The sequence below is a fragment of the Ruditapes philippinarum genome, unplaced genomic scaffold (assembly GCF_026571515.1).
Source record: "Ruditapes philippinarum isolate M1 unplaced genomic scaffold, ASM2657151v2 ctg4941_1_1_1_1, whole genome shotgun sequence".
In the NCBI taxonomy this organism is placed as follows: domain Eukaryota; kingdom Metazoa; phylum Mollusca; class Bivalvia; order Venerida; family Veneridae; genus Ruditapes; species Ruditapes philippinarum.
The window spans coordinates 1-63,514 of NW_026864099.1; the positions used below are offsets into that span (position 1 = coordinate 1).

Here is a 63,514-nt window from a genome sequence, read left to right on the forward strand (position 1 = left end):
CAAAAATCTTAAAAAATAAAAACCAATCGTTTGTAAAATCAGAACTGAAGTAAGCAACAAATAAATTAGATCCGTTCCCTTTAATCAAGTCCAATTAAACATGATGACTTATTGAATATGCGTATAAATAGTTTTTAGTATTTTCATTATTTTCAAGAAGGACGTATATTTCATACACTTTTAAGAAATGTTCTAAGTACTCCGATTTGTAATGGGTGTATCTCCTGAACTGAAAACTTAGTTTGCAGGTTACCTTCATTGAACGCCGCCTTTCCTTGTTGATCTTGTTTATTTTATTTGAAATTGCAACGTATTTGGGACAAAGTCAAATAACCATTGTTTCTTATTGTGTCGGTGTTTTTGGTGTTTAGATAATTAAAACTTTGCCGATCAGGCTGCACAGGCAGGTGTCTTGGATGCTGGTTGCAACAACATGTTTATTCAACTTTCTAGAACTTTCAGGGGATGGCCCCCGATAATGTTGTTATAACTTTTGGCTCAACCCTTTTGTATTAATATGTTTATGTATAATTGTGAAAATTTATGTATGTATATATATACAATAAAATATGTTTAAACTATACTGGAACTTTATAAAAAGGCGCAACCCCCAGAAAGAAGGTAGCCAAATAGAATATAATTTTTTACTGTTATGTTACAGAATTGTTCTAGAATGAAAAGATTGTCACAGGTTTTGTTAGATAAAACATTATTTAATCCAAGCAGCAATAAGATATCGGGCTGTGAGTTGTGCATACACGTTAAACGCTAAATCTCGAAGAAGATTTTTTGCCAATTTTAATTGTCTTACATTTTTCTGAATCTGTCATCATTTCCCTTGAGTAAAGTGCATATTGCCTTGTAGATATGAATCAAACAGACTGTGATGAACCTTATCAATACTTTTTTAGACAAATTATTATACATTTTCGGAGTATTTAGCACTTAAGTTTAGTGTAAAACAATAAACAAGTATAGTAAGTTAGACTAATGACTACATAAATTACTTGTTATTACTTCTAAAATAAGAAGGCAAAACAGATTTGAAATTTGATTTTAAAAAGTATTGTGTAAGGGGACGTAAGGGAGGTTGCACCTTTCTATAACCGTCCACGAAGAACTCAATCAAGACGGGTCTGCAATTTTTCATGAATTTGTTGCTCATTGCTTCCGAGGACTCTCCCATTTTCAAGGTATTTATACTTTACCAACCAACAGATATCAAGGGTCACAAGGCAGTTGTTAAAATTATTCACTTCCCTTAAGTCGGTGCTAGGGTGTTGCATCTTGCCATTTAGTTTGCAATTTTCATGTGATCTGGTTGTTTGTATCGATTCCAAGCATCTACAATTTCCAGTTTAACTTTTTTTTCATACTTTCCTCGATGCATCTCTGGATGTACTTATACACTGTAAAAATGTTAAGGAATTGGGTGTGGGGGAGGGATTTGTGTCTAATTTTGCAAAAATCTACTCGTATACTAGATTTGACTACGTGAGGTATGACACATTTTTTTATTGAAATTTTAATTTTAAAGATTTTTTATATACTACTTTAAGTCGATATGACCACTTTAAATCGATTAGTCACTAAATGTTTCTAGATGGAAGATGTCACGAATTTACACTTGATATTTTCATTTTAGAAAATGAACTACTTGATGAAATATAACATTAGGTCATTCCAATTGTTTTGCAAGTATCTACTCGAAATATTTTTAGCCTTTGCTTGACACATCACTTTACTCGTCAGTGATTGACTTCCGTATGCAGTCACATCCCGCAAAATATAGCTAGATAAATAATTTTAAATGACTTTTGAAAGAATATAGCTTTTGTCATTTTGATTTCTAATGTAACATTGTATAATTCTAAGACATTCTATATACTGTTTCTTAGGAAGAAATTAAATACACGTAAATAAAAATCTTCTTTAAGACTCACTTGAGGTCAGTTATATATATATATATATATGGTCATATTGCACGGTATCACTTATATTGAAAAAATATACTTATCATTAACAATGTTTTTTCTTTTTAATTATATATTATTGCATATTTCTAATATATGTAAAATAGTACCATTTTGACTGATCTTCATTGGATGTGTGAAAAGCATATTCCGTTCAATCGCTGATAGGGTTAATCGTAAGCTCAGTAACAATCGCTGTACCTTACGTGCAGTTTTTTTTATTGAGTGTCTGATTGATTTGCGGATTGATTGATTGGTTTATTAATTAATTGATTGATTGAATGAGTGATGTATTGATTGATTGATTGATAAAGTGATTGATTTGTTGACTGATTGTCTGACAGACTGACTGATCGATCGATCGAGTGATTGATTGTAATGAACGAGATCTGTGTTGTTATATTAAGACTAATATGTTACAAATGGCATCGATAGAGTGCATGATTAATCTTTATATCATTAAATATTGAGTCATGGAGCTCATTTTTCAAATTTTTTCCTTAATAATTTCTAAATGTTCAATTGAAATTGTTAATAATTGTATCTCCTTGATTTAAGGATGTTAATATATGTATAGAGAAAAACAATTTAAAAAACTTCCGCCACTTTATTGTTATATTTGGTATGAGATGAACTTCTGTATAAGTATTTTTTTAAAATAAAGATATAATTATGCGAATGAGGAAATAAAAAATAGATTTTTTTTTAAAACTTAAGCAGGTACTATGAATCATTTTAAAGCAAACGAGAGGTCAAGTGTCCGTCCTAGTTCCCGTTTGTGCCTAAAATAACAAAAGAAATCACGTAAAATGTTGATTTTTAGACAAGAAATATATTTCAAATTAAAATGGTAAAAATAGTTTTTGTTTTCATGATGATTAAATATTGTTGTTGATATATACTTATAGATCTTCATTGCACGCGTCTTTGAATCATGTGCTTATATCTACACATATGAGATAATAACTCACCTTCAATTGATTAAATTAATTAATCTTATTTTGAAATGCCTGCAATCTTCACGGTAATAATTCATAAATGGAGATTTTAAAAGCAGGCAATTGGAAAATACATATTAATACGTACTAATCAAAGCGCTCAAAGCACCGGTGAAGTATTTACTGCTCCGCAATGCACTTAGAAACTGACATTTTCAACGATAATTATCAGATAATAATGAATTTACATAGAAGCTTTAAGCAACTTCTTTTAAAATTGTAATTATTTATTGCTATGGCATTTTAATACGCATCAATCCATACCAATCCATTTTTTATTTCATACATAAATGTTTGTTTTGTTTATCTATGTATAAAAATAGCATCGTCGTTTTTCTTTTGTTCCGAAATGAATTATTACTAAACATTACTGATTGCTAAATTTCCCCTTTTGTTTTTCAATGAAAAGTTGACTTATGATAAATTTAGATATTTAAGTGACATAATGCTTATAAAATATAAAGATACCCATATTAACCATTACATATTCCGATTGATATTTACAATAAATTTTGAACTGTTCGCATTGGCATAATGTTACTAAAATAAAATGATGAAAGTAGAATAATATTTGTTTTTGATAGAAAAACAGGTATCGATATTTTCACAAAATTATTCACGTCATAACAAAGTTGATGTTTTTTATTCATGCACGATGCTTTCAGGAAACATTTTTCTTTGGTTAAACAAAAATAAATAAATGATTATCTCATAAGAGTTAGAGACTTTCAATTCAAGAACGGGAAAGATAGCAATTCAAACATAGGATTAAGGCATTCACATTGTTTTAATATTGTTCGGAAAAAGAAAATGTCCTACCATTAATGTAGAAAATTTAACGAAGTTTGTAATCAGAAAGTGGATGAGCGACAGACCTGAAGTCAATCGATTCCTACTGTATGCGACCACATGTTAATGCTGTATACCGACTATTAAGAGGCTGTAATACCGGTAAGTAGTCGCTTAGAAAACTGTTGCGAAAATGTGCTACCATTTACAATTAATGTCGAAAATTTAACTAAGTAAGTAAACAGAAAGAGGATGAGATACAGACTTGAAATCTAGTCCTTCCTTATGGGACTACATGTTTATGCTGTATACTAAACATCAAGAGGCTGTGATAAGCAGTTGATGTGAAAACTGTTACGAAAATTTACCGTTGGCCAGTAATGTCGAAAACTTAGTTGCTGGGAAAACATATTATTTTTCCTCGCCCGCCCGCACAACGCCCGCCCGCCTGCCGCCCGTATTCACCATACCATAACCTGGGTTTGCACCTGTGCAACCCTGCCAAAAATCGAACAAACTATTAACAGCTCATTGTCACTTGAGCTGTAGCCATAGAACACGAAAAATATTAGTACATTGTACTTAAAATCTAAGCTAGAAAGTTCACTCGTAGACTCAAATGATTATCAGTGAGCACAAAATGTGTAATCGAAAAACTGTAACTCTTCAACATTAAAAAGTATATTTTCCCCTTAAGAACACTGAAATGAAATAACCACCGACAATTGTTTTGAATATAGCCCTCTTATAAACATACTTAAGATATCTCAAGAAGTTACTTGCAAATACGATTGAAGTCTAATTTTTATTAAGTAGACATCGAGAGTGAATTAAACAAACCTTTTGAAAGAAGAAAATATTGGTGGTGGAAATAAAAGGTTTCTTCTTCTTTTTAATAATATGTTCTTAATTTCAAGGAAATAAATACAAAAGACGTTTGATTAAGAAACGATTTTGCTTCGCAATCTAAATAATAATGTGTCATATATTAAAGATGGTAATATTTTCAATGGATAAAATTAATGTTAAAACGAACCACTACTCGATGGTTAGTACCCCCGAGAAAACCCATTTTTATTTTTGTCCGTTTCGGTAGCTTTACCATTTCACATTCACTATTTTCATATGATTTAAACAAATTCGTCGCAGTCATTTTGTAATGACCTATGGTTATTGTAAGAGAGTACGGATGATTGCTTGTTGGCAATATTTAAGATTCTAATGATGATACTGATTCTATCGAAACTTTTTTGTCCCTTTCCGTCAGTCTTCGAAAAGGGCTTCAATCACATTAGTAAAAATACACAAAACGGATACGGTTTTTTGGTCTAACAAACTAAACATGTAAATAAATATACATGAATTGATTTTATGCTTGGAGTTGTTGACTATGTTTATTCCAATATATCTAGTTACAATCCAACAAAATTAAGAAAATTTATAGATATAAAGTAAACAGCACATAGCGGTTGTAAAAACTGAATACACATATGTCTACCGTTTGCCATAGATTCGTATAAGCTCATAGTTCTACAAAAATGGGCATTTTTGAATTAGTTATGATTGGCAGGCACATTTTCAATCATAATTTAACCGAAATAGAGTTTACTTTTCTATGTATGTCAAATACATACATTCATTATATGTTATCAAAAATTACACGATCGGTTCTGTTTACGTCTAAAACCAGGTTGTAGAACTACTTTTAATCCGTATTAAGTCCGGTGTTATTATGAATAATAGCCGATGATGTTCCAATGCGATACTTATTTTCTGTCAGACATATTTTCCGATCATAATATAATTAAAATGCGCTTTTTTATACTATACAGATGACCAATAATGCATTCGTGTTTTCTATCAGAATCATGATAGAAATATGTTGATGTAATAGTAATGACAGTCGAATTGTACATAAAACATACAAAACAATACATGGATGGTGAATAAGTATGCATTTAAAATATAGAGAATACCCGAGAATATCCGAAGAATGCCGGAAAACCGACAAATTAACAATGTTGCCGACTCGGTTGGGTTAAAAAACTTTTCAGATTTATCCTATTTCGGTTGCACAGTAGCCGTATCTGATATGATTTTAAATGAGCCGCTTTATTTACTGCGGAATAACATAATTCATTTTGCGAGTCGTTAATAAAAACACAAGGACATAAAAACATCCATATACACCAGCTTTACACTTCATGACCAATTTTGAATTTCTTGTTTTGTTAAAAAAAATATTACATTGTCTTCAAATAGAAAGACATCAATACTTTAAAAGATAAATTTCTTCACAACGAACTTGTTTCCTAGTTTTTAAAAGTAAACAAATGAATATTTATAAAAATTCAGATGCTTTATGACAGTGCTTTGCAACAGCTCTAAATTTTTGTGAAAATGAGAAACAGTTACCCTTTTGGTGGAGACAACGTGTTTACGCATTATTTAATTTTAGCCAAGTTCCACAATATGAAATCTCGGTAAGCTACAGACAGTTTCACAGCTTTTTATTTGTATACGGAGATAAGAAAACATTGTCTTTCCTATAGAGAAAATGTAAATCAAAACTGTTTTGCGACAAAGCAAGAAATTTTATATTGGTCCTAAAGTGTACAGTTGATGTATGTGAATGCTTTTATGTACTTTTATTTTTATTTACGACTCGCAAAGTAATCGTGTCATTACACAGTCATTTAAAAAAAAAAATCGAATCAACCTTAACAATACAAAACTGATCAGTCCACTGCAGCCATTTTACGCGTGCGTAAAACCTCCCTTGTGTTTCAATTTATAAGAATAATTAAAATGTGAACATTTTAAGTCAAATTTAATTTTTGCTTTATCTTCCGTATTTGAAGAGGCATTATCTCTAAGTAGTATTTGTGTATTTTTTTATTTCTCACTTAACTTGTGTCCATTGTTTATATATATAGTTCCTCCTTTCCGATTAGAAAAACCCTTAAGGTATTTTGTCGTATAATTATGCTGTCATTTCTTCATTTATGACGCGATGTTTTGTTATTGGAACTGATTAGAAAAAATGGATTATATTTGTTTGTTGCTAGGTTTCCTTCTTATTCCACAAACAATCGGTAACTATTATTTGTTATTTTCTTTTTATGTAGAATTTAAAGTCCTTTTGTGTTCTTTAGAGTTTGAAATACTGGAAAGTCGCCAGATAACTCTTTTTTAAATCCAACAAAACGGACTATTTCAACTCTTCATTGTTTTTGTCTTCATAATAACATCAAATATAGTACCTTAGTGTGGCTTACGGCTGATGTAATACTTGTATCATGATGATATGTAAGTTACCATAGAACATAAATTAACCTAAATCAAACGAGCTTTAACAGTTGGTTTTGATCAAGTTCCTTCTAACAAATAACAGATATATCAAATCATAATATTGTGAACCGATATGAAAAAAAATTGTTATGGAACTATTATTAAGAGAAAATAAAGAAAAGGTAGAGCAAAATATCGTCGATTGGGATTATCCTGGTACAACACTTGCGTGACGATATGATGTACAGCATCATTTTCTATGACTTATTGTTTTTCTTTTTAAAAAAGCAATGTATAACAATCAACCTGAAAAGAAAGATACAATTGATTTATAAGCCCATTTTGTTAAAGGGTATAAAGGTATATCTTATAAAAAAGTCTTATCAACAGTAAAATTATATTGGTTTTGTTATTTTATGGTTGATTCCCGAAATAGTTGTAACATAATATGTCTCTGTAATTTAACACAAACATGATCAATGTACATTAACAGAATAAAACGTTGCGGAACAAAATAATACTTTGCTATTTTAAGAAGGGTTTTATCCGTTTAGCAATGATTTTGTGCATGCGCTAATCACTTTAAGGCAATTAATTACCATATTTATTCCATATACGCATTTTGTAAGTATTCTTTTTGTTAATCCAAACAAAAGATTTATGAATCATATATATCTTTATACACTTAAGGAAAATATTTATCAACTTTCTTGGTTGAGAAATAGTCTATTTAATCAGCAGATTCAATGTGCAGTGTTAGGAAAAGCGTTCACATGTTTGCTGATAATTGTAATTTATTTGTCATTGCAAGAAAAATGAAAAGTGTGACGGAGTTTGTAGTGAATAATCATGTTGGTGTATGTAACAGCTTTCTAATGGATATGTTTACCAACACTGATAATTTCATAAAGATTATATTATGTTCTGTTCTGATGCAATTTTTACAAGATTTTGCACCAATTTCTGAAAGAATAGTCTAGAAATATTTTTTTCGGATGGTGTAACAGTCATGTTTGAACATAATAACGTTTTGTGTTTTTTTTTATTTCAAGGACATGCACCGTATTCTTTCGCTTCAACATTTCTGTTGTAATATTCTTAGGTAATGTGAGTTTATTAATTCTATGAAGAAATTTCTTATTCTACCTATGAATGTGTAAACTGTAAGGAACGTCTTCCTTGTAGTTATTATGACTATAAAACAGTTTTATTCTTTTGTTTTGATGTTGTTTTACTTTTTGTTATCTATATCTAAATTTAATAGTGTGCTAGAATGATGCCAAAAGTTCGGTTTTTATGTATTTCTAAATATAATTATATGTAATTCAATTTAAAACGCTACAACATTCTTTTTCATACTATTTTTGTACTGTTTGTTTTATCATTGAATACAATATATTTAATGGCAAGATGTATCACAACTCAATGATCACTTAAAGTTAGAAAATATTACTTCGATACCTTTGTTCTTGTTGCTGTTGTCTTTATGTTGTTTTCGGTATGCTTTTTACATTAGTATTAACACTGGATGAAAAGGAAGAATACAAATAAACCACATGTCAACACCGGATAAATGTGTACAAAATCTTGATATAGATCAACCGGTTTCAAACGTATCTGGTTCTTCATCAGGATAAAATTACAAGACATAAATATATCTAAAGTATAAAAACTTTGTAAGATGGTAATTCAAGTGAATTATTAAAATAGTAACTAAATTAATAAACTTTTTTAAAAATAGATACAGTTTTGGAATGTTGTCAGGAAAGTTATGAAGATGTGCCAAGTGTATTAGTCTTTGTTAAATTGTTGTTTAGAAGTTGCCATATATAGTGTAAACGTTAATGATTAGTTATTCATCCTCGCAGATCGATCATGATGATGAGCTATTACTTCATGGTTTGATGCTGTCTGTTTTTGACATTCTCCTGTTTGTTGTGTTGGGCTTAATGGTAATACTGGTCTGGAAATGTTAAAGTTTAAGTCTCCTATCTTTGGTTGCTTGTGTGTTTTCCTCATTTTTAAGTCTAATAGTCCGGTCTTGCCTTGAACGATTCTAATAGTTGGCTTCTTGAGGACAGTCATCTTTTTGGGACGGTTTTTTGGTGGAGTTGTGGAATTTAAAACTCTTACCTATGAAATGTTCCCTCACGTAGAAAATGAATATTTCTCAATGGCGATTCAATTAGTCTCTCCTTGCTAAAGGTTTCTGAGACCAGTTACATTTAAATTTGTATGTTGTGTGTTCATGTTTTTTCGTTTCTCTTCTTAGGTTTTTTTCTGAATTTACTACTAGTTTGCACGTATTACATATATGGATGTCGTCTATAAAATTCAGCTGTTTTAATTCTTTTCTGTGTGACTTCTTATTTCTTTGTGTATAATGTACTTTTTAAATCAAATTTAATCCGTCTTGTGTTTTTGTGTTGAGCTTCTTTATCCATAGTTTTTCTGTTCGTAAACTTTTGTTGAGATAGCGCTCCGTGTTTTGTATAATCGTAATCGTGATATTCGTGACTTCATGTTCTGTGCCGAAATGGCGCGCAATGGGCTTAAATTTGTTTTTCGCGCGATTATCCGCCATATGACCATAGAGCCTTTCTTTGATAGTGTTGCCGTCTGACCAACGTACTGAATGTTACATTTTGTGCAAGTTATAAAGTATACAATGCTCGGAGTTTAACATGTACAATGACCTTGAATATTAGATATCTCGGATGTTGTTGTGCTTTTAATTTCTACTGAGTTTTTCATAAATTTACAATCAATTCTATTTGCATGCGTAGCTTCCCTGTGTTAGTTTCTTGCAGTTTAAATCTGACTTGATTAATAGATCTCTCATGTTTTCCGTTCGACGATGAACTGCTAGAATTTTGGCACTTTTAATGAATTTGTGGATCTGTTCTCTTGTAGAATTTAAAGGAAGGTATTGAAAATCTTTTGCGCTGGCGGAACGAAAAGGTTGTAAGTGCTGATGAATGGAATGATTTGTTTATCTTGATTCCGTGCTTCTTTGTGCCTAAATAAATTATTTCGATTCATTTACCTAGCTTTGCTAATTGCGTGTTTTATTAGTTTTAGTTTAATCATTTATCAAAACTTTCGTCAGAACTGCAGATACGACGTAACCGCACTGCCTGACTATACTGGATGCTTTTTTCTGGTGTATAGGGTGGTATGATGTATAATGCAAATACATGTGTTTGTCAGTTAGTTTGTGTATAAAGATGTTTGAATTACACCGTTTTCATCTTTAAATACTGTTACATCTAAAACGTGCGATTCCTTATTACTAATTTCATACGTAAATTTGATAGATGGGTGGAAATCGTTGAGATCGGTCAGAAAGTAATACAATTCCTCTAGGCAGTGTGACCAAACAATAAATATATCGTCGATATATTGCCACCATACGAGCGGTTTGATATTATTTTTTTGCTTGCCTAATATTTTTCTTTTAAAAATCCGCCATGATAATCAGTGTCCTGCAATGCCTGTGATACATATATTGTACAGAATTCGGCAAGAGTAAATTGTGTTTTTTAAGGTAGTTTAAAAATGACGCTATCTCTTGTGTGATTTTTGTGGTCATATCCTTGCATATTTTTTGATGAAACAAACTTTGTTTTGGAGTTGGCTTATATCTTCCTGTATTTATGCGGTTTTGTCTAAGATGACCACGGCTCCTCCTTTGTCTGCAGGTTTATGATGATGTCATTGTTATTCTTTAAGGATATGATGGCTTCTCTTTCTTCCATAGTTATATTGGAAACCGTGTTATTTTTCTTGTTGGATTCTAAGAGTTTTAAGTTAGTGCTTGCGATAAATGTATCTAATTCTAAAGATTTGCCCGGTTTAGGGGTCCACCCCGAGCTTTGTTTGAATGGTTTTATTGTGTTTGCTGTATCATTGTTGTCTTGAAAGAAATGAGCTAACCTGAGTCATCAATTAAACAGGAGTATATCGCGTTCATATCCAATTTTCTTTATTTTTAGTGGAATTGGACAGAATTAGAGGCCTTTACATAATATTAAGGTTTCGGGAATCGAGAGCTGATATTTGGAAATGTGTACTCATTTATCTTTTATTGTGTAATAATGTGTTTTTATCAAAAGAAACTTGAGGTCTGAATCTTCGTTTTGTCATAATGTAAAATTATAATTTAGGAGTATTCTTATTGTCTGTAGACAGTGATTAGTTTTTGTTGCATTATTCTTTTGAAACACTTTCGTTAATTTCGGAGATAACATCCTGTATCAATTGGGATACCGCAAAACAGACGCCAGTTCAAACAAAATATCAGTTTCTGAAAATGTGCAGCTATAATCTAGGGTTAACTATAAATGACGACGAAATAGACATAGCCCACAGAATCGGTCCATACAAGGAAAACAATGATAGGCCTATTATTTTCAAATTTGTCCAAAGACAAACAAAAATAGAAATTATTAAATACGCAAAATCATTAAAAAGCACGTGGATGTACATGAACGATAATCTAACCCGCATTAATTAACAAACACTTGTCTCTTCGATTAAAGGACACGCAAAGAATTGATAAAGCATGGACATTTGAAGGAAAGTTATATGCAACATTTAGATCAACAAATCCACTGAAACCATATAATTCAACATCACGCCAAATTCATTTCCATGAGTATGATAGGTGGCTATTTCTCCCATGGCCAGACAGATCTCACAATAATACATCATCAAACTCGTAAATTCAGATCAAATGGAAAAGAAACATATAAACGTTTAAACAAATATAACAATGACTATGATTTTGTTAATTTCCTTCCTAATGTCGTGTCTTTCTCGAGCTTTCTGCTCCATTTCAGTTGAAGGAAAGTTTAACATATCTTTTTTGAATTTATAGTAATGAAATGTGCCTCTATATTTCTTCCTCTTCAATAAATTATCGCTTACATATCTAAAAGAGGAAGTATTTAATGTAAACACATTGTATATGAGTATTCATATATTAAAAATTAAATGTATTAGTAGTTTGTGAATGTGTTTGAGGTGCGTTACTAACGTTTTTCTATCATGCAGCGTTTTATATGTTCATCAAAATGTAAAAGTATCAACAATATTTTGTGATGTTGAAGTCTATTATTTTTTAACTTTAAAGTGATTACTAAGTACTATGTTTCTGTTGTTAAATAACTTTGTAGCTACATATAGAATTTTATTATTTAAAATTGATTATGTCCACGTACACGTGAATAAATTTATATGTTTTCATTATCAATTGGGATTAGATATGCTATTGATACAAACGTTATGTAAAATTTCTATTCGAATTCAGTAAATTTCTCACAAGTGTCAAATATTTTCAGCTTAAATACTGTATTCCTAGAAAAGATTTCGCGCGTTTTAAGTTAGCGCTTTCCGCGGTAGGCATGATTCCGCGAATCTTTATAGCCGCGAATATGTCACTTATAACAAATCCGCGAACATTTCTAGCTTCAACCAAATATAACATAAACGTGCAGAATATTTATTATAATCTACTTACACAAAAAACATATAAACACAGGTGCTATAGAAATGTGTAAAGAATTATTTATGTATATTTTTGACACTAGTTTGCACGCTAAAAAAGAAAATATCAATTATTAGTAATTATCATGCTTATTGACGTTATTCGCTAGTCACGGTGTTGAAAAACGCATTTACAGTTTGCGTACATTGAATGACTTGGATTGTATTTGCTTGGAGTAGGTATAATCCTTTGTAAAAAGTACACTAGTGCTACTTTTGATAACAGCTGTTATGTTGTTATAATGAATGATGTTATAATATGATGTACAGTCCGATACTGTGTAAAAATACGTATCGACATTTTGAAGATAAAGTCAGTTATGATTCGAATGAGAATAAAAGCTAACTGGTCTGATTAAATCTTACTTAATCACATAGTGAAAAAGGTAAGGAAATATGAAAGTGTTCACGGAACAACCGTTCGTGTTCGACTAGTCAATAGATGAAAAGATATCGAGTAACGTTGCGCTTGAGGAGCGACTTGTCAAAAAAAAAAGTACCCAACTGGCAAGGTCATGCATCCAAAAGGCAGCCTTCAAAAACTGTAATTTAGGTCGTACCAAAAACTGTAATTTAGGTCGTAGCGACTTAATGTTCGCGGAATTCGCGGTTACTACAAATCCGCAAAAGTTTGTCTCCGCTAAAATGCCGACGTTGTGAAAAAACGCGAAATATTGTATCCGCGAACATTTATAGGAATACAGTGTCTTAAAGAGGAAATAATGACGGAGGTGCGTTACGAACTTTTGTTTTTATCGTGCAGCATTTTTATGTATATAATTATATATTCATCACGTGTCTGAGTATTAACACTATTATGTGAAGCAGACGCCAATTTTTTTTTAAAAGCTTTTAAATGATTATTAAGCACCATCTTTTTCTGTTCAATATGCTTTGTAGCTACATGTAAAATTTTATTTTTACATAGACCGAGGTGCGTTACGAACGTCTTTTTTCTATCATGCAGCGTTTTCTTTTTATATACGAGGGATGATCAAAAATAAACCGGACTGTGACTGTCAATTGAAGAATTTTCAACACATCACTTATTGTTATATATCACACTTAACCGGAAAACAATACCTGTTAACTGATGCTTTATCTAATCTGATAACGCAAAAAACTTGTCCGTAACAGCAAATTCAAAAACCATGGTAACGCATACCCGGCGCAGTGCGTAAATTCGCCTTGACACCAGGCGCTTTAAGCTGCGTATATTTTACAATATGGCACATTTAGATTTCAAAATACGCAAAAACGTCATGAACCATATCTTTGACGTTGTCAGTAAAAATGACTTCATTTAAATCATATTTATATTTGCAATCACGATTCAAACGTCACATGTTAATGAAATACTCCCGTTACAATTAGTCGTCTGAATGTCTCGAAAATCGATCAATAAGAAAAAATTATCAAAAGTAAGACGAGAAACTGTTTAAAACGAAGAAAAAGATTATGGCTATCAAGGGAAAAGTTCCAGAAAGCCACAGCACATTTTTTCATTAGCTTAAAGAATTAAAAACGGGTAATAGAGAAATAGAACACAAGTAAGGGAGAGACGAAAAAAGAAATTTTCAAGGACGTTGGTGACGTCAATCGCCAAGACGTTGAAAAATGACAAGTCGATTAACTGCGGACATTGTCAAGGATGTTCGAAGTAGCTACGGGACGGTGCATTCAACTCTAAGGATTTTAAAATGATAATAGTTAATGCATTAATTACATATATTGTATTCTTGGTTTACAATTGTATCAATTATTTTCTTATTTTACGCAGTAGTTTTTTTGAGAAACTGTGTCAACAATTAGACAGTCACTGTTCAAAATCGGCTATGCGTTTTATTTATTTTAAAATAATGACAATTTTGTTCATAGTTGTATTATCCTTTTATCTTTTCTTATGTATGATATATTATCATTCAGCAACATTATTTTACATTATTTGTAATACAAAATATAGTTTATTGCATGTGCAATTTTTCCAACAATCAAGTTACAGAAGGAAAGAACGGAAATTTGCGTCATTACAGGAGTTCTTTATCATCATCCATTCTTTTACAATACAATATGTTACCCACTTGTACAGAAATATATATAGGCGGTGGATCCGCCGCATCAACAACATGACTGTACCACTTATTGGCATACTCTGTGAATGAGTAAAAAACTGCTCCGTTAGGGAAAATACGCTTGTGACGTCGTTAACGTCAATTTCAAAGTTATACCGTGCGCCGCATTGCTTTACATGTACATGACACTAACTGCATAACTTTTTTATTTGTTTATATTTCTTGTTGGTATTTTTTGTATCATTTAGGGAATAGATTCCGATTTATGTTCCGTGTATTTTTATGTAAATTCATTTAACAGGTAACGAATCATTTACAAAGTCCGGTTAATTTTTGATCATCCCTCGTATATATTCATCACAATGTTTGTGTATCAACGATATTTTGTGAAGAAAATTTCTGTTTGATTTCAGAAATTTTCTCACAAGTGTCAAATAGTATTAGCTCAAATATCTTAAAGAGAAAATATTGACTGATTATGAGCACGTACATGTGAATAAAGTTATATAGGTACATTATCAAAAGGGACTGGATATGCTATCGATACATAAGGACACATGTTATCAATACTGTTCAGTGAAATATAAGTGTATATTGGCTTAGATAAATTGTTGATTCATAGTTCTTATACATTTGTAATATACATGTGTCGAAGGGAATTTATAATTATTTTTCTGTTTGCGGCAAGTTAAGAATAATTATGTTTCCAAGTCAATGTGCAGTCCATGAGACATAAATTGTATGTATGTATGTATGTATGTATGTATGTATGTATGTATGTATGTTTGTATGTATGTAGTATGTATGTATGTATGTATGTATGTATGTATGTATGTATGTATGTATGTATGTATGTATGTATGTATGTATGTATGTATGTATGTAATGTTCAGTTTGCTGGTATAGGAACATGTTGGTTATTTATTTTCATATGTAATCCTTTCAATTGTTGATGTGCTGCTTAATTAGCAATCCTTTCTTTAAAGGTCTTTTCAATATGAAAATGACAACCAACATTAATAAGTTTAGAATTTTATAGTCTTTTTCTCAACCCTAACGCATAAACAATTAGTTTTTTGTTCTTCTTCTATTGCTACTACTCTGAAATTAAGTTATCTCTCTGATATTGTAATAAGATTCAGGTTGTTTTATTTTGCTTGAGAAATTAATTTTGGAACCTACTTATTAAAATGGCGATCACGTAGTGTACTGCCGTAGCTTCTATTTTTGATTTAATGATTACACTCACTTTAATTTTTCTGTTTTATTCTATAAGAAAATATTTGTTCATTGGAACCACTGTATGTATTCTTCTTTGAATACTTGTATCCAACTGCTTTGGTAGCATACACCTTTAGTCACTGACAGCTTAATGTCTAATACTTCTTTCTTTATATATATAATGACTTCTAAATCGTACATGCAGAGAAAAATGCTACCAAAGCAGTTTATTTACTCTTTTCTTTTCCACCCTTTTGTCCCTTTTCGTGTGTAATTGTGTAAATGAACGAACCTCTTAACTTTTTAAAATGTCTTATATATTCTGATATAATACCTGACTAAAAACATAACAAAATAAATTTATTTTTAATTATCTACATATCAATGAAACGGCTAAAGTTATCATGGTTTGTACTCTTGTATTGTATTATTTTTCTTAAATAAGCGTGCATTCAACGTGGTTTCAAAAAATTAGTTTGGCCAGTATTATTAATATTTTCAAAAACTAAAATATTAAATAAGTCCGACAAAAAGCCAATAAGTTTTTACCTGATTTGCCTTTTTCCTTCCAGAACATATTTATATCACGCTCGACTGGATTTTGTTCTGCTTTAAATAATGCATTTAAAGTCTTGCTCTTGGTCAAACCGTTTGATTGTTTGTCCTTCCATTCGTCAAATGCTTCTTTTATTTTGCTCTTGAAAAAAAAAAACTTTATCGCATCAAAATAATTTTTAAGAATAATTTCAAGAAAGGTTTATTTATGTCAGACATCTTCAACAAGAACTGGTGTCTTATTCAACAAAACAGGTAGTACATGTAACAGGCAAAGCATTGTTTGTGAAAACAAATATTTGTGCACTTAAATAACTGTTATGATAAAGATTGTATGTCTATAAAAGCTCTTTTGAACTGGTAACCGAGTCTGGAATATGTTCAATTTTGTCTTTTTTTGCCTTCTTTAGGGATTCCGTTTTTCTCTATTTTTCCTTCTTTTATAAGCAATACTTGTATAGACGCACACCTGATATTTCAAAATGCTTGATCATGTTCTTTGTATTTTACCATTTCTGTGTTGTTAACTCGTAGATTACGATGCAAATTGCAAACTTTAGATCTTATCTATTTCAGAAAGTAAAGATCTGTTGAACTGACTTACTGTATGAAAATGATCTTTTCTTTATTTTTCTCCGTAATTGCCTTGTTTGTATTTTCCAAAATACCACCTTCTTCTTTATCCACTGAGTATTTTATTATTGTATTTATTTACATACACCGTGTTGAAGAGTAGATATTTAAAAGAAGAAAATAAAACTTACTCGTGCTCTTATTCCTTTCAACGTTTCTTCCATATTTAGTATAAGAAATCTTCATGAACTATTTTTAGTAATGTAGAACTAAGAAAAAATACGCACATTTCCTTATCTTTAGTCAATCATTTGGAAAATGTACTTTCCTACGCTATATATACACAAACAATAAGCTATTGTTTGTAAGGAAGTAGTATTTAACCAGTTCGTAAATAAACAATGAACTATCGTTCAAAATCAATTGGTTTGGAAATTTGTATTGCCTTCGAACAATTTGCTATCATATTTATAATCTTCTTTTTTGTATTTGACCGAGTATTGATTTTTTGTGTAGTAAGTAGAGAAAAAACTCCTGTATTAACCTTATTTGATCGTGGGACGTTTTATGTTATGTATACGCTTTCAATTTCTCGTTAAAGTTTGACTTAATCTGTTCTTCCAGTATTGTTGAAGATTCAAAATTCGAGATGAGCCTCTCGTATTAAGTATTAACACTTATTAAGATATAAAGTTATTACCATTGTCTCGCCAATTAAAAGAATGTTATCTATTGAAGAAGAGAACAAATTTAGTTTTTGAACTTCTTACTAGTAGTTAATTTCAGTTGAAAAACAAGCGTTATATTAAAATTTACAGCTACAAAGAAAACAAAATGAATTACGTTATACACCATTAAGAATGATAAATGTGCATCAAAAGTGTTTTTGTGATATTTTATTATATTCTGGTGTCGTATGTGTTTGACATGGCTTCATTTCTCATGTGTGTGTGTCCGTTAATAACCATATGATATTTTGTTTGTGAGCATAAATGCAGTTAAATACAAACTAAATATCTCTTAATATCTCTCCGTATCATCTAAGTTTTATCTTTCTTACTTTTATTAAATAATGGAAAGTTATACAATATCAAATGCACAAACTAATCTTTTTTGTTTAGCCTGTGGAGATAATTGTTTTGAAGATGTCTGCAATCAAAAATCCGGAGAATGTACTAAAGGTTGTAAACCAGGATGGCATGGAAAGCTCTGCGACAACAGTTAGTATTTGTTTTATTTCTCCAAGCCATTGAAACGATTGATAAGCTTAATATATATTCTATGTTTGATACGATTTAAATTTTTACATTCTAAAAGGGTTGAGTCGCTACGTGCAGGGGGGCAGAGAGATGGAGAGAGAGTTTTATTATAAAAAATCATAAAATATTTACTGAACTAAAATATTGTTTTGTACTTCAGTTAAGATAATTGTAAGAGTTCAGAAATACATGCATAACATATAAGACGTAGTACACGTATAAAGGAGTAATGATACACACCATGTTTTTCAAAGCCACTAATATATATAGAATATATTTCTTTCATATGTAAAATCAGGCATTCTTTATGAAAACTAAGAAATGCATTTTAAACAATTCTATTTTTTAAACTAAAGGTAATCGCAAATTGATTATTTAACGACATATTCAAAAAATTAAAAAAAAACACTAATAATTATGATAATGTCGTGGCTTCGCCTTGAATCGTGGATAGGTTAAAATCGCGAATTAATGTTTGTATGATGAAATAATGCATTTGGCAAGTTTGTATTTATTCATATTTTGTCGTTAAAAATTGAAATTATTGTATTAATCAAATTATTAGACCCTTTGTCCGTTTGTTTACTTTTTCGACAAACCACAACAACATGCTTATTTCGGGTGTTTGGAACAGATGAGATTTTATATTGCATCAAAATTGCCCCCCCCACCCTTAAAGTCTCGCAGAATTATAAATTAAAATATATACAGAATATTATGTTGTAGTAGCTTTTTGAGGCTATGTATTTTGCTAAGAGCAGCGGTGGAAAATTGATATCTCGCTAGACCAAAGGTCGAGCGAGATATCAATTTTCCAACGTTGCGAGTAGAAAAATACATAGCCTCAGAAAGCTACTATAACATAATTTTCCTTTTATTATATACCTTTCCGTTTCAGTCAGAAAATGAAATGTAGTTGTAAAGAAATAAATTCATGGATGAATACGTAATTCATGCGATACCGTCCACGCTTTTTATAATTTTGGTTCCCGTTTCCAAATGCAACGTAATACAAAAGCTAAGATCGGAACCAACGTCAAAAATAGTCCGGCACTTCCATACATGGTACCGTATTTGTCACTAACATAATACGGAATTTTCTATCCGTTGAAGTGTATTTACGCTTCAAGATTTGCGTGTATTTTAGGGAGAAAATTTATAGGTATATAATATTATTAAAAAAACATATTGCTTTATAAAAATATCATTTGCATTTGCTGCTACAATGTATTTAATGTATAAAAAATAAACGCAGAATAAAAGTTGCGCTGCTGTTTAATTTTAGTTTGATACTAAACTTTTACAAATCTTAACGAGAACTTTTAAGTACCGAATAAATGATCAAATCTTTCTTTAAATCGTTTAAGATGTGATGCACTATTCATATAATAAATTGGTTAGGTAGCTTGAAATAGTTTACTGAGATTTGGCTAATGCTTTCTTATACATTTTAGCCACAACTCAAAAAAAAATGCAAAATGCATGTAAATGCAAAATGGTACCCATATAAAATGAGTTAAATAATCGGAAATAAGTCTTAAGAATAGATCATGACAGTGCAGAATACAAATAATTTACGTGTAATTTCCATGTTTGTTTCTGTGACTTCATCATACGTCATTGGTCATTATTTTAAGAAATACCAACAACTCTTGGTAAACTAAGCATATATTTCGTACTTTACCTGAACTTAATTGATTATCTAATAATTTATTCGCACAGGCGTTTCATACAAAGCATAGTTTTATTTTCAAATAAGAAATATGACACACCAACTTTATTTCCCCCTCAATTATTATTCTTTGGGGTTCTTTTTCTTTTTTCAAACAGATTTGTATTTATTTGTTTCAGCAGCAGAGATACGGTGTGAATTTTTAATAATTGTAAAAAAGAAAAAGAAAACTACAATGTCGTAGATATTAAAAAAACAACCAGACATTTCTCAATTTACTGTGAACGTTATCTCAATAACTACTCATTTTTAAAAGGAGAAAAAACAGAATATTCAAATATGAATTAAAGTAAAGTAAATTGTAATTCAACTATTGCCTAATATTACCGCTTATCATACACTTGAATTTATAAATTTTACTTATTTTTCCTGTTCAATTAATTGCAAATATTCTATTTTTATGCTAAAGGTATAAAAGTAAATTGACTAATAAACAACATCTTTAGTTATTATAAGAACAATAATAATGATGATTTTGTTTATATTTGAGTAAGTTTAATTATATCTCTTACATTCGTTTAAATGATTTATAGGATGATGTTGAATCATGATTTTTTTTTTGTTAAGATTTTATAACTTGTCAACAAAAACATTTACTTACTACACTATTTTTGAAAATAGTTTGTTATGGTGGTTCCTATGGCAAGAACTGCGCGGAAAATTGTAGCGAACATTGTGCAGGTGGACAAGTGAATTGCGAAATCATCAATGGAGATTGCCGATCAGGTTGTAAACCAGGATGGACTGACCCACTTTGTGACAGAGGTTAACTTAACTTATTATCTAATCGATACTTTGCACTGGCATATTACAGAAAGCATTATTTAATCTAAAAGTATGACAGACCCATTTTATTCTTTATTTCTCCATCAAGAATGATAAATAGTGTTTCGTTTCGTTATTTGTCACATATGATACAGTTCATAATGTTTGAATCTACACCTAAAAGTATCCCCCCTTGAACGTTAGTGCTACCTAATATATATTTTAAGGAAATATTGTAGGGGTCCCCATTATCTCAATTTCAAGAATTTAAAACTCTCTGCATATACAATATTTCCTAACATGTTTTGCTTTTCTATAGTGTCATTAATATTGAAGGAAATATATTTAGTTATTATTTTACATGATGATCCATATCTAAAATTAAAGAATTATCCTCCTCCACATATGACGAGTTCTTTGGTTTATACAGAATTTATTTTAGTTCGATTGTGTAGGAAGCTATTAGCTTATAAACACACTTTCGAATCCGTTCCTGGAACCAACCAGTACTGAGCAATGAGTGTAAAGTTTCTTGCTCAAGGAAACAACGACTTGCCCCTGTTCTTTATGATGCTTTGTCCTATGGTACTTAATAATTAATAGAAAGGATACTTTATGTAAAGCCATATTTCTATTTACACGTTAATTGATAGCTGTTTGTGGTTATTTCCTTTTATTATATTACATTAAGTTGACAATCAATGAGAAATGTTACATATTGGTAATCCTTTTCAGAATGTCAGCCTATGTCGTTTGAGGTAGAATGTAGTGAGAAAAGTTTGACCACTTGCAAAAGTTTTATTTTTAACTAACTGTTGTGTTATGTATGCTTTAGAATATGTTTATTATTTTACTTCGTTACTAATAAAATGTTTCATAAAACGCAAGATAATTACATATAAAGGTGAACTGTAATTTGCGTGTTATTTTTGTTTATATTTTGATCTGTACATATTTGACAGCATCCATATATTGGTTATTTCTGAACAAGTGTCATTTGTATGTTTCTATGGTTTTACTTTATTTTTAATTTAAAAAATCAAGACTACTTCAACTGTTACTTCATCTATTACATCATAAACAGAATGTACATATGGAAAGTTTGGTGAACAATGTCAGGAGGACTGCCCATTAAATTGCAAGCTTGGTGCATGCCATCATGTCAACGGGGATTGTAGTCATGGGTGTAATCAGGGCTATAAAGGAAATAAGTGTACAGATAGTAAGTTTTCTTATATCTTGTAGTGTTTTTATTATATAGTTCGTTATAAAACGTTTAACATTTTGATACGATTGCAACGATTAATTAGTGTTTTATCAACTATATTGATTCGGTAAAAATATAAAATGTAATTGTATACCTGTAAATGACTGCTATATTTGTCGACGTACATTTTAAATACTCTTATCAATACTTTAAAAGTAATTGGTCAATGAACAGGTTATAACAAAGCTACTTGACTACTTGTCATAACTGTATTCAATTCTACATTTAACAATGAAAAACAATTATTACGTAGCCGACAGAAATGTTTATTATTTAAAAGAGTCTTTTTATAGCTATGATCGTTTGATATTGTGACATAAACACTTTTCAATATCAGTATGTGTTAAATCACCATGATATTAGTCATTTTTAAATATATTACTGATTCCACTTTTTCTATAATTAAGAGACCCCAAGGCGGGCCAATTTGACCCAAGGGGACGATAAATAACACTTTCATAGACGTTCATATGGTACTAGTAATACTTAATGCTAAATTTCTTAGCTAGTTGTATTGAAGTTTCATAAAATATGACTGAAATGTGTTTGTCATTCAAGACTGCATCACCTAATTAACCCCAGGGGCCAACATTGACCCAAGGACCATGATAAATACATTTATACATGTTTCATCTAGTCAACAAGACGATGCTACATGTGAAATATATTGACTCTAGGCATTGTAGTTTCAACAAAATAAGCCACGAAATGCGATTTCTACACAAAAGTATAGTAAGTAAGTGATTTCAGGGCTAAAGCAACATTGACCCAAGGCGCATGATTAATAATTGTTACTTTGTGGACCACTGAGTGATGTTACATGTCAAATATCTGCATTCTGTACATCGTCATTTCTCGCAATAAGTCAGTAATTTTCGTAAAACAGTCTATATAAATCAAGTGACCTCTGGAGCGGTTCCAATAATTAACCAAAATGCATGGTTCGTATCAGTTTTGTAAAGGTGAATATTGCAATTTTGCGTGCAAGATATCTAGGCACTAAACATTGTAATTTCACCCAATGAAACTTAAATGTGTTTTTACTTTATGCTTAAAACATTTCTCATGATTAAAATAGATATGATAGTTATCACTTAAATCAGTGTGCGCTGCAAAAGTGTAATAAAACCATCTAATAAAACAAGTAAATAATCAATTTTTTAACCATTTGCCCGGTTTGTTCACAACAACAATATGCTTGTTTCCGGTGTTTGAAACAGGTGAGACTTAATTTCGCGCAAAAATTAGCCGCCGCCCCCCTTAAACTCTCGCTGAACTATCAGTTGATATTTATAAAATAATTGAGGGTCACCAGGGTCTTCTTATCTATCATCTAACAATGATCAAATTTGAAAGGAATTTAGAAATCATTTGTTGTATCTCTTTCTTTTTTAAATTAGTTATGTTTGTTGAAAAAACAAAATTTAGGGGTATTTGGTACTACACTCAGAGGCACTTATAACCCGACACTGACAATTTTTCTGTATAAATAGGTTATTTGTGAACGGATTTTGTTCAAATTTGGACTTAACAAAATTCAACATATCATACTTACTACTTGAAATTATATTTACAATTCACGAATAAGAAAATAGAAAAAATAGCAAAACAAATATGCTACTGTTAAATGAAAAGTCACAAAATGACTGTAAAAATCGTAACACAATGACAGTCTCTGAATCCCATGACACCTGTATTTTTACAAGTTTTAACACTTTGTATGTCCTCCCAATTGGCTATAACAAAGTATACACCTCTGCCTCACAGATCTCTATTTCTTAATAAGGGTTAGATCGTTTCCCAGAAAATTGCGATGAGTTTTTTTTGCCGCTTTCCCACACGCCTGTTCAATTCAGCCGACAACTGTGATGTTTAGATCGGGTGACTTGAAATGCAGGACTTGCTAGAACTCGAGGAAGCCCTTATTTCGCATTGTAGAAATATTACCCAAGCCTTCACTTTGTTATAACCATGATACGGGTGTTTACACTTTGTTATAGTCATGGGATGACACAAAAATTATTAGAACTGGTTTTTATACAGAATTAGTTGGATTTAGAGACTTTTCATTGTGTTACGATATTAACATTCATTTTGTGATTTTTCGTTTTGCAGTAGCATATTTGTTTTCTTATTTTCTTTATTTTCTTGGTAATGAATTGGAAGTAAAATTCTAGATAAATTAATATGATATGTCAAATTTTGTATGTTCCAAACTTGTATGAACAAAATCTGTTCACAATAACCCAAGATATACAGAAAAATGTAAGTGTCGGGTTATAAGTGCATCTGAGTGTATTGAAAACTACATTAATTGCTTAATTTAAATATCATTTGCATTTGCTGCTAGAATTTTTTAAAGTATAAAAAATTGAACGCAGAGTTAAAATTGTGCTGCTGTTTAATTTTGTTTGATACTAGACTTTTACAGATCTTAATAAGGATTTTTAAGAACCGAATAAAAAATTAAATCTTACTTTAAATCGCTTAAGACACTAGACATATAATGATGGTTAATAAATTTATAAGGTAACTTGAAATAGATCACTGATATTTGAGAAATGTTTTTTGCACTGGTATTGACATACATTTTAGCCACGACTCAAGGAAAAGCAAAATGCATGTAAATGCAAAATGGTACCTATATGAAATGAGTTAATTAATTGATAATAAGTCTTAAGAAATGCATAAACGATCGTGACTGTGCAGAATACAAATAATTTTCGTGTCATCCTGTCACATCATCACATGCCATTGGTCTATTTCTAGAAATGTAAATAAAGTGTATATCTCGTACAAAATGAATAATAGGACGATGTTATGTCACATTTACTTGTTAAGTTGTTATGACTTGTCAACAAAAAGATATCTACTTATTACAATATTTTTGAAAATAGAGAGATAATGCTAGTTACAATGGTCAACTATTGTTATGCTTAATGTATGACATTGATCATTAACGTCATATCTAACGAGTATAAAAACCAATAGTAATAATTATGATAGTGTTTATATTTGAATAAGTTGAATTACATCTCGTACATTCGTTTAAATGAATATTAGGATGATGTTGAGTTTTTATAATTATAAACATGTGTATATTGTTATATTTGACTGGTTTACTTTTTTATAAATTGTCAACAAAATACATTTACGTATTGGCATACTTTTGAAAATAGGGTGTTATGCTAGTTATTATGGCAAAAACTGCACGAACAAGTGTAGTGAACATTGTGCAGGCGGACACGGAAATTGCGATACTATCAAATGACATTGTCGATCAGGTCGTAAATCAGGTTGGACTGTTCCACTTTGAGACAGAGGTTAAATTAATCGATTGTTTCAATATTTGTTCGCAAAAGACGTTTCATACAAAGCATGGTTTTATTCTCAATTATGAACTATGACACACCCTCTTTATATTCCTTCAAGAATGATTATTCGAGTTTCGTTTCGTTTTCTTTTTTATCGAACAAGTTGGTATTTAATTGTTTTGGCAAAGGAGATATGGTTTGAATGTCTTTTTGTGATTTTTCAAAAAAGTTATAAAACCCAAAGATGCCGAAGATATTTAAAACAATCTATCTGACATTTCTCGATTTACTGTGTACGTTCTGCCAATTACGACTTAAGTTCAAAACATATATAATCAACAGTTTATTTATATATAAATAAATTTTAAGTAAACTGTCAAACATTTATTGCTTAACATTAGACGATAGCATACACATGGATTTATAAAAAAATGCTACTTTGTCCTGTAAAATTTCAAGTAACGCATAAAAATGCTTATTTTTATACACACATAGTTAATAGAGCGATACTTCTTAAAAATGGCTCGTAAGCAGTAAAAAATAAAACGAGTAAAAATCTAGCAACCGACATTCGTATCTATTCTTAAATTCCACATTCACTTATTAAAAAGTAGTTAGACTAACGCATGTATATATGATAATATTGGCATAAATAGATGCCCGATGATATGGTTCTTTTAAATATAAATAACTGATCTTAAATATACATGTATATATTTTTTCTATAACTTGTCAACAAAACTATATTTACTTATTAGCATATTTTTGAAAATAGAGTGTAATGCTGGTTCCTATGGTCAAAACTGCTCGGAAAAGTGTAGTGAGCATTGTACAGGTGAACAAGGAAATTGAGATACTATCAGTGGACATTGTTGATCGGGTTGTTATCCAGGATGGACTGGCCTACTTTGTGACAAACTTAATTGATTATCTAATTAATTGTTCGCACAGACGTTTCATACAAAGCACGGGTTTATTCTTAAATATGAACTAAGAGACACCCATTTTATATTCCTTTCAAAATGCTTATTCGGGTTTCTATTTTATTTATTTGTTTTCGCAAAGGAGATATGGATTGAATGATTTAAGATGACTGCTTTAAAAAGAAATAAAACACTGCGATGCCGTAGATATTTAAAAGCAATCAGACATTTCTCGAATTAGTGTGTACTATCTTTCAATCACGACTTCATTTAAAAAATGTATAATTAACAGTTTATTTCAATATATAAATTAATTTAAGTAAAATGTCATACATTTATTGCTCAACATTACACGATAGCATACACATGGTTCCACTGCAAAGAGCAATATTTCTGCCTTGCCTAATTCTGGAACTATCGCATTTTGAACTTTGTCCAGGGACATAACTCTGAAACTACAAGAGGTGTACTTTCCTGTGTCAAAAACTATTTGGGGAGCATCACTCGGTTCAAACTGGGCTCTTGTTTTTATTGTCTTGACAATTGTTTTCACAGCGGCACGGGAAATGAATTTCTTGCTCGTAGGCTCCAAACTGGAGTTTCCGGTCTTCTCTGATCTTATAGTATATTTCTAAAAGGGGTCATATTTTACAATTCTTGTTTTTGTTACACTTTTAAGATGAACACATGCTATTTTTATTGAGGTATTACCATTTTTGGAAGAGTATTCAAATAGGCTAGAACTACTGTTAACTACATTGAAAATGAGGGCCGTGGGTTCAATCCTCATAAGGGTCAACTTTTTTTCTTTCTTTTTTTCTTTCAACATTATTTATGTATCTCTCATGTCCCATTTGGAAAGAAAAAAAATGTTTAATTTTTTTTTAAATTTATATAGGTATTTATTGGCTAAATTATGCTAAATCTAGTAATAAATATGGTACCTGATATTTTCAAAGTGTAATAAAATCAAAACTAGACGGTAAAAGTATTTCATATTTTACAAGATCAACCAATATATTTCTTTAAAAATTTAGGGAAACTTTGAAAACAGGCACTGATTTGGGTAAATTTAAAAGATTTTTTAAATTAGGCTCCCTCAGTAGGAAAATAGTCAGACACATAGTAAAAATGGGTGGGGTAGGGTAACATTTTTCTACAGATTTCATAAATTTTGAGTGAAAACCTTAATTTTGCTTATGTGGATTGTTAGCTGAATGGTACTTTTTGTTTCTTACCAATAATTAATAGGAAAACATTTTTCATTAGAATGTTATTGCAGATTATTTAAAGGTTCCTCATTTCTAAAAAAGGCCCTCATAACATCCTAACTAAAGTTCAGAAAAGTGGCCATTACTTGATTTCCGTACGGTAAACTTTGTTTAAATTGTGCATACAGGTGTACTTCAAGGTATATATCTAACCTTTGATGTCAATTATTTAGTCCTTATAGTGCCCATTAGGGTCGTAATACCTTAATCTGGTCATATTTTTTCTTCCCAGGTCCGATACTCGTGCCTGTGGAACAGGCTCAATCAAACCGATCCTGCAACATTTTCAATTTTTGTCTTGTTGGGCTTTCTTTAGGTATTCTTTATTTCTCTCTATTTTATCGCCATATCAGTGTTGATTGTGCGATGTGGAGGCTGCAAAAACTCGCCCCGTACGTTCAATCAGGGTTGTTATATTTTCGATACTTCTAAAAGATCGTTCAACACGACATTATTATTGTGTTTGTGGTACTTTTAGTTTTTACCTTTTGGCATTTATCTTCTTGAGTAGTTCCAATATTCCTACTTTAATAATGTTGCCTGGATTTTAAAGTTTTCTTTTGACGTCATATCTGTAATAAGCAGCCTTCATTACATCTAGTTCCTTTTCAAAATTCAATTTTATTTTGTTCCGCCCATTGTTTTTTCGTTTAGGGCACATGTATTCTTTTACTTGGAGACCATTTGCCGCTTTTCATGGAATGACACAAAAGTGTCAATTAAAGGTTCAATAATTATCGCCGTATGAACACATCTACGGATGTTTCTTAATTCAATTTTTCACCATTACCATGATTAAATGTTGCATTCTGCCTAAACCGATGCTATGAGGCGTGGACGGTAAATTGCACATTCAATAACTGTCCATGAACAGGCTCAATCAAACCAAGCCTGCAACATTTTCCATTTTGTCTGTTGGGCGTTCTTTAGGGATTCTTTATTTCTCTCTATTTTGTCATATGTTGTCGAATATTGGTAGATGTCCGTTAAACATTGTCTTTGCCCAAATGTTAAATCTATACTAAAATGCCAATATGAAATCTCCAGCCATTTTGGTTTCATTGAAATCGATGAAAATTTAATTATTATATGCTATCAGTAAAGCCTCATCAGTGATTCCAACCTTTAATCAATTTTAAATCTAACTTGAACTATCATACCATATTTTGTACATGTCTGCTAGAAAAATGTTTCATGACACATAAATAAACCCTTCGCCTTGTGTTTCTAAATATCTAACAAAAAACATGACTTCTACAGGGTCAATGCTGACCCTTTCCTTTTTTTAGCAGTGTGGGAACAGATTAAAACATTAAATACTTTAGCTCTTGTCCTATTTATTTAGAAGACGCCTTTTTAAGTTTTGCTTTCAATATAAAAGGAACCCAATGACCTTCGGTGGGACCAATATTGATCTCAAATTAACAATGTGAATAATCTTTGATGAGATTTACTAGAAACTGTTTCATGCAAAATATAAAACCGCTAATTCTTTGGTCTAAATGAAGAAATGTTAACTTAAAACATAAGGCAGAGGGGACACCGTTTGTAAAACTTCAAAATTCATTTATAATTGGTTTCAAGGAGATATTGTTTTTGTTAAGAAATACCTTAGTAAAAATTCACTATGAAGAACATAAGGGTAATTGTTCATCACCTAAAGATGAGTTAAAACTCTTTAGAACTTTCATAGAGATTATTATGAAGTTCCTTGTTTACAACTATAACCGTAAACTACTTCCATGAAAACATCTGACAGGCTATCTGACAGGCAGAAACAAATGTCTATATAACCATTTCCTAGCAGATCAAAGGTAACTGAGTATATAACGTAAGCAATATGATTACACTACAAACATCTATGTATCTACATCTAGTACAATATTGCATATATGTATAAAATATAACTAAAAATCTAATATAGTAACATGAAAGAAACAAAGATTATCTGACAAGTTGTATGCAAATATATAAACAACAAATATCTATTTAACCTTTACATAACAGATCAAGTTATTTTTTTAGCATGACTGAGCATACAGTATCGTTAATTTGTCGCATTAAATTTAGATATTTAATGTTAGCAAAACAAAAGACGTCAAATACAAACGTCCCTAGTCCAGATATTTGTAACACATTTTCTAAAACAGGTTTACTCATTCACTCCATTAGTGACGGAAAATTGCCAAACGAATTTATAACTTTACAAAATCATGACTTATTGTTATATTGTGAAAAATATAAGTAGGCTTGTCAATGCTTTTTGATTATATTGAAAAATATTAACTTAACAATATAATTTTATTAAATAAATATAAATGCTAGACACTGACCTTGAACCAAGTGACCCCAAACTGTAAACTTAAAGGACCACCTGAGGTATGTCTCTGCCCAAATATGAGACTCAAAAAGTAGGAATAAATTTAAGAAACTTATTAAAAAATCATGTATAAATAAACTCACTGTAGCAATGCCGAACATTTAAAAGAAAAAGCGTGATATAAGGGCTGTCTTACTTCGGAATCTTTTGTACAAGCTGCTATCATACTGATTTTTTTAGTTTATTAATAGAATTGAACATTTCAAACAAACAATAAAATACAGTGAAAGTACTTTTTCAGGGCTGTTCTAGAGATATAGACTGAAAACAAGGTGGTAAAATTCTATAGGTGGCGGAACTATTTTCTAAAATGTTGCTCAGAACCCGCTATTTTTGTAGTGCACATGAAAATGTAATTGTGACCTGTCAGGAAAAACTGAACAATTGCAGATTAACCTTCAATTTCAGACTTCAGTAAGTCATTTAATTATATACCTATAAATTTTCTCCCTAAAATACACGCAAATATTGAAGCGCAAATACGCTTCAACGGATAGAAATTTCCGTATTATGTTAGTGACAAATACGGTACCATATATGGAAGTGCCGGACTATTTTTGACGTTGGTTCCGATCTTAGCTTTGTATCACGTTGCATTTGGAAACGGGAACCAAAATTATTAAAGGCGTGGCCGGTTTGCAAGAATTACGTATTCATCCGTAAGTCATGAATTAATTTTTTGACAACTACATTTCATTTTCTGAATAAAACGAAAAGGTATATAATAAAAGGAAAATTATGTTATAGTAGCTTTCTGAGACTATGTATTTTTCTACTCGCAACGTTGGAAAATTGATATCTCGCTCGACCTTCGGTCTCGCGAGATATCAATTTTCCACCGCTGCTCGTAGAAAAATACAAAGCCTCAGAAAGCTACTACAACATAATATTCCGTATGTATACCAAGCAGCTCAGTGTCTTAGGGTTTGAATTAGCGTTCGTTAGCGTTAATTAAACGCTGCTTTTCCTATGATATTTCTTAGGAACAGCTGATTTATGCTCCATTTATATTTTGCACCTAGAGTTACAAGCAAACTTCTACCAGTACAGGCAATCCAAGTACAAATGCTCACATGTGCAAATACACAAAACGATTTGGAGTATATGTTTGAACGAACTTCACTGGAGTAGAATATATTAAATCTTGCATAGGAATTAAAACATAACAACTTGATTAACAAGTTCAACTATTGCTAGATATGTAACAAATGATCACATGTGCAAATACACAAAATGCTATTGAGCATATAATATTAGATTGAGTCACACTGGTTATAGTGTATTATATAAAAAACACATGCATAACCGTAAAATATCATGTAAAGGAAAATACTATTACCCAAGGTGTTAACCGAGGTAACGGTATTTTTACGAGACATGACATTTTTACTATTATTCAAAATACTACCAAATACTGTAATCTATAATACTTTTATTTAGGAAAGAAAATACTTGACCTTGAATTTATAATGTTAAAAAGTACTGTTGCCCTGTAAAAGTTCAAAGTCTTAGTCACGTGGAACATTTGCTTTACAGTTAGAATCAGTGGCCTATGGGAAATATTTCAAGACATTACATTTCATATGAAATTTCAAATATCTTCAATAAAAGTTTCCTTAGCCTGGTATCCTTACCAGACCTATAAATAGGTGCATAATTCCCCCTCAGTTTGCAAATCTAAGGATATAGAGTTTGTACAGTGCATGTCATTCACATAAAAGGCAACAAACAAGTTCAAAGTGTTTTTTCATTCCACAGTTTACATACATTTAGAAAGACACTTGCTTTCATAAGAGGGCAACAGAAGCATTTTAAGGTCCCTTTAGGTACCTGAACAATAGTATAACAGTATTTGCCATCAGTCATATTCCGTAAGCTAGCTGGAGAGTGGGAAAGCTATTTCGCTAGCTTACGGAACGGTGGTGTTTACACAGGTGCCCGTTTGTGTCTGCAATTGTGCACGAAAGGGCACCTGAGGTCTTCCTCCACCAGTAAAGCAGAAGCGTCGCCATATGACCTAAACTTTGTCGGTGTGACGTAAATGCCAATCAAACAAACACCAGAATGGTAAAAAAGTAAGAAAAGTATGAAAAAGTAGGACTACCTTCAAGTCTGAATAAATAAAGGTCGACCAAGTGTAAAAATCTATTTTTAGCATAATTGACCTTAAACCCTAACAATATCCGGAGATTTGATACCTCCCAAATTATGCTCCTACCAATTTAAATACATTCTGTTAAAGTACAGACACCCTTACCCACAAATGTTTATCCCCTAAGATCAGACAGATGTACACGTTTAAGCCCTGTGGGCATATAAACTTATAGAGTGACTAAACTGTAGAGTGACGACACTGTCTTATTAAAAATTATATTTCTTAAACTTGTTGGATAACATATTGTCAGAAAGTTATGTAAGTCTGCTTGAAATAAAACATTTATACTGGCCGAATTAGTCTGGGTACTTGTCTCTATAACCGGAACAACTACGTATGACCAGCCTTACTCCAACTCAAAACGCAATGACACAAAACGGTGATTTGGCGATAGGCAGCATATCTTCTAGCCTTGTCGTTTTCATAGGGATGTACCAAAAACCAACCGTTTGTATGTCCGGGCTATGGAAAGAACCCCTCCATCATATGTATACATTGCGCTCCATATCCTTCAAACGTATACAGAAATTGTACTACATGGAGTAATGTTATATTATACAAATTCAGTATAAAACATACAGTTCTTATACTTTAAAAGAATAGAACAAATAAGAATCTCTAAAGAAAGCCAAAAACGGCAACATTGAAATGTTGCAGACAATAAAAGTGAAAAATGCAGTACATCTTATAAAACTCGTTACAGGCTTTTATTTACAAATAAATTTAAATTAACCAATCACATCACCCCCTTCCCCAAACCAAACAAAATAACAAATGAATAAAACACTATAACTTAGAAACTTATTTTGTTTCAAAATTTATAGAAACTCCTTATGCCTTAGACGTAAAGATAACTTATGCAGCACAATGATGTGCTAAATGTTTTTAGTATTTACAATTAGAACAATAGCACCATTGAGGGGTTAAACTTCCAGGCAGAGGGTGATACCCTGGCTGACCCTGTCCACTAGATGTCAAAAATAAGACCCGGCTGTTTTCAACTACTTGTAAAGGGTCTCAACATGAAACTTCATTGGTGGATAGATCTCACTAAGAAGGTGTGCGGTGCAGAAGGCCCTCAAAATTTTTGAGTTATTGCCCTTTGTTATTTTCCATACCTAATTTTTCACCTGAATGGGACATGACTCAAAACATCTTTGAGATGTCAACATGAAACTTCATAGATTGATAGATCTTGTTGAGGAGGAATGATGTGCGCAAGGCAAGAATGATAACTATTCCTATATACTTTCTGAGTTATTGCCCTTTGTTATTTTTCAATACTTTTTGTCCTGAGCTTATCTCAAAAGCGTTAGAGGTATTAGCTTGAATCTTCATAGGTGGATAGATCTCATTGAGGAAAAAGTGCAGCACACAAGAATGATGACCTACTCTGCAATTGTTTTTCAGTTATTGACCTTTGTTATTTTTTTCATACTAAATTTTTGTCCAGAGCATAACTAAAAAGCCTTTGGGATATCAAAATGAAACTTCATAGGTGGATATATCTCACTTAGGAGATGTGACTGCACAAGAATGGTTACTCTACCCCTTATAATTTTGAGTAATTGCCCTTTGTTATTTTTCATACTTATTGTTTCCTAAGTGGAGATGAGCTAAAAACTCTTTGAGATGTCAACATGAAACGTTATAGATGAAAAGATCTTATTGAGACAAGTATGATAACTGTACCATTTATAATTTTTGAGTTATTGTCTTTTTTAGTTTCCATAACTTTTGTCCGGAGTTTCTCTCAAAAAGTATTACAGGTAACAACTTAAAACTTTATAGGTGGATAGATCTCATTGAGGAGGAGTGCAATAAAAACTTTCTTTTCACACAATTTTGATAAGGTCTTTTTCTCACTTTTATATTCACGACGGTTTGAAATGCAAACCTTGACATAAGACAACATACATACTCGTATCTTGCTTCAGAAATAATTTTTTTATCATGTCTGCTGATTCAATCACATATCTTTTAAAGGGAAACACAGGGAAATGTTTTTCTTAGTTTTGAATTTTTCATTAATTATTCCGTAGATGCCCTCAAATGAATATATTTGACAGTCAAAGGAACACAACTTTTTTCATAAAGATAATTAAATGTTGGTCTCCTTACTTGACCCTTGTGGGTCAGTTTAGAGCGCTAGCATTTCACAATAGTTGCAAAGTTAACTCTGGAAAAGTTTAAGAACATGTCAAATGAATGTCTAAGGCTTGTTTCAATCATACATTATTGTAACTTCAAGGGTTTGTTCAAGTCACCTGACTTGTTTTAAAATTGGTGTCTAAATTTGTTCAATATATATAGATATTTTTACGCTTCAAACCCAAAATATATAGAATTTAAACAGAAATTCATGCTGAAACTTTCACTTTTCATGAATTTCATGAAATGGCACTAACGTGTCACATTGAAGGCTCCATGATGATTACCGTCATTTGAACACATCTGCGGATGTTTCAAAATTCTAAATTTTTTACCAGTTTATATTAAATGTTGAATTCTGCTTAAGCCGGTGATAGGGGGTGTGGACGGTAGTTTGACAGTACCGTCCATGAACAGGCTCAATCAAACCGAGCCGGCAACATTTTCAATTTTGCCGTGTTGGGCTTTCTTTAGGGATTCTTATTTCTCTCTATTTTTTTTCAAGAAAAGTCATTTTAGTGTGATTTGAGTACATAAGATCATTTTAATATTTTGTCATTATTTTGCCTGAGTATCCCTTTAAAAAAATTGTATTATAACTCTTTATAATTGATAGAATTGATACCATAGACTTGTAGAGTCATTTTGTTATCTATGCGGAAGTGTTGTTATTGCTGCTTATTGTTTCTTCTTTCTATAACTATATTACTTTTTGTTGGCAATCAATAAAAAATGAAACATATTGGTAACCCTTTTTCAGATTGTCGTTATGGGTCATTTGGGACAGAATGTAAGGGAAAATGTTCTACCACTTGCAAAAATGGTGCCTGTAATCATACAAATGGTTTTTGCATTGGTAGATGCGAGGCTGGTTATCGAGGAGATATGTGTACTATACGTAAGTCTGTAAAACAGTTTGATTACGAAGATAGTATGATAGTAGGAACTTAGATATATTAAAGTTATGACAAAAGTACGCATGTTTCTTGAATTTTTATTTCTAACGTTTTAACAGCTAATTGTTATGTCATATAATGTGCCATTTCTTACATATTAAAATCATATGAATTATTGACAAATTCTAAAATATACCTGCCGGCATTGTTATCATCTTAATGATTCATATCTGCTTAAATGAGACAGACATTAGAAAATTTATAATGTCTATTTATCAAAAGTATAAGCTACTTTCCCTAAATCAAATTAAACAAAGAAAATGAATAAATTAATTATTCAACGACAGAAACAAACCTACTTATTTCTTGTTTATGTATCTGGAAATATATCATTTATTTTATGTCTGTCTTTATAATCATAATAAAATTATAACTGAAAGAATGTCGTATGGGATGTAGAGTGAAGCATGTAATTTAAAGAACGCTTGTCCGTTCAATTGCGAAAATGATATGAGTGGTCATGTAAATGGAACGTATATGGACGGATGCATCTCTGACTATGAAAAATACTTGCCGAGCAATTAGGTCTATACACATGTCTATAGAGAATAAACTATTTTATTTGAGGCTAATTGATATCAAAAGACAGTAGGATGCTATTCTATCATGTAACTAAATTAAAGCATTACAACATGCAAAACTACTGCTAGATAGGTAAATCACCACAAAAACAAATGATCACATGTGCAAATAAACAAAATGCTATTGAGTATAATATTAGATTGAATCAGTAGAATATCAATAACACATGCGTAAAAGTAAAAATATCATCCAAAGGAAAATACTGTTACCCAATGTGTTAGCCGAGGGTAACAGTATTTTTACGAGGAATGATATGTTTACTATTAATCACATAACCATGTGTAATTTATTTTACTACCCGAACAAATACGGTTATCATAAAACTTTTATTTAGGGAAAAAACGCACTTGACCAGAATTGATATGTTAAAACCTATTGTTGCTTTACAGTTAGAATAACCCTCAGTAGCCTATGAGAAATATTTTAAGACATTTATGAAATTTCAAATATCTGAATAAAAAAGTTTCCTAATCCTGGTATCCTTACCAGAACTATTGAAAGGCGCATAATTCCCCCTCAGTTTGCAAATCTAAGAGTATATAGAATTTGTACAGAGCACATCATTCACATAAAAGGCAGCATACAAGTTCAAAATGTTTTTAACTCCAACTTGCCACTTGGCAAGAACATACAGTAGTTCACACACAGTAAGAAAGGCATTAGTTTTCATAAGAGGTCAACAGAAGCATTTTAAAGGACTCCATAGGAACCTTAACAATAGTATAACAGTTCATGCAATTCAGTCCTTATATCATGTAGCAATTTTTTTCTAAAAAATGACTTAAACATGTTAAATTATACATTTTTTAGTTTCATGTTTATTCAAAAAGTAGAAATAGTAAGAATATTTGTAAAAAAAGTAGGAAAAAAATAGTAAAATGGCAAAAAAGTAGGAAAATGTAGGACTACCTTCAAGTCTGATTAAACAAAGGCTGACCAAGTGTAAAAATCTTTTTTTAGCATAATTGACAATGACCCATAACCCGATCCAAAGGTTTAACACTTCCCAAGTTATGTTCCTACCAAATAAAAAAAAAATCTGTTAAAGTACACAAACCTTTACCCAATAATGTTTATCCTCTGAGATGACAGATGGACAGACGCCCTGTCGGCATATAAACTTATAGAGTGACTATACTGTAGAGTGACTATACTGTGTTGGTTAAATATTGAATTTTTTTAAACTTGTTGGATAAAATATTATCAGAAAGTTACGCAAGTCTGCTGGAAATAAAGCCTGTATATTGTCCGAACGAGTCTGGGTACTTGTCTCTTATAACCCAGACACAACAACTTGGTATGACCAGCCTTACTCCAGCTCCCAAACGGCACTGGCCCCACATGGTGAACTGGCGATAGACAGCATGTCTGTAAGCCTTGTATATGCCGTCCTCATTGGGATGTACCAAAACCTTTCGTCTCCATGTCCGGGCTATGGAAAAAAAAACCTTCATCTAATACATAGCGCTCAATATCCTTCAAATGTATACAAAAATTGTACTTCACGGAATAATGTTATGTTATAAAAATTGTGTATGATACATACAGTTCTTATATTTTAAAGGAATAGAAAAAATAAAAATCCCTGAAAAAGCCCAAAACGGCTGTTGAGTATAGAAACCCTCACTGTCTTAGACGTAAAGATAACTTTTACAGCACAATGATGTGCTGAATATTTTTAGAATTACAATTTACTATTCATATAAACAAAATTTTTTAACTAACCTTTACTATTTACTTTGTTGGCATTTCGTAACAATGAGAACAATAGCACCATTGAGGGGCTGAACTTCCAGGCTGAGGGTGATACCCTGGCTGACCCTGTCCACTAGCAACTCTGTCTAGGATGTCAAAAATAAGACCGGGCTGTCTTTCTACCACTTGGCAAAGGGTCTCCTTGGCACTATCACCTGTCATCTGGGAAATCAAGAGCTGAAAATATATACAAAAGTTAATTACACACACTAATCTTATTATTCAAGTTTTTTCATCAGCATTTTGGGAAATTTTGAAAGAAAAGTATAATTTATTTCTAAATCAAATGTAACCAAGAAACTAAATTTTGGTTCATTTAGCTCCTTTTATATTGCCTTTTAGGAAAATGCGTACATCACTCTAATTATTCTAATTTGTGAATAATATACCTTTAAACTGAGGTAATATATTCACCTGCTATATTTATAATAGTCTTTTGTTTCATTCTGTTTTTGTGACTGTTTTGTTTTTTGTCCCTTTTTGTTTTCTCGTTTACGTTAAGGATCTTCCCTGTTTCCCCAAGTTTCTGGGTTTTTTTTAATTTTTGCCCATATTTTCCCCGAATTTCGTCTCCCTTGTCCCTGTGCCCCTTTTATTTTATGGGCCTATTTATTAATTAATTATTTGTGTTCCTTTTCAATTAGTATCATTTAAGTGATTGACATGTCCGTGCTCTGCCTTGCATCTTGTCCTATTTTTGTTGCCGATCTTCCTGGGCTCCTTGCCGATGTTTCTTGCTGCTGGGTCGTGTGTAGGGGTGCGTTCATTGAAAGTCGTCTTTCCTTGTTGATCTTTTCTATCATATCTTGTAAAGACAGACATATATGTAATATCAGTTTGTAAAATCGGTGAGTCTTGTAGTAAAAATATCGAGACTAGTCAGGGGCCAAAACTTCTTAGGGATGAAATGACTAGCGATATTTCAAATTACTTTGAATACTTGTGGAAATTTAGGTCTACGGAACAAATACAAGTCACTAAATAACACTTATTACTTTACTTTATCACATAAGTAACATATATTACTTTAAAACATATCATAACATGTTATATGATAGTGAAAGTCATTCAGCTGAAAATGCTTGTTTAGCTGTAGTTCTAACAGTAAGACAGAAGTTGTCGGATTGCATCTCTTAGTTTATATTATTATTTCTCATTCAATATATACTCAACAATTGGAAACTAAAAAAGTCTGTTCTATAAAAATGTTCTTATTTTTTATAAATTTCTGAAATATCATACAAAAACATATATGATGAGTAGGTAAAGCGAAGTAATACTGAAAATCTCTGTACAGTTCTGGAACAACACTAGGTAGGGAATGTCAAACAAATTCAACGAATTAGGCGAACTATTAATTAATACCTGCTACATTTTTATACCGTAGTTCAAATTTGAATTGCATATACTTTTCGACTTGCAATAAATTCAATTTTTCTGAAAACAGAGGACTACTTTTTGACGCTGGTCATTAAACCGCCATGTTCGGTATAAAACTCAATTGAGATGAAAAAAATAATAGGAGAACAATATAGAATATTTAGTGGTGATAAAACGCCATTGCAGCGGGCGTTACATCAATGGTTGGAAATTCCGGATTGTGAGTACAGAAAACGACAACACACTAGTGTTAAACGATTTTACGTCAAACATGACGCACCGCCCCTCTGCGTATTTACGAACTTCTGTTACGGATATATACGAACAGGAATAAAACCCGAGTCCTCTTCCAAATATCTCAATAAAGTGAAACACTGCGTCCGTTATAACTGTTTTATTTTTTTTTGAAATTAAAAAACTTTTGAAACAAATGCAACAAAAATATAGTGAAAAGAAATGCGGTGTGTGAACCTTCAATGTGGGAGAAGCGCCAGGTTTTACACCTCTCCGCAAAAGAAGTTCGTAGATACTCAAGGAGGGGCGGAGCGTCATGTATGACTTAAAATCGTTTAACTTTGTGAATCTACTCATGTTACTATGTAAACGTACTCTTGTAGCTCTACCACTCAAACACCTTTTCTTTAATCTATTTTCTGTATTCGATATATTTCATTTGTTTATCTTAGGTAGAGATTGATATCTTTGAGTGTACAAATTTGCAATGTATTGCATGCAATGGAAGATACGAACTTGTAAATTTGTTGTCGTTTTCCATGTTAGGTAACTTGTTAGATTTATATGTACACGTGTTAAAAAAGGTGGGAACCTTCAATTAAATAACTGGATTAAGAAGCATATTATGTGCTATGCACGGATATAATAAATAATGGTAGGCATATAAGTTCGCATTTGCTAAAGTTATGTTTAAAAGAAACACTTTACATGTCGGGAATTATTTTGGCAACGTACGTCCTCCATATAGTATTAAAGGGTGTTACCCGGGCTATAAAGGAAATAAATATACAGCAAGTAAGCTTTCTTATATTTTGTAGTATTGTTGTTATATATTGTTGTATAACATTTCTGTTACGTTACGCGTTACCAAATGCGGTCTGATATCATGTTTGATCAACAAGAATTATTCGATATCATCTTGAATTGTAATAACACCAGTAAATTATTATTCCGCTTGTGGCACCTACTTTAAACGCTCTCTTAAAGAGTTTTGAAACTCAACTAAATACATGTGGTCTGTTGTTATAAAGTTAACGTTTTTTAACTAGAAATGCCTTTAATCAATTAAATTGTGTTACAATTAAATTATATCATTGAACGATTGGAAAAAAGTTAATTATAAAAGAATATATATTTCACATTATTGTCATGATTTCTTCGACAATGTTTACTAATTAATCATATTTAGGATGTAATAACGGTTACCATGGTGATAATTGCGCCTATCAATGCAATGTTCATTGTAAAGAGGGAGGCATAATATGTAGACATACAGATGGAGAATGTTTGAATGGTTGCCAGGCAGGGTGGAATGGTAAAAGATGTGATTCAAGTAAGTAAACGGAATTATAAAATTTGTTAATTGTGTTTTATATTGACTACAATAGATAGTTGTTTTTTCTTTGTTCTTCCCTTTTCATTTGCTTTTCTCTTTCTTAAACAAAATTTTAAGATTTGTTTTATTTTCTCATACTACAGAACATTATTTGTTTTATAAACTATTTAAATTTATTAGAAGGCTTTATAAAAACGTACACAAACTTAGCTATTTGTAATGTATATGTAATTCTAAACGTGTTTTAATTAGAATCTCAATGACTCGACAAACTGATCATTCTGTTATATATAAGGCTTATTTATCTATGTCGGAATATTTGCAAAAACAGCACGTTGTGTTTACCTCAAGTATTCGAATTGTTTATGTTTCAAATGAACTTGTTTAGATTTCCCCGCTTTAAGTTTAAAAAAGAAAACCTAGCATTCCGTCCGTATACGTCAAAATCTTTTTTTATTTGTGCAGTGTACTTATAACTTTAATTATTTTGATATTTAAAAAAACAACTAAAAACCTTTATTTTTAAATGCGCTTAGGGTCATATACCTTCCTCCGTCTGACCAATCAGTCCGTAACCTTGCATATTGCCCTCAACGCCATGCATTATTTGTTAGATATATTTCTTCAGGCCCTGCACCGCAGATTTTCCTCTATATTTTCTCATAAATATGCAGATTTGACAGATTGAAAATTTGAATGGAGAGACCAACTCATTTTTCTCACATTCCGACATTTGTTAAACATGTCGACAAAAAGTAAACCTACGAAACGTTAGTCCTTCGTGTTCAGAAACGTTTATAAAGTTAATGACCAGTTGAACCTATTTTCCTGTTTGTCAAATGCGTTTGAAAAAATAAACAATGTTACAGTATAGAGCTAGGTGAACTTTGCAGGGTTTCAGCATAGACCTAGCGATTTCTTCCCGATTTTGTTACTGTTACAGTAACAGATTATACCCAAATTTCGGTTACAGTTTAGAGACTTGCCGTATCCATTATTTTTATGAAATAACCCATACCTTTCTATTTAATATATTCTTGAAGGGTTGTTATATTGTCTTCTATTTTGTTTTCTTCAGTAGAAAATTTACAGCTATTTACCTTACTTAAAGTACATATATTTAGATTGAGACTTTTTGCATAATAAGAAATGTCCTATGTAAAAACTGTTATCAAATTGTATGTAGAGAAGAAAGATTATTCCATGATTCCATTATATACTTTATAATTCAATTAAGTTATAAATAGAGAAACGGCAGAAATGAAAATGTTGCCGACTCGATTTGATTGAGCCCGTTCATGGATGCAAGCTACCGCCCACAACTCTTAGCACCAGCTTAAGCAGACTTCCACATTTAACATGAACTGGTAAACTTTGGTTTTTTTAAACACCTATAGATGTGTTCATTTGGCGATTATCATGGAACCTTCATTGTGCCGGCTCGCCACGGCGAGCCGGTATTACGGTAGGATTTTACTGAGAAACAACCTAAAACTCCGAAGCCATCCAAAAATTAAATCGAAGCTTGGCTTCCAGCTTTTTACAAAATTTATCTATCAGGGCTAGGATCCAAAATTATTTAGCCAATCAAATTTAATCTTACAAAGCGTCAAAAAACCTTCAATTTTCACGCCATTTTTAAAAATCAGCAAGTATTGTTTTGAGCGCAAAGATATAATGATGATTAAAATGTTTGTCTTTATGAATTCTTTTCCATAAATCATATTTACACTGACTTCTGATTTAGCGATTTCACCTGTTTTCTCTGTAGTAAGTTTTCGTTTGGTTAATTAACATAAGTGTACATCTGGTTCTGTGCATTTTTTATTTTTCCTTTTTTCCGGTCATTTTATCCTTTCCGGTATTTAGTGTATGTATTTACTGGCCGGGATCCGGGACGCCCGGGATCCGGGATCGTATAAGATATGGAGGAAAAACCTAATGAACTATATTTGTGTTGATTGTTGTCGTAATTAAAGGCCATTAAACGTTATTTTTTTATTGTATATAATGAACGTTAAATTAATTTAACTTAGAATATAGATATATTTAGAGCTATTTATTAACAAACTTAAAATGCGGAAATCACAATACTTATAATTATATGCCTAATTAATTGGAAAAATCAAAGACTATTTTCTTGAATTGGTCAAATCCCGGGATCCCTATATGTTTTAAAACGATCCCAGCTTTTCTGAAAACTATATACTTGAACTGGCCAATCCGTGAGATCTATTTACATTTTAATACGATCCCGGCTTTTTGAAAACTATATTCTTGAACTGGTCAATTCCCGGGATCCCTATATGTTTTAATAGGATCCCGGCTTGTCTGAAAAACATCTTCTTAGACTGGTCAATTTCCGGGATCCATGTATTTTTTAATAGGATCCCGACTTTTCTGGCTGAATTGATTGACAACTTGTGTTTACTTTAGGACTTGTGCCTCTCATTCCAATACTAAATAACATACATGTATTACAACTTAATTTTGTATAAAGAGACATCTTTATGAAATCTACCTATCTAACATTTTGTGGTCAAGGTCAACAGGCCATATAGTAAATGTGCATAGACATATAGGTTCTTCATTCTATCTGTTTACATGCACCTTCATATATACTCATACTCATCTTGGTTAAACTGAGAGAACTTTATATGTCACTTTCAGTCAATGAGTTTAAGATTTTGAATTTACTGGCCCGAATTCCAGTTTTGAATTTATTCTACTAAATAATTAACAAAATTTTCTTAAATTTACACTGGCCTGAACTTATATACACTGGCCATCGGGCATCGGGCCAGTGTTGACTTCACTTTTATTTTGATGTTCGCTGAAGTCTCTTCAGCTAACAGAACTGTCATTTTTACATTTAAACACACCCCTTGAAAAAAATTACGAAGCGAGTCGCTACTAGCTTTTTTAAAAGCTAACCTTGTGACACGTTTATGCCATTCCATGAAAAGCTAGAAATTGTGCCCAAGGCTAAAATTTGCATGTGCCCTTAACGAGAATACGATGGGTAAAACTAAATAAAATGGAATTTTGAAGGGGGTCGGAGGTTATGAAGCCTGCATACCACAGATAAGCTTTCAAAATGTGCAATTAAAGAGCAGGCAACATACCCTAAGGGCGATAAAATAGTATTCAAGGGAGAAATACTGCAACCTTAAAACTTATTTTAAGTTGGAATTTCCATCTACAACAATTTATTTTTAAGTATTTAAAAAGGGTTTGTTACTTTAGGTGTTCTTGGATTTTAAGTCTTACCGACATTTAGGTCATGTGAAAATATGCCCCTGCCTTTCTGTAAAAAAATCAATTAATCCTGAGTTAAACATTCCAGACACGAGCGGGGACCTGACTAGAACCACCGACCTTCCGTAAACTAGCTTGATATATATTCATCTTGAATTGTAATAACACCAGTAAATTATTATTCCGCTTGTGGCACCTACTTAAAACGCTCTCTTAAAGAGTTTTGAAACTCAACTAAATACATGTGGTCTGTTGTTATAAAGTTAACGTTTTTAACTAGAAATGCCTTTAATCAATTAAATTGTGTTACAATTAAATTATATCATTGAACGATTAGAAAAAAGTTAATTATAAAAGAATATATATTTCACATTATTGTCATGATTTCTTCGACAATGTTTACTAATTAATCATATTTAGGATGTAATAACGGTTACTATGGTGATAATTGCGCCTATCAATGCAATGTTCATTGTAAAGAGGGAGGCATAATATGTAGACATACAGATGGAGAATGTTTGAATGGTTGCCAGGCAGGGTGGAATGGTAAAAGATGTGATTCAAGTAAGTAAACGGAATTATAAAATTTGTTAAATGTGTTTTATATTGACTACAATAGATTGTTGTTTTTTCTTTGTTCTTCTCTTTTCATTTGCTTTTCTCTTTCTTAAACAAAATTTTAAGATTTGTTTTATTTTCTCATACTACAGAACATTATTTGTTTTATAAAATATTTAAATTTATTAGAAGGCTTTATAAAAACGTACACAAACTTAGCTATTTGTAATGTATATGTAATTCTAAACGTGTTTTAATTAGAATCTCAATGACTCGACAAACTCATCATTTTGTTATATATAAGGCTTATTTATCTATGTCGGATTATTTGCAAAAACAACACGTTGTGTTTACCTCAAGTATTCGAATTGTTTATGTTTCAAATGTACTTGTTTAGATATCTCCGCTTTAAGTTTAAAAAAGAAAACCTAGCATTCCGTCCGTATACGTCAAAATCTTTTTTTATTTGTGCAGTGTACTTATAACTTTAATTATTTTGATATTTAAAAAATAAACTAAAAAACTTTATTTCTAAAAGCGCTTAGGGTCATATACCTACCTCCGTCTGACCAATCAGTCCATAACCTTGCATATTGCCCTCAACGCCATGCATTATTTGTTAGATATATTTCTTCAGGCCCTGCACCGCAGATTTTCCTCTATATTTTCTCATAAATATGCAGATTTGACAGATTGAAAATTTGAATGGAGAGACCAACTCATTTTTCTCACATTCCGACATTTGTTAAACATGTCAACAAAAAGTAAACCTACGAAACGTTAGTCCTTCGTGTTCAGAAACGTTTATAAAGTAAATGACCAGTTGAACCTATTTTCCTGTTTGTCAAATGCGTTTGAAAAAATAAACATTGTTACAGTATAGAGCTAGGTGAACTTTGCAGGGTTTCAGCATAGACCTAGCGATTTTTTTTCCGATTTTGTTACTGTTACAGTAACAGATTATACCCAAATTTCGGTTACAGTTTAGATACTTGCCGTATCCATTATTTTAATGAAATAACCCATACCTTTCTATTTAATATATTCTTGAAGGGTTGTTATATTGTCTTCTATTTTGTTTTCTTCAGTAGAAAATTTACAGCTATTTACCTTACTTTAAGTACATATATTTAGATTGAGACTTTTTGCTTAATAAGAAATGTCCTATGTAAAAACTGTTATCAAATTGTATGGAGAGAAGAAAGATTATTCCATAATACCATTATATACTTTATAATTCAATTAAGTTATAAATAGAGAAACGGCAGAAATGAAAATGTTGCCGACTCGATTTGATTGAGCCCGTTCATGGATGCAAGCTACCACCCACAACTCTTAGCACCAGCTTAAGCAGACTTCCACATTTAACATGAACTGGTAAACTTTGGGTTTTTTTAAACACCTATAGATGTGTTCATTTGGCGATTATCATGGAACCTTCATTGTGACACGTTTATGCCATTCCATGAAAAGCTAGAAATTGTGCCCAAGGTTAAAATTTGCATGTGCCCTTAACGAGAATACGATGGGTAAAACTAAATAAAATGGAATTTTGAAGGGGGTCGGAGGTTATGAAGCCTGCATACCACAGATAAGCTGTCAAAAGGTGCAATTAAAGAGCAGGCAACATACCCTAAGGGCGATAAAATAGTATTCAAGGGAGAAATACTGCAACCTTAAAACTTATTTTAAGTTGGAATTTCCATCTACAACAATTTATTTTTAAGTATTTAAAAAGGGTTTGTTACTTTAGGTGTTCTTGGATTTTAAGTCTTACCGACATTTAGGTCATGTGAAAATATGCCCCTGCCTTTCTGTAAAAAAATCAATTAATCCTGAGTTAAACATTCCAGACACGAGTGGGGACCTGACTAGAACCACCGACCTTCCGTAAACTAGCTTGATATATATTCATCTTGAATTGTAATAACACCCGTAAATTATTATTCCGATTGTGGCACCTACTTAAAACGCTCTCTTAAAGAGTTTTGAAACTCAACTAAATACATGTGGTCTGTTGTTATAAAGTAAACGTTTTTTAACTAGAAATGCCTTTAATCAATTAAATTGTGTTACAATTAAATTATATCATTGAACAATTGGAAAAAAGTTAATTATAAAAGAATATATATTTCACATTATTGTAATGATTTCTTGGACAATGTTTACTAATTAATCATATTTAGGATGTAATAACGGTTACTATGGTGATAATTGCGCCTATCAATGCAATGTTCATTGTAAAGAGGGAGGCATAATATGTAGACATACAGATGGAGAATGTTTGAATGGTTGCCAGGCAGGGTGGAATGGTAAAAGATGTGATTCAAGTAAGTAAACGAAGTTATAAAATTTGTTAAATGTGTTTTATATTGACTACAATAGATTGTTGTTTTTTCTTTGTTCTTCCCTTTTCATTTGCTTTTCTCTTTCTTAAACAAAATTTTAAGATTTGTTTTATTTTCTCATACTACAGAACATTATTTGTTTTATAAACTATTTAAATTTATTAGAAGGCTTTATAAAAACGTACACAAACTTAGCTATTTGTAATGTATATGTAATTCTAAACGTGTTTTAATTAGAATCTCAATGACTCGACAAATTGATCATTCTGTTATATAAAAGGCTTATTTATCTATGTCGGATAATTTGCTAAAACAACACGTTGTGTTTACCTCAAGTATTCGAATTGTTTATGTTTCAAATGTACTTGTTTAGATATCTCCGCTTTAAGTTTAAAAAAGAAAACCTAGCATTCCGTCCGTATACGTCAAAATCTTTTTTTATTTGTGCAGTGTACTTTTAACTTTAATTATTTTGATATTTAAAAAAAAAAAAAACTAAAAACCTTTATTTCTAAATGCGCTTAGGGTCATATACCTTCCTCCGTCTGACCAATCAGTCCGTAACCTTGCATATTGCCCTCAAGGCCATGCATTATTTGTTAGATATATTTCTTCAGGCCCTGCACCGTAGATTTTCCTCTATATTTTCTCGTAAATATGCAGATTTGACAGATTGAAAATTTGAATGGAGAGACCAACTCATTTTTCTCACATTCCGACATTTGTTAAACATGTCGACAAAAGTAAACCTACGAAACGTTAGTCCTTCGTGTTCAGAAACGTTTATAAAGTAAATGACCAGTTGAACCTATTTTCCTGTTTGTCAAATGCGTTTGAAAAAATAAACAATGTTACAGTATAGAGCTAAGTGAACTTTGCAGGGTTTCAGCATAGACCTAGCGATTTTTCCCGATTTTGTTACTGTTACAGTAACAGATTATACCCAAATTTCGGTTACAGTTTAGATACTTGCCGTATCCATTATTTTTATGAAATAACCCATACCTTTCTATTTAATATATTCTTGAAGGGTTGTTATATTGTCTTCTATTTTGTTTTCTTCAGTAGAAAATTTACAGCTTTTTACATTACTTTAAGTACATATATTTAGATTGAGACTGTTTGCATAATAAGAAATGTCCTATGTAAAAACTGTTATCAAATTGTATGGAGAGAAGAAAGATTATTCCATGATTCCATTATATACTTTATAATTCAATTAAGTTATAAATAGAGAAACGGCAGAAATGAAAATGTTGCCGACTCGATTTGATTGAGCCCGTTCATGGATGCAAGCTACCGCCCACAACTCTTAGCACCAGCTTAAGCAGACTTCCACATTTAACATGAACTGGTAAACTTTGGGTTTTTTTAAACACCTATAGATGTGTTCATTTGGCGATTATCATGAAACCTTCATTGTGACACGTTTATGCCATTCCATGAAAAGCTAGAAATTGTGCCCAAGGTTAAAATTTGCATGTGCCCTTAACGAGAATACGATGGGTAAAACTAAATAAAATGGAATTTTGAAGGGGGTCGGAGGTTATGAAGCCTGCATACCACAAACAAGCTGTCAAAAGGTGCAATTAAAGAGCAGGCAACATACCCTAAGGGCGATAAAATAGTATTCAAGGGAGAAATACTGCAACCTTAAAACTTATTTTAAGTTGGAATTTCCATCTACAACAATTTATTTTTATGTATTTAAAAAGGGTTTGTTACTTTAGGTGTTCTTGGATTTTAAGTCTTACCGACATTTAGGTCATGTGAAAACATGCCCCTGCCTTTCTGTAAAATAATCAATTAATCTATATTTTTGCTTTTGCAACCGAAACCATTTGAATAATTTGGAAATTCATGTAAATTTCATCAAATTTGATCAAGTAGTTACTGAGCGGATGTCATTGGACACACATGTGTACGACAAACGGACGAATAACAAGTCAAAAGTCAAGTCAAAATTTTATTTGCAATTCAACAAATATCTGTCTTTGGCAATACAAACATAAATATACATATGGCAAACACACAATAATAAATATAACAAAAGCAAACATACATTGAATGAATATTATACATAACGATGCATATATTGTGTTTGGATTACTTTAGGTGTTCGACAATTTAAAATCAATCAAGGCAAAGATCTTAGATTGTTTTAATATTTATATTATAGCAATCGGGTCAATAATCTCACCAGTTGAGTTTAGATCTTAATGTCTATACATCACTCATATATTTTACCTAGTATATGGTCTAAATTGTAACCGAAATCTGGGTATAAACTGTAACAAAATCAGATAAAAAATCGCTAGGTCGTATAGAAAATCGCATAATTCACAATGCTCTATACTGTAACATTGTTTATTTTTAAAACGCATTTGACGAACAGGAAAATAGGTTCAACTGGTCATGTACTTTTATAAACGTTTCTAAACACAATGGACTAACGTTTCGTCGGTTTAGTGTTTGTAGGCATTCATAAATAATGTCGGGATTGGGGAAAAAAGCCTTGGTCTTTCGAAACGAATTTCAAACAGTCAAATCAGAACATTTATGAGACGGTATAGAGGACAATCTGCGGTGCAGGGTCTGAAGAAATATATGACTAGATACCGGATCCAGTTCCTTACAAGCAAAGCACAAAAACATATTTTAGAAACTAAACTACTTGTATTATGGACCGGAATGAAAATAATCTACCTGTCTTTCCCACAAATAATCCTTCATCTTGAAATTCTTTTGGAAAACACGTTCCCGGTGTACTAACCTTATATCAATATTGGCTATCGGGGTAGTATTATCGGGCAGTTACCATAGCAGTTTCATGATCAAAAAAATATGCTGATGAGGTATGTGCTGTCGGGCAAGCAGTTGCCATGGCTAAAGTAACATGACTTACGTATTGAGAAGTGAGTTTTTCACAAATGCGTTTGTCTTATCTATTACTTGAATGGGTTTTACTCTGGCAATCAAGTTTATGCCTTATTATATCATTGATAAATCTAGCTGTAATTAAAATGTCAACTTCATTCTATTTTTGGTCTGTTCCGTTTTATGTTTGAAATTTCAAAAACGGTTTTATATTTAAACACCTTTTATAATAATCATAAAGAAAACTACAAGTGTAAATTAATCTATACATAAAAAACCCCAGAATGTCGAGCTGGAAAGTTTGGTATACGATGTCAGGAGAACTGCCGATTAAATTGCAAGCATGGTATTTGCTATCATGTCAACGGGGATTGTAGTAAAGGGTGTACTCCGGGCTATCAAGGAAATAGGTTTACAGAAAGAAAGCTTTTAGGCTCACCAGAGCCGAAGGCTCAGGGTGAGCTATTAGTAACAAATGGGATGCTCCGGCGTCCATCGTCCTTCGTCATGCGTCAACTGAAACTACTAAGCAGATATACTTCAAATTTGGTCTGTAGCATCCTTGTGACAGTCACACTTGAATTGGCTCATGTTAGTCCAATTGCCCTTTTTAGGGGTCAGCAGAGCTAAAAATAGAAAAACCTTTAAACATCTTCTTCTACAGTACTAATTGATGGATGATCACCAAACTTTGTCTGTAGCATTCTTGGGTATAGTCTTTTATCAAATTTGCTCATATTAATTTGATCAGCCCCTTTTAGGGGGGGGGGGGGGTCTCTAGGGCTAAAAATAGAAAAACCTTTAAACATCTTATTCTAAACAACTAATTGATGGATGATCACCAAACTTTGTCTGTAGCATTCTTGCGTAGTCTTTAATCAAGTTTGCTAATATTATTTTGATTGGCCCTTTTTGGGGGTCTCTAAGGCTGAAAAAAGAAAAACATTTAAACCTCTTTTCCGACAGAACTATTTGATGGATGTACACCAAAATTTGTTGGTAGCATGCTCGGGTAGAGTTTTATCAAGTTTGCTCATACTAAATTGATTGGCCCCTTTTAGTTAAAAATAGAAATACCGTTAAATGTCTATTTCTAGAGAACTAATTGATGGATGATCACCAAACTTTGTCTGTAGCATTCTTGGGTAGTCTGTTATCAAACTTGCTTATATTATTTTGATTGGTCCCTAATAGGAGCCGCAAAAAGTAAAAAAAGAAATACCTTTAAATGTCTCTATCTACAGAACTAATTGATGGATTATCACCAAACTTTGTCTGTAGCATTGTTGGGTAGTCTTTCTTCAAGTTTGCTCATAAGAATTTGATAGGCCTCTTTTAGGGGCCGCTTGAGCTAAAAGTAGAAATACCTTTAAATGTCTTCTTCTACAGAACTAATGGAAGGTGGATCACCAAACTTTGTCTGTAGCATTGTTGGGCAGTCTTTTATCAAGTTTGCTAATATTAATTTGATTAGACGCTTTTAGGGGCCACTAAAGCTAAAAATAGAAAAAAGCCTTCGAACATCATTTCCTAGTGAAATAATTGATAGATGATCACCAGCCCCGTTTAAGCTAAAGCTTAAATGCCCCAGGGAATGGCATTTCTTTAAATTATTGCTTAAACATATTTTATGGTAGAAAGTATTGCCATTTCAACACTGAAGAGCAGTTGATTCTGGTGAGCGACTCAGGGCCATCATGGCCCTCTTGTTTATACGTTGTAGTATTCTTGTTATACAATGCTGTTTAATATTTCTTTTGTTACGATTCGTGTTTCATAATCTGGTATGATATAGTGTTTATCAACCATAATTATTCGATATCATCATTTATCGTAATTATACTAGAAAATTATTATTCCGTTTGTTGCACTTTTAACGCTGTCATAATGGTTTTGAAACTCATCTAAATATGTGTTGTTTGTCGTAATAATGTAAACGCTTTTAATTAGAACTGTCTTTAATCAATTCAATTGTATTACAATCAAATTCATTGAAAGATTGTTAATTAATTATAGAAGTATATACATTTCACATTAATGTGATGATTCCTTCGACAATAATAACTAATAAATTATATTTAAAATGCGATAACGGTTACTATGGTGATGAATGCGCTAATCAGTGCAATGTTCTTTTTTTTTCAATTTTGCAACTAACTAACTTCCCAACATCCCGTGTCCCCTTTCCATGTGCTCCTTTTATTTTGTGGGCCTATTAATTAATCAATTATTTGTGTTCTTTAATTTCCTTGTCGGTTAGTATTGTTTTTGCCTCCTGGGCTCCTTGCTGCTGGGTCGTGTGGGGTATGCATTTATTGAACGCCGCCTTTCCGTGTTGATCTTGTCTATCATATCTTGTAAAGACAGACATCTATGTTATATCAGTTTGTAAAATCGGCTCGTCTCGCAGTCAAATTATTGAGACTTGTCAGGAGTCAAAACGTTTTCAGGATGAAATGACTCGCGATCTCTCATATTACTTCAAATAATTGTGGAAATTAAAGTCTCGGGAACAAATTGACATAAATTAGAAAGACTTATTATACCTCATTATACCTCATCAAAGAAATATACATGTGATGAGTAGGTAAGTCGAAGTAAGTCACAGTTCCGGCACAACACTAGGTAGGGGATGTCAAACAAATTCAACGAATTAGGCGAACTTTCAATTGATATTCGCTACATTTTTAATACCGTAGTCTAAATTGAATTTTAATTTGAATTGTATATACTTGTTAAACAATACATTTCTTATCTCCTTTTCGATTTGCAATAAATTCAAGTTTTCTGAAAAGTGATAACTACTTTCTGACGCGGGACAATAAAACGGGGATGTTCGGTTGATCACTATAAATTCGATTAAGATAAAATGTAGGAGTACAATATAGAATATTTAGTGGTGATGAAACGCCACTGCAGCGGGCGTTACCCTTAATGGTTGGAAATTTCTGATTGTAAGTACAAAAAACGACAACACACTAGTGTCATATCAAGACGTCAATTGCCTTTTTACAAACTGAGCTTGATGTGAGCTAAATTTTATCACTAAAGGCGCGTCAAGAAATAATATTTTGTTTAGTGCATGTAAAGATAAACATATTATTTTGTAAGGGGCCATCCATAAACTCATTGAAGCTGTTAAATAAATAAATAAACACACCAAAGAATATATAATTTGTAAGAACTCGCTTAATAAAATTATAATTTAATGTACATTCCTTTTATATCTTTATATATATGTTTATGTCTAAGAATTAGCAAACATTTTGAATTAATAGAATGTCAAGCGTTCAAGTTTGGCGCAGATTGCAAAGAAAATTGTCCTGTAAATTGCAAAAATGGTTATTGCAATAACGCCAACGGCAATTGTACTTATGGATGCAAGCCAGGTTATCAAGGAGATAAGTGTGAAAAAAGTAAGTCTTTCAATTACTTATTTTATGCAGGTAGTGTTCTGTTTTAATTTATGTTCCGTCAGGTTCATTTAATTCCAATACTTTTCAGTGTTGAAGTTTGTCTACCAGGTTAACCGGTGCTAGCATGGTAGCGGTTGTACTTGACATAAAAAAAATCATATACAGACTCAATTAAACTGAGTCTACAATTATCAAATTCTTCCTTTGCTTTCTATACCTTTTGGTGATTTCTCCATTACGATTTTATGACGCCGAAGGGCCGCATATTAATAGTTCCGTTCGTCTGTATGTGCATGCCCATTTCAATCGTATCCGGACGGTAATTTTGTCATACATTGAGGGATTTTGAAATAGCTAGGCACAAATGTCTATCACATCACGACGATTTGTCGCGTCCAAGAATCACGTCCCTACCTCAAAAGTCGATGTCACTCTAACATTTTGAATTTTCACATTATCCCAATTAGTTATTAGGTACACACATCCGTTTCCAGACTGTAACTTTGTCTTTAAAAAAAACTTGCCATAGATGTCTATCACAACAAGACAATAAGTCGCGTCCAAGAACCACGTCCCTTCTTCAAAGGTCACGGTCACACTTAAATTGTGAAGGTTCAAGTTATTGCAATAAGAGATACTAGGTACACACAGTACCATGTCCAGTGTTACTTTGTCATGCATCAGAGGATTTTAAAACACATTGGAATAACTGATTAATACATCAAGACGAGGTGTCGAGTCTTAGACTCATGTCTCTACCTCCAAGGTCAAGGTCACACTACAGTCTGATGGTTTCGCATTCTCACAAGTAGAGTTTAAAGGTTCGCACATTTGTGTCTGGACTGTAACTGTTTAGGCATGGAATGATTTTTAAATAGCGTAGCATATATTTCTACCACATGAAGACAACATGCATGTCGCCTTTTAGACCTATGTTCCTACCTCTGAGGTCACTCTGCCAGTTAGAATGTATGCATTTTTCTCAAGAATATTTTGAAGATACACATTCGTGTCCGGACTGTAAATTTGTCATGCATCGAACGACGTATTGTAAGACCCATGTTCCTACCTCGAAGGTCAAGGTCACTCTTATAGTTTTTGAAGGTACCCATTAGTTTCCAAACTGTAACATTGTCATGCATTATAGAATTTTTAAATAACTTATAAATATCATAAATGTCTACCACATTATGATCATGTGCCGTATCTAAGACCCATATCCCGATGTGGTTAGATTGCTATAAAAAGAACTTCATTTCACAAGAACAATTTTAAACAATTAGTTACATTCATTCTCTTTTCTTTTCATAGTACGTTACTGCAATGCTTAAGAAACCTTTCCGGCGGCATTTCTCAATTTTGCGTGACAGCTTTTGTTTTTATTTTCCTACAGTTATCTGTAATGTAAACTTATATTAAACACATACACGTCTTATACAAGAAAATGATTTGATATAATAATGTTTGCTTTTTCAAAAATAAATCGTCCAATGTCTTCTGCAATGTGAATAAACATAAAAAGTTTATACTTGATAGGATGTAGTATTGGAAAGTTTGGTGCAGAATGTCAGGAGAATTGTCCGTCAAATTGCAAAACTATATATTGCAACCATATCGACGGCAGATGTATCGATGGATGCAAGTCGGGTTATCAAGGAAATCGGTGTCAGCAAAGTAAGTATTTCCAACTGTTTTATTATGCAGGTACTATTTAGTTTTGGTTTTACATTTAAATTTCTATCTTTAGTATACTTTTCTATGTTCCTATATTCCTATGTTTTGTTGACACCTTTGATGTATTTATATATTTTCCTACCACAAATCCATATAAGCATCACATCTACAAATGTCTCTGATTAATATTTATTATTATTATAAAACAAACACACACAATGCATCAACCATTCATACAAAATATCTTTACACGTATAAGTCTTTCTTACTAAACAATAATAAACACCTGGTCAGCGCTTTGGAAGGGGGTGTCCGCCATAATGGAAGCGAAGTTAAGTAAAATTTCCATTTATGCAAATTACTTATTCTTGCTTGTAAATAAAAATCAATTCATGTAAATAATTTATTCCTACTGTGTTAAGTGAAATACATTCATGTAAATGACTTATTCTTGCATGTACATTACATGGATAATATGTCACACAAAACCTGAACCCAAAATGTGTAAACGCAAAATGTTTTATACATAATTTGTAAGTTTACATTGTTAATGCTAATTTTCTATTTTTTACGCTGTATTTCGTCTCTATGTCTTAATTTGCAAATTACTGTGATTTTCATGATATACATGTACTTTACAAATTTCATTTTAGTCTTGTTATTCGCAATTTCTATATATAACACCATTTAGAAGTTATATATCATCACTTAGCAGTTATAACAGGATATGTGCCTCGTAAATATTTAAAAGTAAGAAGGATCCATATATACTGGTATCTAGCTACATAGGAATTCCAACAGAGAAGGAACAAGAAATAACTGTTCCCTTTCAAAACAGAGGGCGCTTCAATCGTGACTATTGCACTAGTTTTCTAGGTGTGCCCCAGTGATATAAATAGCAAATCGACTAAATCTGAAGGACAACTTTGTCAATTTCGTAGTAAGTATGCATATAAACATATCTGTTGAAATACTGACTTGATTAAAAAAAAACTATGCTTCTGTACAAATGCAGTGTGCGATAAGCGCATGAGTGAGGAAATATTATACATTTTATGTCCGAATCTTGAGTATTTACCATCCATTTAACCAAAGCTGATCACCTGGCCCGAATCAGAATTCAAAACATGAAACCCTAAGCTTGACATGCAATGTTTTTTGAAGAACAATAATAATTCTCTCACTCATTATAAGTTTTACAGCTGCTTGCTTTCACCCATCAGTAAAAATAATGACTTCTTTCTCAACCCTTATAATAATTATCTGATAGTTTCCTCGCTCATTTAGTGTTTTATTGTAAATGATTCATTGCCCTCACCCATTAGGATAAATAATGACACCTCTGTCAGTTATTAGCATAATATATAGTTCTTGCACATTAGGTGTTGTCTGGTTAATTTTTCTTATTCGTTATGATAAATAATGATATCTCTTATAACCCTTACTATAATTAAGTATGGAGAATGGAGGAAAACATACATCTTGCCCACATTATTTACTGACACGCTCAAGTTTCGGATAACATTACAAGTCTATTTCCAGGTTGCAATTAGCCATAAGGTCAGTTTAAACTACTGTTATTACTGTTATGTCTTTAGATATCAAGTATTCATGTTTAAAAATTCGGATATTAAAGAAAAAGAAAGGACTCCTGATAAAGGCTTTATCTTTTTACTCTAAAGGTTACATTCCTTTCTACAAATCAACATGAAGCATTTGCTTGTAAATTTTAAGTGTGAAGTCAAGAAGGGTAATACGGAGGAAATCGTAGGCTATTATGCCGTGAATGTAGGAAAGATATACTGAACGTTTCTAAATTTTGAAAAAGTCATGTTGAAGTATTTTGTCCGCAAAAAATCTTTTTAACATTTAGGTTTAAAATCACATTTTAAAAAAGTTTATCTTTAAAAAAAAATTTAAAAATACAGGCAAACACATTTTTAGGGATTCGAAAAAAAGGGTTTTAAGATCCCCAAATTAATTTTTTTGTGGTTATTTTATAAAAAGTATTTACAAATTTTTTAAAACCAGCTAATTTTTTATAAATGAAAAATCCCCAGAATTTTAACAACCTAACATTATATGTACAGTATATAAACATGATGTGTGATACCTTAGAAAATAATATACTGATAGAAATTAGTTTGAGAAAACTGAAATTGGTTTTCCTTTAAACATTACAGTAGGGGTTGAAACTGAACTTTTAAATATAAAGGCCAAAAAAATGTGTGATTAATTTATTCAAGTTTTAATTTCATAAGTGTAAGAAAAAACATTTGTTTCAACATTTTTTCAATATGGTATATACATATATTATATGAACAAGTAGTTGAAGGACTGTTGAAAAGAAAGAACAATACCAAAATGTAAAAATATGTCAGATTTAGTCAAGGGTTAAAGCTATGAAAGTTTCTGTTAAAACAAATTGAGCGCTACTGCAGTCATCTTCGGTCTTGGCATACACTCCATCACCTCTGATCATCCTGTTTGAGTCACTTAAACATAATGATGACACTGATTTGTGATATATAAGTCATTTCTCTCACCCTTTAGGATAAGTAATGACATCTCTCTCAATCATTAGGATAATATATTACAATTCATTATGTGTTTTATAGTTCTTTGCTCTCTCCCATTATGCACAATAAAATGACTTCTCTCTCAGCCTTTAGGATTATATATAGTAGTTCTCTCAATCAACATGTGTTTTATCATTAATGGAAGTGCTAGCAGACTCATCCATTAGGACCAATAATGAAATATTTCTCAACCAATTACATTATAATATGAGTTATTATCGTAAAAATAGTATTGCACAACGATGCATTTATTTTGACGTGACGTCTAGCATTACATAACACAATGAAAAATGTTACTACTTCAAACAGTCATAACCTTGGCTATGTGATAAATAGAATATTATATTCGAAAAGTTTCACTTTTGAATTTCTTGAACTCATTGAATGAGTTAATACTATGCTTGACAGAGGTTCGCACACTAAAATTCTAGTCTACTTGTTCAACTAAATTCAGTACTGAACTTACACTCACACAATATCCTCTATTTATGCCAAATTATGCAAAGACAACATATCTTCAAATCCAAGCACATTTATAAGACGGATCGTTAAATTGCATAGTCTAAACTGCGCCATTTATCAGAGAAGCGGTTCTCTCTCAACTGTAAGGAAGTTACGCACATCTCAACCGTTAAGATTTAAACTGACCCCACGTGTTGTGCTAGGCTAACCTTGTTGCAAATATGCGACGATGCATACTGTAAGGGAAATCGTAATATTTTTATTTCACATTGTGGGAAAGTCCCATAACATTCTAAATTTCAAATTTCATCTCTTAATTTCGAAACATTCACTTTGAAGTTTGAAAAAAACAATATACTCTTTGTTGACATAAACATTAAATTATAATCATACAAAAGTATCTAAGACTTGCCACAGAAATATAAATTAAAATTGTATAATTAATTTATTAGCTCAAGCAGGTGCTAGGGGGGCGTGAGGGATGTTGCGCGTATTCATTATCCCTCATCTACAGACTCAACCAAACTGCAAATTCTCTTTTAATTTTGTTGTGATAAATGCTTCCTAGGGATCACTTTGTTTCCGTATTTTTATTTTTAAGTTAAGTCTAACGTTTTCCATAAAAGGAATAAAAAGTTTGTACACGAACTTTTGAAAGTTAGAAAATACATTTTCGAGTTGTAAAATACTTTTTGACTATTATTGCGTTTAACACTTCAACAAGAAAGATTTTATAAAAACAATTTACAAACTTGAGCATTTAGTTAAGAAATTGGCACATAGGATAATATATGTTTGTAATTCACAGTATAAATTAGTTACTTTATGCTTGCAATGAAAATTATCAAACTATAATTTCACACTTTTTAATGACGAAACTACTTTTTTAAGATTTTCCCCATGTGGTACCTTAATGTTATTTTTGCTGACAATTCTGACATTGTCAGGGATGTTTAGAGAAAAGCAAAGATGGAATTGATAATTTAAAATTCAAAAGTAATGCAAAGAAAAAACTTTGTTCAATACATTCAAATCACCAATCACCAAATATCGTCTCTAAATTTTTGTTTCATTTTTACAGTCTGAAAAATACACTTTCTTCCATATGCAAAACTGCTCTTAATGACTTTTGGAAATATTCAAGTATTCTCAAAAGACAGTCATCAGCCCAAAAAATAAGTAAACAACCTGGCGTTCATAAGACAGCCTTCCAAAAATTCCATGTTTTCCTAATTCGTACCCGCTTTTTGAATATTTACACATCTGAAAAAAAAATATTTATTGTCTGTAACAACAACCTCAAATAAGTTTCCTTTCTTATAATAAGATATATGATTAACAAATCCAAATGATATCCCTCTGAATCTAGCACAATTATTTTCCTTACGTTAAATACACAACTTTTAAAAATGGCGGCCGCATATATTACTGAGAGCCTGGTTAAATGTAAATTCGCCGTAAGTAACGGACATAAGGTCGGATGGTGTGACATTTTCTTCTATTAGAATTGTTTGTTTTAATTTTTAAAACAAGGGATCATTCATGTTTTTGGAATAAAATAAATAATATCATCGCCATTTAACGTTGATTGTCGAACTTATTTTTCAGCTCTAAACTTCTTGTAAGTCGATTCAAAATGAGGCTACCACTGGGGAAAACAGATTTTAAAATTAAAGCTAATATTGAGAAAATTTTCATTTAAACTTGTTTTTAAGCATAAAATAAAAATAAAATTTGTTTGTTTGTTTTGTATTAATACTGCTTTTAAAGCTCACTCGATGAAATAAAATGTCATCTTACAAACAAACAAACAAATATCAACTATATACTAAGCTAGAATTTACATACACACAAGTTAGAAAATGGAACATGCACATTAGAAATAGGGACAAAGAATATAAAAACATTTATTTAAAATGATATCAATGTTTTTACTTAAATACCCATCCAACGCCAGTTCACACATTATTGTATTTGTTATGGCTGATATCCCCTTCCATAGAACCAAATCTTTAAATAAATTATAATCAAACAGTACAATAAAATCGCAGCAAAAAAACCCACAAAAATTTAACCAAAAATATTAACCTCAAAAAATCTTATCAGCATCACAAAGCAACTAAAACCAAAACAACCAATACACACATATTTCTTCAAAACCAAAGCATCAACTAGGAGAATCTTGACAAGACAAAATCAGTCAATATAACTCAACCAATATTTACCAAATATATTTTACTCAACAACCAAAATAATATGCAACAACAAAAATGTAGAGAGAATTTATGAGTTTTTACAATATGCGAGCAGCATATGGTTTAAAGATTAATTGTTCAGTGAAATATGATATTTACACTACACATCAAACAATATATCGCTGTAAAAACAAAATCAACAGATAAAACTGAATGATTATTCTGACACATAACTAGCGTTTATCGCTTCACTGCGTGCGACAGTTAATGTCTCGGAATGAGCAAAACATTTTTTAACTAATACAATGTCAAGAGTTGAGGTTTGGCACAGAATGCAGGGAGATTTGTCCTGTCAATTGCAAAGATGGTTATTGCAATCATGTCAACGGAAATTGTATTTATAGATGTAACCCAGGTTATCAAGGAGATAGGTGTGAAAGAAGTAAGTCATAAATCAAATAATTTATTTCCATGCTGGTAAGTTGATTGAATGAACAATGTCAATGATTCAACAAACATATTTTGTTAAAATCATATAGCATGGATGGAACTTTTATTATAGAAATTTATACTTTTATACTATTATACCTTTTGCAATTTTTTTTTTGGTAAAATGATTTTTGTATTTAAATTACCAATAAATAAGAAAACAAACAGAAAAATTGTACTCACATACATTTTGTTAATGTCTTACTCCAGTTTATGTTTAGGATGATATATAATGTACAATCATATGTTACTTTAATTTAAATACACATGTTAAACAAAGAAATAAGTAATTATGATTGTATAGATTAAATGTTATAACTAATAGACTGTCAAGCATTGAAGTTTGGTGCAGATTGCAAGGAAAATTGTCCTTCCAATTGCAAAAATGGTTATTGCAATAACGTCAATGGCAATTGTATACATGGATGTGAGCCAGGTTATCAAGGAGATACGTGTGAAATAAGTAAGACATTTCAAGTTTTTTCATCATGTTGGTAGGATGATATAATGAAATATTCTTAAACGATTTTTAGAGCACTCGTTTTGATTATTTCATATTTTATATTAATGTAATAAATAACATTACTGTTTATATATTAACATTTGAAAATTTATCTTCTATAAAATGTTCTAAAATGTTCTAAAAGTACGTATTCGTTTTTAATTAATAAATCAATGGTTCGACTAACTGATCATTCTGTTATATAAAGGCTAACTTATCTATGTCTGATTATATGCAATCTCGAACACAGTTGTTTATTGTGTTGACCTTAATTATTGAAATTGGTTAACTGTTCCAAACATTAGAAAAAAAAACATTTTTTACTTGTTCATAACATTTTTCTATGTCTCCCTATAAATAAATGAAACAGTAACAGAAAATTGTTTCATACAAAATCTTGACGATGTCCTTCTCAGCTCAATTATACGATGATCTTTTATGTACATGTATGTCTTATTTGATTTATATCAATATATATTATAAGTAGATTCACATCAGAAACAAACCATAGATCGATTAATAATGGGTTCAAATATTGCAAAAAATTATCATATGACAATAAATAAAAAAATGTTACAAAGTGGTATCCATTATTAGAATGTCAATCTGGGTCGTTTGGGACCGAATGTAGGGGGAAATGTTCTACAACCTGTAAAAATGGTGTCTGTAGTTATACAAATGGCTATTGTATTGGTGGATGCGAGGCTGGCTATCAAGGCTCAATGTGTGAAAGCCGTAAGTTTTTAAAATTGTTTGATTACGTAGATAGTATAGTATTGTACGATAAGTATAAAATAACTTTACATTATACGCTTTGTACATGTACGACTTCATTTAAATATTTTCGTTTTAAATTGCAATATGTAATATATTGCTTTGACAATAGTGCGTATTACTTTAATAATTACAGTAATTGCTAATCCGTATTAACGATATCCACAATGAATGTACGATTCCACATGGAAATTCTGTTTGAAAATTCAATCTTTCAAATGTTTTCTGATAAAAGTATGAATCGTTTAGTGGTTATCATTCTGATGTTTCTGTAACTGAAAATTTGTATAAATATATTGTGCTTATATAATTGTATTTATTATTCTTTTTTTTTGCATGACCGCATAGTTATTTCAATAATTTGATGTTTTTTGTTGTTTTTTTTTCTTTTTATTTCTTTCCCTCACATAACACTGATACTTCTGTTAATAACATCAATGTTATTAGATGCGACATGGCTACGCAATACAATTTTTCTTCGTCGATTTTGCTTTCCATAGTTTTGTTTTTCCATACTTTACGGGGACACAGTATTCGAGCGTGTCGTCTCTTTCTTGACCATTCTTGTTTTTCTATTGACGTATGCATTTAAAAGGGAGCTGAATTTCAATCAAATATCGTAAAAAACTTTTTTATTATATTTTTTTTATACTTTATAGAATGGATACCATGGACCTGTAAATCCATTTTGTTATATATTCTATGAGTGTTGTTATTGATAGCTGCTTATTGTTTCTTCCTTCTATGATGTTACTTTTTGTTGACAATCAATGAAAATCAATAAAATGTAAAAAGTGGTAATCTTTTATCGCATGTTTTTTCTGGATCTTTTGGGGCAAATGTGGGAAGACTTTTCTACCTTGCAAAAATGGGCCCTGACTCATACAAATGGTTTTGTTTTGGTGGATGCGAGGGGTTATAAAGGGAGATTTTGGGGGTGAAAGAAGTTTAAGTTTTTTTAAATGTTTGTTATTTAAAAAAATTCTTTTTAAAATATTTAATTTTAAATTAAAAAAATCTGAATTTTTCATTTAGTCATATTTGAATAATAATTACAAAAAAATTTTTTATCAAAACTTTTTTTTTCCCCCCAAATCATTAAAAAAAAAAAAAGAAAAGAAGAAAAAAGTTTTTTTCTTTGGTGTTTGAAAAAACATTTATTTCATGAGTTTCAAGCATTTAAAAATTATTATGAAAAAATTAGTAAAGGGTTTTTTAATGGCATTTTTTAAAATCGCTTCTCCTTTCAATTGCAAAAATAATATGTGTGATCATCCAATGGAATATATACTTGCGGAGAAAGTACGTCTATACACATGTCTTACAATTGTCCTTTTATCAATTTTATTTGGCAAGTCTGAGATACGCTGGAATGTGCTAGGCCTTCTGATCACTTTTTATTATATTTCTTTGTAATTGAAAGCGAAATGAAAATAAATAAATGTTTAACATCTTAATTCAAGGTTTGCAAGGATATGAAATAGACGACTGATGGTTAAAAAATGAAAAAATATGTGATTAAAATAAGTCAATTGAATTGGAGGGGCATAGTTATGATAAAAGGTTACTAACCTGATATATAGATACACACATGTAACTGTCTCTTGATATCAATTTTATTTGGCGAGCCTGATATGGACGTTTCCCGAGCCCTTTCTGCCCATATCAGTTGAGCCTGATAAAATTGATATCGAAAGATAGTAGGATACTATTCTATTTATTATGTAACACATAAACTCTGTGAGAATACAAAATAATCTTTTGAATAGCGAACATGTAAAAAGTGTTACTCTTTGTTCAAAGACATAATTCTTGAAAAGAAATTTACCCATCCCTGAATCCTGAATAGTGAATTTGAAGAAAGGGTTACTTTTTGTTCAAAGACATGATTCTTGAAAAGAAA

The 63,514-nt window shown here is 31.4% G+C and overlaps 3 protein-coding genes across 3 annotated transcripts; 2 read left to right on the forward strand and 1 right to left on the reverse strand.

The window, feature by feature from the left end:
• Window positions 1–6,724: 6,724 nt before the first annotated feature.
• On the forward strand, window positions 6,725–26,283 carry LOC132724419 (protein delta homolog 1-like). Its single transcript, XM_060709278.1, is given in 3 exon segments — window positions 6,725–6,855; window positions 18,141–18,243; window positions 26,220–26,283. Coding segments are annotated over 3 exon segments (219 nt in total). The 5' UTR covers window positions 6,725–6,803.
• Window positions 26,284–36,759: 10,476 nt separating this feature from the next.
• Window positions 36,760–37,729, reverse strand: LOC132724420 (uncharacterized). Its single transcript, XM_060709279.1, has 2 exons — window positions 37,513–37,729; window positions 36,760–37,142 (listed from the first exon to the last, which is right to left on the reverse strand). The coding sequence occupies exons 1-2, from the start codon at window positions 37,689–37,691 to the stop codon at window positions 36,986–36,988; spliced, it is 336 nt and encodes a 111-aa protein (XP_060565262.1). The 5' UTR covers window positions 37,692–37,729; the 3' UTR covers window positions 36,760–36,985.
• A 15,129-nt stretch (window positions 37,730–52,858) lies between these two features.
• Window positions 52,859–61,722, forward strand: LOC132724421 (multiple epidermal growth factor-like domains protein 6; the record flags this gene model as incomplete). Its single annotated transcript, XM_060709281.1, has 5 exons — window positions 52,859–52,936; window positions 54,473–54,610; window positions 60,156–60,288; window positions 60,661–60,798; window positions 61,435–61,722. Coding segments are annotated over exons 1-5 (775 nt in total), but the record flags the coding sequence as incomplete, so codon positions are not given.
• Window positions 61,723–63,514: the final 1,792 nt, after the last annotated feature.

Excerpts from the sequence above, each read along its gene's own strand:
- LOC132724420 (XM_060709279.1), bottom strand. The coding sequence starts at position 37,691 with ATGACAGGTGATAGTGCCAAGGAGACCCTTTGCCAAGTGGTAGAAAGA. Across the intron at positions 37,143-37,512 it reads TGTTACGAAATGCCAACAAA|ACATGCTGTCTATCGCCAGT; the intron begins GTAAATAGTAAA and ends CAAGGCTTACAG.